Source organism: Triticum aestivum, chromosome 3A, assembly GCF_018294505.1.
Source record: "Triticum aestivum cultivar Chinese Spring chromosome 3A, IWGSC CS RefSeq v2.1, whole genome shotgun sequence".
NCBI lineage: Eukaryota > Viridiplantae > Streptophyta > Magnoliopsida > Poales > Poaceae > Triticum > Triticum aestivum.
In genome coordinates, this window is record NC_057800.1 from 524,877,076 (window position 1) to 524,949,164 (window position 72,089).

The window sequence follows — 72,089 nt, forward strand, 5'->3', positions numbered from 1 at the left end:
TGCTGCACAGAAGAATTATGTCCTTGATGCACCGCTAGGTGACAGACCTATTGCAGGAGCAGATGCAGACGTTATGAACGTTTGGCTAGCTCAATATGATGACTACTTGATAGTTTAGTGCACCATGCTTAATGGCTTAGAATCGGGACTTCAAAGACGTTTTGAACGTCATGGAGCATATGAGATGTTCCAGGAGTTGAAGTTAATATTTCAAGCAAATACCCGAGTTGAGAAATATGAAGTCTCCAGCAAGTTCTATAGCTAAAAGATGGAGGAGAATTGCTCAACTAGTGAGCATGTGCCCAGATTGTTTGAGTACTACAATCGCTTGAATCAAGTGGGAGTTAATCTTCCAGATAAGATAGTGATTGACAGAATTGTCTAGTCACCATCACCAAGTTAGTAGAACTTCGTGATGAACTATGATATGCAAGGGATAACGGAAATGATTCCCAAGCTCTTCGTAATGCGGAAATTGATGAAGGTAGAAATCGAGAAAAACATCAAGTGTTGATGGTAGACAAGACCACTAGTTTCAAGAAAAGGGCAGAGGGAAGAAGGGGAACTTCAAAAAGAATAGCAAGCAAGTTGCTGCTCAAGTAAAGAAGCCCAAGTCTGGTCCTAAGCCTGAGACTAAGTGTTTCTACTGCAAAGGGACTGGTCACTGGAAGCGGAACTACCCCAAGTGATTGGCAGATAAGAAGGATGGCAAAGTGAACATAAGTATATTTGATATACATGTTATTGATGTGTACTTTACTAGTGTTTATAGCAACCCCTCAGTATTTGATACTAGTTCAGTTGCTAAGATTAGTAACTCGAAACGGGAGTTGCAGAATAAACAGAGACTAGTTAAGGGTGAAGTGATGATGTGTGTTGGAAGTGGTTCCAAGATTGATATGATCATCATCGCACACTCCCTATACTTTCGGGATTAGTGTTGAACCTGAATAAGTGTTATTTGGTGTTTGCGTTGAGCATGAATATGATTTGATCATGTTTATTGTAATACGGTTATTCATTTAAGTAAGAGAATAAATTGTTGTTCTGTTTACATGAATAAAACCTTATATGGTTACACCCCCAATGAAAATAGTTCGTTGGATCTCGATCGTAGTGATACACATAATCATAATATTGAAACCAAAAGATGCAAAGTTAATAATGATAGTGCAACTTATTTGTAGCACTGCCGTTTAGGTCATATTGGTGTAAAGCGCATGAAGAAACTCCATGCTGATGGGCTTTTGGAATCACTTGATTATGAATCAGTTGATGCTTGCGAACCATGCCTCATGGGCAAGATGACTAAGAATCTGTTCTTCGGAACAATGGAGCGAGCAACAGATTTGTTGGAAATCATACATACTGATGTATGTGGTCCGATGAATATTGAGGCTCGCGATAGGTATCATTATTTTCTGATCTTCACAAATGATTTGAGCAGATATGAGTATATCTACTTGATGGAACAAAGGTCTGAAACATTTGAAAAGTTCAAAGAATTTCAGAGTGAAGTGGAGAATCATCGTAACAAAAATGAAAGTTTCTACGATATGATCGCAGAAATAAAATATTTGAGTTATGAGTTTGGTCTTCAATTAAAACAATGTGGAATAGTTTCACAAACTCATGCCACCTGGAACACCACAGCATAATGGTGTGTCCGAATGTCATAACCGTACTTTATTAGATATGGTGCGATCTATGATGTCTCTTACCGATCTACCACCATCGTTTTGGGGTTATGCATTAAAGACAGCTGCATTCACATTTAAAAGGGCACCATCTAAGTCCGTTGAGATGACACAATCTGAACTGTGGTTTGGCAACAAACCAAAGTTGTCGTTTCTTAAAGTTTGGGATTGTGATGCTTATATGAAAAAGTTTCATCCTGATAAGCTCAAACCCAAATCGGAGAAATATGTCTTCATAGGACACCCAAAGGAGACTGTTGGGTACACCTTCTATCACAAATCCGAAGGCAAGACTTTTGTTGCTAAATTCGTAGTTTTTTCTAGAGAAGGAGTTTCTCTCGAAAGAAGTGAGTGGGAGGAAAGTAGAACTTGATAAGGTAATTGTACCTTCTCCCTTATTAGAAAGTAGTTCATCACAGAAATCTGTTCCTGTGACTATTACACCAATTAGTGAGGAAGCTAATGATGATGATCATGTAACTTCAGATCAAGTTACTACCGAATCTCGTAGGTAAACCAGAGTGAGATCCGCACCAGAGTGGTACAGTAATCTTGTTCTGGAGGTCATGCTACTTGACCATGACGAACCTACGAACTATGAAGAAGCAATGGTGAGCCCAGATTCCGCAAAATGGCTTGAGGCCATGAAATCTGAGATGGGTTCCATGTATGGGAACAAAGTATGGACTTTGGTTGACTTGCCCGATGATCGGCAAGCCATTGATAATAAATGGATCTTCAAGAGGAAGACGGACACTGATAGTAGTGTTACTATCTACAAAACTAGAATTGTCACAAAAGGTTGTCGACAAGTTCAAGGTGTTGACTACGATGAGATTTTCTCACTCCTATATATGCTTAAGTCTGTCCGAATCATGTTAGCAATTGCCGCATTTTATGAAATCTGGCAAATGGATAAACAAAACTGCATTCCTTAATGGATTTCTTAAAGAAGAGTTGTATATGATGCAACCAGAAGGTTTTGTCAATCCTAAAGGTGTTAACAAAATATGTAAGCTCCAACGATCCATCTATGGACTGGTGCAAGCATCTCGGAGTTGGAATATACGCTTTGATAAGTTGATCAAAGCATATAGTTTTATACAGACTTACGGTGAAGCCTGTATTTACAAGAAAGTGAGTGGGAGCACTACAACATTTCTGATAAATATATGTGAACAACATATTGTTGATCGGAAATAATGTAGAATTATTCTGCAAAGCATAAAGGAGTGTTTGAAAGGAGTTTTTCAAAGAAAGACCTCAGTGAAGTTGCTTACATATTAAGCATCAAGATCTATAGAGATAGATCAAGACGCTTGATAAGTTTTTTCAATAAATACATACCTTGACAAGATTTTGAAGTAGTTCAAAATGGAACAGTCAAAGAAAGAGTTTCTTGCCTATGTTACAAGGTGTGAAATTGAGTAAGACTCAAAGCCCGACCACGGCAGAAGATAGAAAGAGAATGAATGTCATTCCCTATGCCTCAGCCATAGGTTCTATAAAGTATGCCATGCTGTGTACCGGATCTATTGTATACCCTACACTGTGTTAAGCAAGGGAGTACAATAGTGATCTAAGAGTAGATCACTGGACAGCGGTCAAAATTATCCTTAGTGGAATAAGGAAATATTTCTCAATTATGGAGGTGACAAAAAGGTTCGTCGTAAAAAGTTACGTCGATGCAAGTTTTGACACAGATCTGGATGACTCTAAGTCTCGATCTAGATACATATTGAAAGTGGGAGCAATAAGCTAGAGTAGCTCCGTGCAGAGCATTGTTGACATAGAAATTCGCAAAATACTTACGGATCTGAATGTGACAGACCCGTTGACTAAAATTATCTCACAAGCAAAACATGATCACACCTTAGTACTCTTTGGGTGTTAATCACATAGCGATGTGAACTAGATTACTGACTCTAGTAAACCCTTTGGGTGTTGATCACATATCGATGTGAACTATGGGTGTTAATCACATGGTGATGTGAACTATTGCTGTTAAATCACATGGCGATGTGAACTAGATTATTGACTCTAGTGCAAGTGGGAGACTGAAGAAATATGCCCTAGAGGCAATAATAAAGTTATTATTTATTTCCTTATATCATGATAAATGTTTATTATTCATGCTAGAATTGTATTAACCGGAAACATAATACTTGTGTGAATACATAGACAAACAAAGTGTCACTAGTATGCCTCTACTTGACTAGCTCGTTAATCGAAGATGGTTATGTTTCCTAACCATAAACAAAGAGTTGTTATTTGATTAACGGGATCACATCATTAGGAGAATGATGTGATTGACATGACCCATTCCATTAGCTTAGCACCCGATCGTTTAGTATGTTGCTATTTCTTTCTTCATGACTTATACATGTTCCTATGACTATGAGATTATGCAACTCCCGTTTGCCGGAGGAACACTTTGTGTGCTACCAAATGTCACAACGTAACTGGGTGATTATAAAGGAGCTCTACTGGTGTCTCCAAAGGTACATGTTGGGTTGGCGTATTTCGAGATTAGGATTTGTCACTCCGATTGTCGGAGAGGTATCTCTGGGCCCTCTCGGTAATGCACATCACTTAAGCCTTGCAAGCATTGCAACTAATGAGTTAGTTGCGGGATGATGTATTACGAAACGAGTAAAGAGACTTGCCGGTAACGAGATTGAACTAGGTATTGGATACCGACGATCGAACCTCGGGCAAGTAACATACCGATGACAAAGGGAACAACGTATGTTGTTATGCGGTCTGACCGATAAAGATCTTCGTAGAATATGTAGGAGCCAATATGGGCATCCAGGTCCCGCTATTGGTTATTAACCGGAGACGTGTCTCGGTCATGTCTACATTGTTCTCGAACCGTAGGGTCCGAACGCTTAAGGTTTCGATGACAGTTATATTATGAGTTTATGAGTTTTCATGTACGGAAGGAGTTCGGAGTCCCGGATGAGATCGGGGACATGACGAGGAGTCTCGAAATGGTCGAGACGTAAAGATCGATATATTGGACGACTATATTCGGACATCGGAAAGGTTCCGAATGATTCGGGTATTTTTCGGAGTACCGGGTAGTTACGGGAGAAGTAATGGGCCTTGATGGGCTTTAGTGGGAAGAGGAGAAAGGGCCAAGGGGCTGCTGCGCCCCCCCTCCCCTCTAGTCCGAATTGGACTAGGGAAAAGGGGGCCGTCCACCTTTCCTTCTCCTCCACTTCCTTCTCCCTTCCTCCCCTCTTGGTGGACTCCTACTAGGACTTGGAGTCCTAGTAGGACTCCACATCCTGGCCGCACCAAGCCTTGGCCGGCCTCCTCCTCCTCCATCCTTTATATACTGAGGCAAGGGGCACCCCATGGACACACAAGTTGATCTTCATGATCGTTCCTTAGCCGTGTGCGGTGCCCCCCTCCACCATATTCCACCTCGGTCATATTGTAGCGGTGCTTAGGCGAAGCCCTGCGACGATAGAACATCAAGATCGTCACCACGCCGTCGTGCTGACGGAACTCCTCCCCGACGCTTTGCTGGATCGGAGGCGGGGGATCGTCATCGAGCTGAATGTGTGCCAAGAACTCGGAGGTGCCGGAGTAACGGTGCTTGGATCGGTCGGATCGTGAAGACGTACGACTACATCAACCGCGTTGTCACAACGCTTCCGCTATCGGTCTACAAGGGTACGTAGATCACACTCTCCCCTCTCGTTGCTATGCATCACCATGATTTTGCGTGTGCGTAGGAATTTTTTTGAAATTACTATGTTCCCCAACATATTCTTCATGATGCTCTCTTTATGTTTCAATTCTTATCCTTTATGTGAGCATCATTGAAATTATCATGCCTAGCTAGGGGCGTTAAACGATAGCGCTTGTTGGGAGGCAACCCAATTTTATTTTTGTTCCTTTCTTTTTGTTCCTGTTTAGGAATAAATAATTTATCTATCCTCTGTTATGATTGAGTTTTTATGTTTTAATTAGTGTTTGTGCCAAGTAGAACCGTTGGGAAGACTTGGGGAAAGTCTTGTTGATCTTGCTGTAAAAAACAGAAACTTTAGTGCTCACGAGAATTGCTGCCATTTTTATTTGGAAAGTGATATTTAGTTAATTCTTTTTGAAGATGATTAATAGATAAATTCCTCACGTCCAGAAATTTATTTTAGAATTTTGGGGGTTCCAGAAGTTTGCATTAGTTACAGATTACTACAGACTGTTCTGTTTTTGACAGATTCTGTTTTTCATGTGTTGTTTGCTTATTTTAATGAATCTATGAGTAGTATCGGAGGGTATGAACCATAGATGAGTTGGAATACAGTAGATTTACACCAATAGAAATAAATAATGATTTAATTACAGTACCTTTAAATGGTGTTTTGTTTTCTTTCGCTAACGGAGCTCATGAGTTTTCTACTTTAAGTTTTGTGTTGTGAAGTTTTCAAGTTTTGGGTAAAGATTTGATGGATTATGGAACAAGGAGTGGCAAGAGGCTAAGATTGGGGATTCGCAAGGCACCCCAAGGCAATATTCAAGGACAACCAAGAGCTTAAGCTTGGGGATGCCCCGGAAGGCATCCCCTCTTCCGTCTTCGTTCATCGGTAACTTTACTTGAAGCTATATTTTTATTCACCACATGATATGTGTTTTGCTTGGAGCGTCATTTTATTTTCTTTTGTTTTGCTTGCTGTTTGAATAAAATACCAAGATCTGGAATTATTAAATGTTATAGAGTCTTCACATAGTTGCATAATTATTCGACTACTCATTGATCTTCACTTATATCTTTCGGAGTAGTTTGTTGTTGCTCTAGTGCTTCACTTATATCTTTTTAGAGCACGGCGGTGGTTTTATTTTTAAGAAATAGATTGACTCTCATGATTCACTTATATCATTTTGAGAGTCTTTAGAAAAGCATGGTAATTTGCTTTGGTTATGAAATTAGTCCTAATATGATTGGCATCCAAGAGGGATATAATAAAAACTTTCATATAGAGTGCATTGAATACTAAGAGAAGTTTGATATTTGATAATTGTTTTGAGATATGGAGTTAGTGATATCAAAGTTGTGCTAGTTGGGTAGTTGTGAATTTGAGGAATACTTGTGTTGAAGTTTGCAAGTCCCGTAGCATGCACGTATGGTAAACGTTGTGTAACAAATTTGAAACAAGAGGTGTTTTTTTATTGTCTTCCTTACGAGTGGCGGTCGGGGACGAGCGATGGTATTTTCCTACCAATCTATCCCCCTAGGAGCATGCACATAATACTTGGTTTTTGATGACTTGTAGATTTTTGCAATAAGTATGTGAGTTCTTTATGTCTAATGTTGAGTCCATGGATTATACGCACTCTTACCCTTCCATCATTTCTAGCATCTTCGGTACCGTGCATTGCCCTTTCTCACATTGAGAGTCGGTGCAAACTTCGCCGGTGCATCCAAAGCCCGTGATATGATACGCTCTGTCACACATAAACCTCCTTATATCTTCCTCAAAACAGCCACCATACCTACCTATTATGGCATTTTCATAGTCATTCCGAGATATATTGCCATACAACTTTCCACCATTCCATTTATCATGACGCATTCATCATTATCATATTGCTTAGCATGATCATGTAGTTGACATAGTATTTGTGGCAAAGCCATCGTTCATAATTATTTCATACATGTCACTCTTGGTTCATTGCATATCCCGGTACACCGCCGGAGGCATTCATATAGAGTCATCTTTTGTTCTACATTGAGTTGTAATCATTGAGTTGTAAATAAATAGAAGTGTGATGATCATCATTTTCTAGAGCATTGTCCCAAGTGAGGAATTAAAAAAAAGAGAAAGGCCATAAAAAAAGAGAAGGCCCAAAAAAAGAGAGAAAAAGAGAGAAGGGACAATGCTACTATCTTTTGACACACTTGTGCTTCAAAGTAGCACCATAATCCTCATGATAGAGAGTCTCTTGTTTTGTCACTTTCATATACTAGTGGGAATTTTTCATTATAGAACTTGGCTTGTATATTCCAACAATGGGCCTCCTCAAGTGCCCTATGTCTTCGTGAGCAAGCAAGTTGGATGCACACCCACTTAGTTTCTTTTGTTGAGCTTTCATACATTTATAGCTCTAGTGCATCCGTTGCATGGCAATCCCTACTCCTTGCATTAACATCAATCGATGGGCATCTCCATAGCCCATTGATTAGCCTCGTTGATGTGAGACTTTCTCCTTTTTTGTCTTCTCCACATAACCCCCATCATCATATTCTATTCCACCCATAGTGCTATGTCCATGGCTCGCACTCATATATTGCGTGGAAGTTTATAGGTTTGAGATTACTAAAGTATGAAACAATTGCTTCGCTTGTCATTGGGGTTGTGCATGATGAGAGCATTCTTGTGTGACAAAAATGGAGCATGACTAAACTATATGATTTTTTAGGGATGAACTTTCTTTGGCCATGTTATTTTGAGAAGACATGATTGCTTAGTTAGTATGCTTGAAGTATTATTATTTTTGTGTCAATATTAAACTTTTGTCTTGAATCTTATGGATCTGAACATTCATGCCAAAATGAAGAGAAATGCTTAGAGAAATATGTTAGGTAGCATTCCACATCAAAAATTCTGTTTTTATCATTTACCTACTCGAGGACGAGCAGGATTTAAGCTTGGGGATGCTGATACGTCTCCAACGTATCTATAATTTTTTATTATTCCATGCTATTATATTATCTATTTTGGATGTTTATGGGCTTTATTAAACACTTTTATATTATTTTGGGACTAACCTATTGACCCAGAGCCCAGTGCCAGTTCCTGTTATTCCCCTTGTTTTAGGGTTTCGAAGAAAAGAAATATCAAACGGAGTCCAAACAGAATGAAACCTTCGGAAAAGTTATTTTTGGAAAGAAAGCAATATATGAGACTTGAAGTGCACGTCAGGGGATCAACGAGGAAGCCACGAGGCAGGGGGCACGCCCACCCCCCTGGACGCGCCCTCCACCCTCGTGGGTCCCTCGTGGCTCCCCTGATGTATTTCTTCCGCCTATATATATCCGTATACCCTAAAACTATCAAGGAGCACAATAGATCGTGAGTTCCGCCGCCAGAAGCCTCCGTAGCCATCGAAAACCAATCTAGACCCGTTCCGGCACCCTGCCGGAGGGAGAATCCCTCTCCGGTGGCCATCTTCATCATCCCGGTGCTCTCCATGACGAGAAGGGAGTAGTTCTCCCTCGAGGCTGAGGGTATGTACCAGTAGCTATGTGTTTGATCTCTCTCTCTCTCTCTCTCTCTCTCTCTCTCGTGTTCTTGATTTGGCACGATCTTAATGTATCGCGAGCTTTGCTATTATAGTTGGATCTTATGTTTCTTCTCCCCCTCTACTCTCTTGTAATGGATTGAGTTTTCCCTTCGAAGTTATCTTATCGGATTGAGTCTTTAAAGATTTGAGAACACTTGATGTATGTCTTGTCGTGCGTATCTGTGGTGACAATGGGATACCACGTGATTCACTTGATGTATGTTTTGGTGATCAACTTGCGGGTTCCGCCCATGAACCTATGCATAGGGGTTGGCACACGTTTTTGTCATGATTCTCCGGTAGAAACTTTGGGGCACTCTTTGAGGTTCTATATGTTGGTTGAATAGATGAATCTGAGATTGTGTGATGCATATCGTATAATCATACCCACGAATACTTGAGGTGACATTGGAGTATCTAGGTGACATTAGGGTTTTGGTTGATTTGTGTCTTAAGGTGTTATTCTAGTACGAACTCTAGGGCTGTTTGTCACACTTATAGGAATAGCCCAACAGATTGATTGGAAAGAATAACTTTGAGGTGGTTTCATACCCTACCATAATCTCTTCGTTTGTTCTCCACTATTAGTGTCTTTGGAGTGACTCTTTGTTGCATGTTGAGGGATAGTTATATGATCCAATTATGTTATTATTGTTGAGAGGATTTGCACTAGTGAAAGTATGAACCCTAGGCCTTGTTTCAACGCATTGCAATACCGTTTACGCTCACTTTTATCATTAGTTACCTTGCTGTTTTTATATTTTCAGATTACAAAAATCTTTATCTACCATCCATATACCACTTGTATCACCATCTTTTCGCCGAACTAGCGCACCTATACAATTTATCATTGTATTGGGTGTGTTGGGGACACAAGAGGCTTTTTGTTATTTGGTTGCAGGGTTGCTTGAGAGAGACCATCTTCATCCTACGCCTCCTACGGATTGATAAACCTTAGGTCATCCACTTGAGGGAAATTTGCTACTGTCCTACAAACCTCTGCACTTGGAGGCCCAACAACGTCTATAAAAAGAAGGTTGTGTAGTAGACATTAGCAACAAATTCTTCAATTTATTCAACATCATAGTAATTATAAACACCCTTAGCATAAAAAGATAAGACTCCATTACCACTAAACTCACATTGGTAGGAAATGTGTTTCTTAGGGTCTTCATAACAATAAGTAAAATCATATAATTCACATAAATTCCAAGCATAACATTGCATAGTATTAATTTGATGCAGTAAAAGTTTCCCTTTTTGAGATAAGAGGTGTCGCACAAAATAAGCATGCTCATCTAATAATTTTCCCTCAACTAAGCTAGTTGGGTTTTCAGCATGAGCACAAAGAGATCGAAGATGATCCAAGTAGAAAGTTTCAGGAGTATGATAGATTTTGGGTGGTTCTTCAACCATTGGTTTAGTAGGTACAACTAATTTTTTTGGTATTTTACATTTCCTACCCATAGCTAAAGATAGGAAACAGGAGCACAAAATAAAAATTACTTAGTGATAAAACAAATAAGCACACACGAGAATATTCACCCCACGATATTGCTCCCTGACAACGGCGCCAGAAAAAGGTCTTGATAACCCACAAGTATAGGGGATCAGTTGTAGCCTTTCTCGATAAGTAAGAGTGTCGAACCCAACTAGGAGCTAAAGGTAGAAAACATATTTCCTCAAGTTCTATCGACCATCGATACAACTCTACGCACCTTAACGTTCGATTTACCTAGAACAAGTATGAAACTAGAAGTACTTTGTAGGTGTTGTAGGATAGGTTTCCAAGATAATAAAGAGCACATAAATAAAATCTATGGGCTGTTTAGATAAACAAATAACTAAGTTAGTTTTAGTAGATAGCTTTTTGTCATGCAAGAAAGTTATTTGTCCCTAGGCAATCGATAACTAGACCGATAATCATTATTGCAATTTTATATGAGGGGAAGGTATAAGCTAACATACTTTCTCTTCTTGGATCATATGCACTTATGATTGGAACTCTAACAAATATCCGTAACTACTAAAGATCATTAAGGTAAAACTCAACCATATCATTAAAGTATCAAGTCCCCTTTACTCCCATACGCAAACAACCTACTTACTCGGGTTTGTGCTTCTCTCACTCACGCCACCCATCATAAGCAAATCATGAATAGGTATCTTAGATTTGCTCCTTTTTGGTACAGAATTCCAGCTGTCGGCATTCTCCCTCTTAATGTAAATCTTGTAAAATAAGAGAGAAAAGGCATAAGTATTGTACCATAATGTGAAATAACAATCCATAATGCAACAAATATCAACATAAAAGCATGATGCAAAATAACGTATCATTTCTTTGTGTATGCATTGATGTTTGTTGCATGCATCATAATGGTGCAAAGATTAGATGACACTACAAGTGAATAAAATACACCCTTTCATAAAAAATAATGTACTATGACAGTTTGAGATTTTATTAATCTTATATAAAGCCCGCCTTGTCGAGCCTTCTTCCCTACTTCTCAAAAATAATACAATTTTTTATTAAATTTCAGAAATATTATGCCATAATTATATTTCTTTAAAATAATACCCAGTCGGCCAATTGCTGACCAATTGGATCCAATCGTCCTACTGGTGGTCGATTGGCCCCCGGCCGGCCCACTGCTGGTTGATTAGATCCAGTCGGCCCACTGTTGGCCAATTGACGCCCAATCTGCTTCCTCTAGGCCAACAGGTGTATGCACCAATTTATCTGTTGAATAGGTATTTAAAAATATTGAAGAAGTATTTGAAAAAATATTGATCATGCATATAAAAATGTTAATCAACCATTTGAAAAAATATTGAACAAGTATTTGAAAAATATTGAACAAATATTTGAAAACTGTTGAATAGGTATTTGAAAAATGTTGAAGAAGTATTTTAAAAAATGTTGATCATGTATATAAAAATTTCAATCAAACATTTGCAAAAAATGTTGAACAAGTATTTGAAAAAATGTGAAGCAGGTATTTAAAAAAAATATTGATCATGTATATAAAAATATAGAACAAGTATTTGTAAAAATGTTGATCATGTATATAAAAATGTTAAACTGGTATTTGAAAAAATGTTGAACAAGTATTAAAAAATTTAAACAAGTATTTGAAAAAATGTTTAACATGTGTATAAGAATGTAGAATAAAAAACAAATCGGAGAGGAAAAAAGAATTTTGAACAAGTATTTGAAAAAAGTTGATCATGTCTATAGGAATGTAGAATGAGAAACAAAAAAATATATATAGTAGGAAAATAAGAAAAATAATAATTAAATAATTCGGAGAAAAAAAGAATGAAAAAATCGGAGAAGAAAAAAATACAGAAAGAAAGAAAGAAATAATGGAGAAGAACGGCTCAATATTTTTACAAATACTTGTTCAACATTATTATATACATGATCAATATTTTTACAAATACTTGTTCAACATTTTTATATACATGATCAATACTTGTTCAATATTTTTGACTGGATCCAATCGGCCAGCAGTAGGCTGACTGGGTATTATTTAAATAAAAAATTATGGCGTAATATTTCTGAAATTTAATAAAAAATTGTATTATTTTTTAAAAATTAGCACCTTCTTCTGCCTAAAAATTCGACAATGGCGTGTGAGATAGGGCATAGGATTTTGTGGAACACTATCACGTATGACAATGTCTATCTTTCATGGTACCTATTGTGCCTGTTATGGCTTGAACTACACCGTGTAAGAGTCCGTGGCTATGATTTTGTCAAACTGCCTAGGACGTGTTTGATGAGCTGCATCCCCCTCATGGCGAGTCAGCCTGACTTCATGGATATAATTTTGATCGATTTGCTTTCTTGTGAGCACTATTAGGCGTGGACAACATGAATTCAAAGCAATGTTGGGCCTAGCGGAGGAGAACTCTTGAATCGACCATTTCTAGCGAGTGAGGCTTGAGCGAGCCAAAGCGGGTGCACCTTTTGTGACTATCACCATGCATGCTGGTGCAGAATGGAAAGTAGGTTTGCATGTATTGTGTTCTACTCACCTCCCTTAGTCCTTTTCACGTAACATCTTCTAATCTACGCAACGATGCTTTTATTCGAGATAAGCTTTAGACAAAAAGGATGCACATCGACACTGTGATTCCATTCAGGCGATTGGTTCTTAGTTACATTGACTGTAAATCTTTAATTTCGTGTTCAAGTTTAGAAATTTTTATAATATTTTGTCAAGTTCATCGCACACGATTGGTTGTTCGAAATTCACACAACTTTTGCGTTGTAAATTTTCTGTTTTGACACTCGTCATCGAATAGATCTATATCTCCCCATTGGAGTGTACTAACGTGCATGCATGTTGGTTTAGACGATTTCAGTAAATTCATCGCACATGATCGGTCGTTTGAAATTTTTGTTGACCATTAGCCTCATCCCTTTGTTCCACACAACTCTCATGTTGTAAGTTTTTTATTTCGACACTCATAAACAAAGTTCTTCAAGTGTGGTGATGTGAGGTAAGATCACCACATGGACAAGAGGTGAAATTAATCATCTGTGCGGACGTAACTACACTGCCGAATGTTATATCTAGAGAGCATAGACATGCAACCAAACAGTTCCGCGTCTGTTTCTAGTCAACCAGACCGAGAAAGATGCAGACAACCAAACTCAGTTTGAAACATAGCTGAGAGTCTCTATTTACTCAATGATCCTTCCTCTAGTCCTTTTTACTCTGCGTATAATATCTGTTTTTTGCTAGAAAAACTTCTGACCTTTTAATCAACTGTCAATGTAGTACAAAAAACACTAGAAGTAAAAAATGCATCTAGATCCGTAGATCACCTAGCGAAGACTATAAGCACTAGAGCGAGTTGAAGGCGCCGCCATCATCATCCCTCTCTCGTCGGAGTCGGGCAAACCCTGTCGTAGTAGACACTCGGGAAGTCAACGTGCTAGTGCCCTAAAGGGCCGGCACACCAGAACAACAACCACCACCGACCAATGAAGAGACGCATAGATCAAAAGAGAACAACTTGTAGGCGCACGAACAAAGGCGAACGAAGAACGGATCCACGTGGATCCACAGAAGACAAACGCCGACCGAATCCCGTGAGATCAGCCGGAGAAAAATCTCCACATGCCCTTTGATGACGCGAGATGTACCATCGAGACGGGGGCTAGGCGGGGAGAACCTTATTTCATTTTTAGAGACTCGTCGTCGCCTCGCCTCTCTAAGAAGGATACAAACCCTAACAAAACTCAAAAGAGCACCTAAAAACGAAGCCCTCCCACGGGCAAAGGGCCGAGATCCTCCATGGTCCTAAAACCATAGGAGACAAGGTAGATCGACGACGGCACCAGCAGGAGGCACAAGAAACTCTAAGCGGCTGGGTGCCCTTGGGTACGGACGTCTTGCACAAAATATCAACATCTATAATACAAGAGTTATATAATGTAAAAATTAAATTCATAATGCATCTAATAATATTGATTTCATATTTCAATTTTTTTATAGTTTTTCTATGAAGTTACTCAAACTTTATGAACTTTGATTTCACACAAATATTATATATGAAGTAAAAAAGGACTGGAGGGAGTACTACATACCACAAAAGCTATATCTCGCTTATAGCGGTGAGGCCTCCAAATTCAAATTTGAAATTTCATTAAAATTCATATTTTTACATTTCAAAAAAATCTGAAAAAAATTACATATACATATACATATATATATATATATATATATATATATATATATATATATATATATATATATATATATATATATATGAAGGCATAACACACATGTGTGTAAATTTTCAGTTCAAAATACATTGAAATGAGGGCTGTGCAAAAAAGATAAATTTCGGGCTGTTTAACACATGATACTATTCATCCTCCCTGGCCATGAATGTCTTTTTTATACAGGTCGCAACTCAAGGTATTTCATCGTGAATTTTTACACACATGTGAGTTACATCCTTACATACATGCATATTTGTTTTTAGAATTTTTTGAACCATAAAAGTTTGAATTCGAATTTTTCAAAAATAAAGGCCTCCATGGAGCTCGGCCTCCAAAACGCCTTTCTCTATACCTCCCACCTTGCTGAAGCTTTTCCTTTCCCCCATCTTAAATTGGGTCGGCACTTTTTTTCTTTGATCGTTGGCTAGGTTGCTCGCTGGTGAGATCGATCATCGAGGACCTGTATGTTTGTTCAGGTTTGCTCGTTTTTTTCAGTTTTTTTCGTTGATGCGTTCATTTCTTTCTCTTCTGTTTTTTCGTTTCTTCTCCGGGTTTCTTCGGTCTTTTTGTTTTTCCTCTGTTTTTCATGGTTTTCTTAGTTTTACTCATGGGTTTCTTTGGTTTTTCTGGATTTGTTTGCTTTTTCTTTGTTTTCCTCATTTAATTTATCGCTTTTCATCGGGTTTTTGTTTTTCCTTTGCTTTTCTTTCTTTCTCGGTTTTCATTGTTTTTTTTGCTTTTCTTTGTTTCTTTTTGTTTTTTTGTGGGTTTCATCGTTTTTCCTTTTTTCTTTATTGGTTTTCTCGGTTCCTTTCTCTTGCATTTCTTTTTCCTTTTTTACTTCCATTTGTACTTGCAAATAATCTAAATAAATATATTACGAAAAAACTTTACATAAAATATTTTTAGAAATTTTAACCAAGCATTTGAAAAATGTTAAATGTGTATAGAGAAAATGTTTCTCATGTATATAAAAAGTATACAAAAATTGTTCATGTATTTGAAAAATATTAATCAAGCATTTGAAAAATATTTAAAAAGTATTTGAAAAATGTTAATCAAGCATCAAAATGTTAAATGTGTATAGAAAAAATGTTGACCATGTATTCAAAAAATGTTAATCTTGTATTCCAAAAATGGTAATGAAGCATTTGAATAATGTTAAATGTGCATAGCAAAAATGTTGATCATGTATTAACAAAATGTAATCTTGTATTTGAAAAATTATAATAATGCATTTGCAAAAATGTTAAATGTTTATAGAATAAAAGTTAACCATGTATTCAAAAAATGTTAATCTTGTGTTTGAAAAATATTAATGAATCATTTTTAGAAAAAATGTTAAATGTGTATAGAAAAAATGTTGACCATGCATTCAAAAATTTGTAATCTGGTATCTTAAATTTTTTAATGAAGCATTTAAAAATATTAAATGTTTATAGAAAAATGTTTTGCAGGGGCGGAGCTTCGGCTGGGCACCCCCCCCCCCCCCCAGAGCCCAGCACAAAAACTGCAAATACCCTTTAGTATTTGGCCCAGTTTTAGTAGAAAGACCAGCCCATAGCCTATTATCCTGCCCCTCTATCCCATTGCCCCATCAAGAAATGGGCCCAAGCTCGGCCACTGTGACCATTTATTCTATGAATGCTAATCTTGTATTAAAAAATATTAAACTGTACCAGAAAATGTATTAGATATATAACAAAATGTGTATAGAAAAACAGTGAAACCATGAGAGAAAACAAAAGAAAACCGATGAAAAATGAGAAAAGAAACAAACAAAACCGAAGAAAAATGAAATAGAACAAAAAAGGCAATGAAAAAAAGCCAATGAAAACGAGAAAGGAACAAAGAAATCCCAAAAAAGAAAGAAAATGGAAATCTAAGAAAAAACCAGTAAAAACATAAAAAGAAACAAAGAAAAACAGGTGAAAAAAGAAGGAAAAAACCGAGTGAAAAACCGGCTCTTTCCCTTTAACTTGGTCACGCGCTACTTAACACGATTGTGCCAATGTCTCATGCCTAGTGAGCTACACTGCGTGCACGAGATCTTGGAATCGATCCCCGCTTGCTTTCTTTTTCTCTACTATTTTTTTTAAGTATGCGAAAATGGGCCGGCCGCAAATATAGACACTTCAGGACATGTCGTTGCCGGCCTTTGCGCCCATGTCGTTGCCGGCCTTTCTTGAGTGCAGGGGGTGGGGGAGGGATTGCATTCATCAAACATGGTTATGTCGTGCTTTCACTTTTCGTAAGATTTAACAATCCTATGTACCATGCTTGCTAGGGTGGGACTCAACTGCCGTTCTATGATGTGCATGCCATAGGCAACCCGCAACCCATTTTGTTTGTGTCCACTCCGTTGATGATGTAATTTGGCTAGTTAGTATGGGCCAAATTAATTTTATCATTAATCCAACTAATCAGTTGATGCATAGCTTTAATATTGTAGTTATCTACATAAGGCTGACCAGATTTCAGGGATGCATTGAACTAGCATACTGCTGCCATGGACATCTCTTAACCAACCTCGTATGCTAAGCTGAAGTATGGAGTTTGCATGGACTAGATGGAGAAGTGTGCTTAGTACATGATGGTTACTATTACATATGATTTGCAACGTTGTGGGAGTATATTTTTTTTTGAAGGCTCAAGGTATTTGTACGAGTATGCTTAGAACTTGCCTACTATATTATCTGATGATAGCGACGTGGCCGGAATATTTTACTATTTTCCTTGTAGGCCCAGGAGTATTTGTACGTAACATGTTAATTTGGGCCCCTAGTGCAAGTTGTAAACGATCGAAATAGAGCATGTCCTAGTCGGTTTTGGCTTCAGAGTTTTAGTCTTATACGCCAAGTCCAGCATGCCGTATATATGTAAGGCTATGGCCGATTGGAAAACAAAAGTAATCGATCTATCAATACAAACTATTTTTTCACGTACGTCTATTTTCTGTCGCTACTTCCTGCCGAGCCCTAGCAGCCCTAGGGTTTGGCGATTTTTGCCGTTTTGCGCTGGAAAGCGGCCGGTTCTCCTCCACGAAAGCGAGAAAATCTTTGTTGTTTTGCGCTGAAAAGTGGCCGGTTCTCCTCCACGAAAGCGAGAGAATCTTTGTTGTTTTGCTCGTAAAGCAATCGTTCATCGTCACGAAAGCACGCCAAATATCTTGGTGTTGCGCGGCGATTTCGCGTGCCAACACAATTGGCGACTCCGCTGGGGACGAGAAGAAGAAGAGATATACGATGAGTACCGAGTCCAAGAACGGGAGCGACATCGACCCGGAGAACGTCATCGCTGTCATACTCGACGATCTGTCGGAAGATGTTCGGCGCGAGCTTGAAGAGGAGGTTGAGAAAGAAAAGGTTGAGAGGTTGAAGCTGAAGTTGGCTGGATACGCGAAGACGAGGAACGACGTCGTCAAAAAAGGTAGTTCCGAGCCCTTCCGATGCTCAGGTAAAAAACACAACCGAAGAAATTGCTTATCTAATTGATGTGTCGGTAGCTAGTAAATATGGTTCTGATATGGAAAATACGACACGTACAATTACTCAAGCAGTAGCTAATAGACTTGAAGAATTTAAGGTACAGTTTAATACAGATCTTGAAAATTGTCTACCTGGTCATGTACGCTCATTAGTGCTGCAAGTTAATGATGAGTATGCTGGAAAAAGACCGATGCCACCAGATAGTTGCAGATTTAACAATTTGCCAAGTAATATACATACACCTAGTGCATTGGCTAATACTATGCAGCCTCACGTCCCTTTAAACAATAATCTGGATGGCCGGGACTATGTTGGTAGTTCGGCTAATAATTTTGTTGCTAGTACTACTGCTCCTATTGTTTTGACTTCGGTTCCAGAAAATCACAATAGCAATAACCGAAGTTTTGGGTTTAATTCTAATATGCAGCAGCCTAGTTATCGGACAGTGGCATATAGTACGCCACCACTGCCGCCTGTCGGTATCGGGGTTCTGTATGGGCCGGTTCATGATTCATATTTTAGTGGGTCTCCGTTGCAAACTTCGCATGCTCCAATTTCTTTGCCGGAATTTCCACCACGTGCTGGTGTTCCATCTGCTCCACAAGCCAGTTCTCTACAGCCCAATAATAATTTTAAGGATCAGCTTGCTAACATACTTAGAGAATTTGGTTTAGAACCTAAGGGTAGAGCACGTGCATATCAAAAACCATACCCTGATTATTTTGACTCGACACCATATCCTCATGGTTTTAGAATTCCAGATTTTGTTAAATTTACGGGGAAGATGGTAGATCTACTTTTGAGCACGTGGGACAATTTTTAGCACAATGCAGCGAGGTCGGCACATCAGGTATTTTTAGATTAAAATTGTTTCCATTATCTTTATCTGGTACTGCATTTACTTGGTTTACATCGCTTGCTCCTAATTCTATTTCAACATGGGCACAATTGGAGCAAAAATTTCATGAGTATTTTTATAGCGGTAAAATAGAAGTTCGACTTTCAGATTTAACTATGGTTAGGCAAAAATATAATGAGCATGTTCATGATTATATTAGAAGGTTTAGAGATGTCAAAAACCGATGTTTCAGCTTAGACCATGGCCGAAAAGGATTTAGCCGATCTTGCCTTTTCGGGTCTACTTGCTCATATTAAGGATAAACTAGAAGGGCAAGAATTTTTAGATGTTAATCAAGTTTTGCAGAAGGCTTTGGCGCAAGAAAACCGGACTAAGGAAATTAAATAATATAGTAGGTTTAAAGATAATAGAAATAAAGACCATGTAGTTAATGCCTTAGATTATGATAGTGATTCGGCTAGTGAGGATGATGTTAATATATGTGTAGCCGAATGGGTTCAAGCGCCAAAGTCAAAACCTTTTGCATGTTCTGCTTTAAAACCTGCACCTGCTAGAAGAGACGAAATTAAATATACTTTTGATGTAAGCAAGTGTGATAGAATTTTTGATATGTTACTGCAAAATAAATTAATTAAAGTGAGGGAGGGTCATGTAATTCCACCTCCAGAAGAATTGGGTAGAAGAGCTTATTGTAAGTGGCACAATTCTTTTTCTCATGCTACTAATGATTGTAACGTGTTTCGTCGATAGGTGCAATCGGCCATCAATGAAGGACGATTGACGTTTACTGAAGGTTCTAAGATGAAACTCGACAGCGACCCTTTTCCTATCAATGTGGTCGAGCTTGAGAATATAAAAAATGCTTATTCGGTCGGATCAGACCGAATCTGCAAGAGAGAAAAACGTTGTTGATAACAGTGCTCCTCCAATGATGATCAAACCAAAAAATCCAGAAATAGGAGTGTGGAAAGTCAACGGAGGGAGGAGACAAGCTCCAAGGCCAAAGCCGACAGTTAGCATGTTGTTGGAAAAATATACCTCACACAAGACCAACAATGTGTTTAACCGGCTCGGAGGTAATAAGCGTCGTAGATCTCCTTCTGGACATGGCGTTCATGAGCAATGGCAAGGAGATTGGTATGACCAGCAACCATATTTTGCAATGGAGCCGACATATTGGGGTTGTGCGCCTCCGATGTATCCACAGTTTCCTCCATGGGGATTTAATCCTTGGGTGCCATATCCTACAGGACCAGCAGGTTATTTTCAGCTGGGATGGATTCCGCCGAGGCCTATGTTTCGACCAAACATGCATGAGAAAAGGGCTCGGTTCAATGAGGAGGCTAGATCACATGGTGCTATTGAGATTCGAGGAGGTCGATCACCGGTACGCAGTGCAGAACGCAACAACTATAAGGGCGACCACAAGCGCGTATGGATGCCGGTGAAACATGTCGATCCTAAACCCGGAAAAAGTACAGATGATTTAGATGCTGCTCATGGTCTGAAAATAGTGGAACACCAGTCAGGTGAAGGTGTTGTTAATTGTACAGAAACAAGCGGCGTCTCAAAAGAAGCTCTCGGTATAGAGAAGAAAAGTGACGGCGTGAAGTTGCAGCAAGCTGGTCAATCTAATCAATTTGGAGAGAAAGCTAATTATGTGCATAACCTGCATGCACGTTCAGAAAAGGAATGTGTTGTATCCTCACGTACTAGTCAACAGACTAAATCGGCAAGTTCGTATGCTGATTTAGTTATGAGAAATTGTGGCCCAGGTACGTCCAAGAGTTTGCCTCCAACGAGTTTCAAGTATAACAGCAGCACACATATACGTTGGGATTCAAATAATGTACGCGGCCAGGATTTTAATGCTAGTAAAGTATACAATCAGCAAGGAGGTTTTTCAGCCAAAGATAAAGTATTTGTTCCAATAACAACAATATGTCAGTACAGGCCAAAGGATCCGGGGGGGGGAGGGCAGCAAAATTAAGTCAGTCGCGCCAGGGACTAAACAAGCACCTCAGTGCTGCCCGAATGGACTTACTCACACTCTGAAACGTCGTGTACAACGACTGCGAACATTGGAAATAAAGGAAGAGATAGCTGAAAAGAAGCGCGATAGATGGTTCAATCAAGATAAACCAATGGTGTCTACAAAGACTTGGAAGGAGAAGGGCATCGCGGCGGAGGTAAATAAAAATACAGATGACACAATGTTGGGGAACGAAGTAATTTCAAAAAAATTCCTACGCACACGCAAGATCATGGTGATGCATAGCAACGAGAGGGGAGAGTGTTGTCTATGTACCCTCGTAGACCGGAAGCGGAAGCCTTAGCACAATGCGGTTGATGTAGTCGTACGTCTTCACGACCCGACCGATCAAGCACCAAAACTACGGCACCTCCGAGTTTTAGCACACGTTTAGCTCGATGACGATCTCCGAACTCCGATCCAGCAAAGTGTCGGGGGTGAGTTCCGTCAGCACGACCGCGTGGTGACGATCTTGATGTTTTACCGTCGCAGGGCTTCGCCTAAGCACCGCTACAATATTATCGAGGACTATGATGGAGGGGGGCACCGCACACGGCTAAGAGATCAATGATCAATTGTTGTGTCTATGGGATGCCCCCTGCCCCTGTATATAAAGGAGTGGAGGAGGGGGCCGGCCAAGGAGGGTGGCGCGCCCTAAGGGGGAGTCCAACTCCCACAGGGAGTAGGACTCCCCTTTTTCCTATTAGGAGTAGGAGAGGGAAGGAAGAGGAAGGAGGGAGGAAGGAAAGGGGGGCCCGACCCCCTTCCCAATTTGGATTGGGCTTGGGGGGGCGGCGCGCCCCCTCCCTTGCTCCTTTCCCCTCCTTTCCACTAAGGCCCAATAAGGCCCATATACCTCCCGGGGGGTTCCGATAACCTCCCGGTGATCTGGTATTGTCCCAATCTCACCCGGAACCTTTCCGGTGTCCAAATATAGTCGTCCAATATATCGATCTTTATGTCTCGACCATTTCGAGACTCCTCGTCAAGTCCGTGATCACATCCAGGACTCCGAACAACCTTCGATACATCAAAATATATAAACTCATAATGAAACTGTCATCGTAACGTTAAGCGTGCGGACCCTACGGGTTCGAGAACAATGTAGACATGACCGAGACATGTCTGCGGTCAGTAACCAATAGCTGAACCTGGGTGCTCATATTGGCTCCAACATATTCTACGAAGATCTTTATCGGTCAGACCGCATACCAACATACGTTTGTTCCCTTTGTCATCGGTATGTTACTTGCCCGAGATTCGATCGTCGGTATCTCAATACCTAGTTCAATCTCGTTACTGGCAAGTCTCTTTACTCGTTCTGTAATACATCATCTTGCAACTAACTTATTAGTTGCATTGTTTGCAAGGCTTAAGTGATGTGCATTACCGAGAGGGCCCAGAGATACCTCTCTGACAATCGGAGTGACAAATCCTAATCTCGAAATACGCCAACCCAACATGTACCTTTTGAGACACCTGTAGAGCACCTTTATAATCACCCAGTTACGTTGTGATGTTTGGTAGCGCACAAAGTGTTCCTCAGGTAAACGGGAGTTGCATAATCTCATAGTCATAGGAACATATATAAGTCATGAAGAAAGCAATAGCAACATACTAAACGACCGGGTGCTAAGCTAATGGAATGGGTCACGTCAATCACATCATTCTCCTAATGATGTGATCCCGTTAATCAAATGACAACTCATGTCTATGGTTAGGAAACATAACCATCTTAGATTAACGAGCTAGTCAAGTAGAGGCATACTAGTGACACTCTGTTTGTCTATGTATTCACACATGTATTATGTTTCCGGTTAATACAATTCTAACATGAATAATAAACATTTATCATGATATAAGGAAATAAATAATAACTTTATTATTGTCTCTAGGGCATATTTCCTTCAGTCTCCCACTTGCACTAGAGTCAATAATCTAGATTACACAGGAATGATTCTAACACCCATGGAGTCTTGGTGCTGATCATGTTTTGCTCGTGGAAGAGGCTTAGTCAATGGGTCTGCTACATTTAGATCCGTATGTATCTTGCAAATCTCTATGTCTCCCACCTGGACTAGATCCCGGATGGAATTGAAGCGTCTCTTGATGTGCTTGGTTCTCTTGTGAAATCTGGATTCCTTTGCCAAGGCAATTGCACCAGTATTGTCACAAAAGATTTTCATTGGACCCGATGCACTAGGTATGACACCTAGATCGGATATAAAGTCCTTCATCCAGACTCCTTCATTTGCTGCTTCCGAAGCAGCTATGTACTCTGCTTCACATGTAGATCCCGCCACGACGCTTTATTTAGAACTGCACCAACTGACAGCTCCACCATTTAATATAAATACGTACATGTAGATCCCGCCACGACGCTTTGTTTAGAACTGCACCAACTGACAGCTCCACCATTTAATATAAATACGTATCTGGTTTGCGATTTAGAATCGTCCGGATCAGTGTCAAAGCTTGCATCAACGTAACCATTTATGATGAGCTCTTTGTCACCTCCATATACGTGAAACATATCCTTAGTCATTTTCAGGTATTTCAGGATGTTCTTGACCGCTTTCCAGTGATCCACTCCTGGATTACTTTGGTACCTCCCTGCTAAACTGATAGCAAGGCACACATCAGGTCTGGTACACAACATTGCATACATGATAGAGCCTATGGCTGAAGCATAGGGAACATCTTTCATTTTCTCTCTATCTTCTGCAGTGGTCGGGCATTGAGTCTTACTCAACTTCACACCTTGTAACACAGGCAAGAATCCTTTCTTTGCTTGATCCATTTTGAACTTCTTCAAAACTTTGTCAAGGTATGTGCTTTGTGAAAGTCCAATTAAGCGTCTTGATCTATCTCTATAGATCTTAATGCCCAATATGTAAGCAGCTTCACCGAGGTCTTTCATTGAAAAACTCTTATTCAAGTATCCCTTTATGCTATCCAGAAATTCTATATCATTTCCGATTAGCAATATGTCATCCACATATAATATCAGAAATGCTACAGAGCTCCCACTCACTTTCTTGTAAATACAGACTTCTCCAAAAGTATGTATAAAACCAAATGCTTTGGTCACACTATCAAAACGTTTATTCCAACTCCGAGATGCTTGCACCAGTACATAAATGGATGGCTGGAGTTTGCACACTTTGTTAGCTCCCTTTGGATCGACAAAACCTTCCGGTTGCATCATATATAACTCTTCTTCCAGAAATCCATTCAGGAGTGCAGTTTTGACATCCATCTGCCAAATTTCATAATCATAAAATGCGGCAATTGCTAACATGATTCGGACAGACTTAAGCATCGCTAAGGGTGAGAAGGTCTCATCGTAGTCAATCCCTTGAACTTGTCGAAAACCTTTTGCGACAAGTTGAGCTTTGTAGACAGTAACATTACCGTCAGCGTCAGTCTTCTTCTTGAAGATCCATTTATTCTCAATTGCTTGCCAATCATTGGGCAAGTCAACCAAAGTCCACACTTTGTTCTCATACATGGATCCCATCTCAGATTTCATGGCTTCAAGCCATTTTGCGGAATCTGGGCTCACCATCACTTCTTCATAGTTCGTAGGTTCACCATGATCTAGTAGCATGACTTCCAGAACAGGATTACCGTACCACTCTAGTGCGGATCTTACTCTGGTTGATCTACGAGGTTCAGTAGTAACTTGTTCTGAAGTTTCATGATCATCATCATTAGCTTCCTCACTAATTGGTGTAGGTGTCACAGAAACCGTTTTCTGTGATGTGCTACTGTCCAATAAGGGAGCAGGTACAGTTACCTCATCAAGTTCTACTTTCCTCCCACTCACTTCTTTCGAGAGAAACTTCTTCTCTAGAAACGATCCATTCTTAGCAACAAAAGTCTTGCCTTCGGATCTGTGATAGAAGGTGTACCCAACAGTCTCCTTCGGGTATCCTATGAAGACACATTTCTCCGATTTGGGTTCGAGCTTATCAGGTTGAAGCTTTTTCACATAAGCATCGCAGCCCCAAACTTTCAGAAACGACAACTTTGGTTTCTTGCCAAACCATAGTTCATAAGGCGTCGTCTCAACGTATTTTGATGGTGCCCTATTTAACGTGAATGCGGCCGTCTCTAAAGCATAACCCCAAAACGATAGCGGTAAATCTGTAAGAGACATCATAGATCGCACCATATCAAGTAAAGTACGATTACGACGTTCGGACACACCATTACGCTGTGGTGTTCCGGGTGGCGTGAATTGCGAAACTATTTCGCGTTTTTTCAAATATAAACCAAACTCGTAACTCAAATATTCTCCTCCACGATCAGATCGCAGAAGCTTTATTTTCTTGTTACGATGATTTTCAACTTCACTCTGAAATTCTTTGAACTTTTCAAATGTTTCAGACTTATGTTTCATTAAGTTGATATACCCATATCTGCTTAAATCATCTGTGAAGGTGAGAAAATAACGATATCCGCCACGAGCTTCAACATTCATTGGACCACATACATCTGTATGTATGATTTCTAACAAATCTGTTGCTCTCTCCATAGTACCGGAGAACGGCGTTTTAGTCATCTTGCCCATGAGGCACGGTTCACAAGTACCAAGTGATTCATAATCAAGTGGTTTCAAAAGTCCATCAGTATGGAGTTTCTTCATGCGCTTTACACCGATATGACCTAAACGGCAGTGCCACAAATAAGTTACACTATCATTATTAACTCTGCATCTTCTGGCTTCAACATTATGAATATGTGTATCACTACTATCGAGATTCATCAAGAATAGACCACTCTTCAAGGATGCATGACCATAAAAGATATTACTCATATAAATAGAACAACCATTATTCTCTGATTTAAATGAATAACCGTCTCGCATCAAACAAGATCCAGATATAATGCTCATGCTCAACGCTGGCACCAAATAACAATTATTTAGGTCTAATACTAATCCCGATGGTAGATGTAGAGGTAGCGTGCCGACCGCGATCACATCGACTTTGGAACCATTTCCCACGCGCATCGTCACCTCGTCCTTGGCCAGTGTTCGCTTAATCCGTAGTCCCTGTTTCGAGTTGCAAATATTAGCAACAGAACCAGTATCAAATACCCGGATGCTACTACAAGCTCTAGTAAGGTACACATCAATAACATGTATATCACATATACATTTGTTCACCTTGCCATCCTTCTTATCTGCCAAATACTTGGGGCAATTCCGCTTCTAGTGACCAGTCTGCTTGCAGTAGAAGCACTCAGTTTCAGGCTTAGGTCCAGACTTGGGTTTCTTCTCCTGAGCAGCAACTTGCTTGCTGTTCTTCTTCAAGTTCCCCTTCTTCTTCCCCTTTCCCTTTTTCTTGAAACTAGTGGTCTTGTTGACCATCAACACTTGATGCTCCTTATTGATTTCTACCTCCACAGGTTTTAGCATTGCGAAGAGCTCGGGAATTGTCTTATTCATCCCTTGCATATTATAGTTCATCACGAAGCTCTTGTAGCTAGGTGGAAGTGATTGGAGAATTCTGTCAATGACGCAATCATCCAGAAGATTAACTCCCAGTTGAATTAAGTGATTATTATACCCAGACATTTTGAGTATATGCTCACTGACAGAACTGTTCTCCTCCATCTTGCAGCTATAGAACTTATTGAAGACTTCATATCTCTCAATCCGGGCATTTGCTTGAAATATTAACTTCAACTCCTGGAACATCTCATATGCTCCATGACGTTCAAAACGTCGTTGAAGTCCCGATTCTAAGCCATAAAGCATGGCACACTGAACTATCGAGTAGTCATCAGCTTTGCTCTGCCAGATGTTCATAACATCTGGTGTTGCTCCAACAGCAGGCCTGGCGCCCAGCGGTGCTTCCAGGACGTAATTCTTCTGTGCAGCAATGAGGATAATCCTCAAGTTACGGACCCAGTCCGTATAATTGCTATCATCATCTTTCAACTTTGCTTTCTCAAGGAACGCATTAAAATTCAACGGAACAACAGCACGGGCCATCTATCTACAATCAAACATAAACAAGCAAGATACTATCAGGTACTAAGTTCATGATAAATTTAAGTTCAATTAATCATATTACTTAAGAACTCCCACTTAGAAAGACATCCCTCTAATCTTCTAAGTGATCACGTGATCCAAATCAACTAAACCATAACCGATCATCATGTGAAATGGAGTAGTTTTCAATGGTGAACATCACTATGTTGATCATATCTACTATATGATTCACGCTTGACCTTTCGGTCTCAGTGTTCTGAAGCCATATCTGCATATGCTAGGCTCGTCAAGTTTAACCTGAGTATTCTGTGTGTGCAAAAACTGGCTTGCACCCATTGTAGATGGATGTAGAGCTTATCACACCCGATCATCACGTGGTGTCTGGGCACGACGAACTTTGGCAACGGTGCATACTCAGGGAGAACACTTTTATCTTGAAATTTAGTGAGAGATCATCTTATAATGCTATCGTCAATCAAAGCAAGATAAGATGCATAAAAGATAAACATCACATGCAATCAATATAAGTGATATGATTTGGCCATCATCATCTTGTGCTTATGATCTCCATCTCCGAAGCATCGTCATGATCACCATCGTCACCGGCGCGACACCTTGATCTCCATGATAGCATCATTGTCGTCTCGCCAATCTTATGCTTCCACGATTATCGCTACCGCTTAGTGATAAAGTAAAGCATTACAGCGCGATTGCATTGCATACAATAAAGTGACAACCATATGGCTCCTGTCAGTTGCCGATAACTCGGTTACAAAACATGATCATCTCATACAATAAAATTTAGCATCATGTCTTGACCATATCACATCACAACATGCCCTGCAAAAACAAGTTATACGTCCTCTACTTTGTTGTTGCAAGTTTTACGTGGCTGCTACGGGCTTAGCAAGAACCGTTCTTACCTACGCATCAAAACCACAACGATAGTTTGTCAAGTTGGTGCTGTTTTAACCTTCGCAAGGACCGGGCGTAGCCACACTTGGTTCAAATAAAGTTGGAGAAACTGACACCCGCCAGCCACCTGTGTGCAAAGCACGTCGGTAGAACCAGTCTCGCGTAAGCGTACGCGTAATTCGGTCCGGGGCGCTTCATCCAACAATACCGCCGAACCAAAGTATGACATGCTGGTAAGCAGTATGACTTATATCGCCCACAACTCACTTGTGTTCTACTCATGCATAACATCAACGCATAAAACTTAGGCTCTAATGCCACTGTTGGGGAACGTAGTAATTTAAAAAAATTTCCTACGCACACGCAAGATCATGGTGATGCATAGCAACGAGAGGGGAGAGTGTTGTCTACGTACCCACATAGACCGGAAGCGGAAGCGTTAGCACAACGCGGTTGATGTAGTCGTACGTCTTAACGACCCGGCCGATCAAGCACCGAAACTACGGCACCTCCGAGTTTTAGCACACGTTCATCTCGATGACGATCCTCAGACTCCGATCCAGCAAAGTGTCGGGGATGAGTTTCGTCAGCACGACAGCGTGGTGACGATCTTGATGTTTTACCGTCGCAGGGCTTCGCCTAAGCACCGCTACAATATTATCGAGGACTATGGTGGAGGGGGGCACCGCACACGGCTAAGAGATCAATGATCAATTGTTGTGTCTATGGGGTGCCCCCCTGCCCCCGTATATAAAGGAGTGGAGGAGGGGGCCGGCCAAGGAGGGTGGCGCGCCCTAAGGGGGAGTCCAACTCCCACAGGGAGTAGGACTCCCCTTTTTCCTATTAGGAGTAGGAGAGGGAAGGAAGAGGGAGGGAGGAAGGAAAGGGGGGCCCAGCCCCCTTCCCAATTTGGATTGGGCTTGGGGGGGGGGGGGCAGCGCGCCCCCTCCCTTGCTCCTTTCCCCTCCTTTCCACTAAGGCCCAATATGGCCCATATACCTCCCGGGGGGTTCAGATAACCTCCCGGTGATCCGGTATTGTCCCAATCTCACCCGGAACCTTTCCGGTGTCCAAATATAGTCGTCCAATATATCGATCTTTATGTCTCGACCATTTTGAGACTCCTCGTCAAGTCCGTGATCACATCCGGACTCCGAACAACCTTTGGTACATCAAAATATATAAACTCATAATGAAACTGTCATCGTAACGTTAAGCGTGCGGACCCTACGGGTTCGAGAACAATGTAGACATGACTGAGACATGTCTCCAGTCAATAACCAATAGCGGAACCTGGATGCTCATATTGGCTCCTACATATTCTACGAAGATCTTTATCGGTCAGACCGCATAACAACATACGTTTGTTCCCTTTGTCATCGGTATGTTACTTGCCCGAGATTCGATCGTCGGTATCTCAATACCTAGTTCAATCTCGTTACCGGCAAGTCTCTTTACTCGTTCTGTAATACATCATCTTGCAACTTACTTATTAGCTGCATTGCTTGCAAGGCTTAAGTGATGTGTATTACCGAGAGGGCCCAGAGATACCTCTCCGACAATCGGAGTGACGAATCCTAATCTCGAAATACGCCAACCCAACATGTACCTTTGGAGGCACCTGTAGAGCACCTTTGTAATCACCCAGTTACCTTGTGATGTTTGGTAGCACACAAAGTGTTCCTCCGATAAACGGAAGTTGCATAATCTCATAGTCATAGGAACATGTATAAGTCATGAAGAAAGCAATAACAACATACTAAACGATCGGGTGCTAAACTAATGGAATGGGTCATGTCAATCACATCATTCTCCTAATGATGTGATCCCGTTGATCAAATGACAACTCATGTCTATGGTTAGGAAACATAACCATCTTCGATTAACGAGCTAGTCAAGTAGAGGCATACTAGTGACATTCTGTTTGTCTATGTATTCACACATGTATTATGTTTCCGGTTAATACAATTCTAGCATGAATAATAAACATTTATCATGATATAAGGAAATAAATAATAACTTTATTATTGCCTCTAGGGCATATTTATTTCACACAATTATTGCAGAAAATTCAGAGAATGATATAGATGTACCAAGTGATATGGATGTTAATATGGTGTTCGCGTTGCCTGCTGAGTTTCGCGCGCCCGAGGCTGAAATTGCTGAGCTTGTTCTTGATCCAAAGAATGCTACATTTCATAAACCGGAGAAGCATGGACAGCACCTGAAGCCATTATTTATCAGAGGTCATATTGATGGTAAGCCTATTGGCCGCATGCTTGTTGATGGCGGTGCAGGTGTTAATATTATGCCCTTTTCGGTATTTTCAAAACTGAACCGAAAAGAGAGCGAGTTAATGAAGACCAGTATGGGACTTAGTGCGTTCTCAGGGGAATTTTCCGAGGCTAAGAGTGTTATTTCTATGGAGCTCATAGTCGGAAGCAAAACATTGCCGACTGCGTTTTTTGTTGTCGATGTCAAAGGCCGGTATAATATGCTGTTAGGACGCGACTGGATTCATGCAAATTGTTGCATCCCTTCTACCTTACATCAGTGCTTAATTCAGTGGGTTAATGATGATGTGGAGGTGATTGAGGCCGATAATTCTTCATGCATTGCTTTGACGGACGCACCGGTTGATTAGCAACACGGTGAGATGCGATGTTTGACCGGTAGGGATTTATCGGACTATGGTAGAGATGGTTTTATACCTATACATGCACAGCCGGCTAACGTAGGTCGACTTAATGATTTAGCTATATAAATGATGAATAAAGACGATCGTATTAGGTGGCTGCAAAGACGCACGGAGGAGTATCGTTCCAGAAAGAACGATATGCATGAAACTATTGAAGATTTTGATAACATGGAAAAGCTTGGACAGGGATTCTCATCGGCTGACCCACTTGAAGAAATTGATATTGGTGATGGAAGTATTTCGAGACCTACATTTATCAGAGCTAGCTTGAAAGCCGATCAGAAAAGTAAGGTATGTTTATTACTTAAAGAATTCGTTGATTGCTTTGCTTGGAATTATACTGAGATGTCCGGTTTAAGTAGAGATTTAGTAGAGCATAGATTACCTATTAAATCTGGTTTTAGGCCGCATAAACAACCTCGTAGAAGTTTCAATCCTAATTTATATGACCGCATCAAAGAAGAAGTTGATCGGTTGTTAAAAGCTAAGTTTATTCGGCCGTGTAGATATGCAGATTGGGTTTCTAATATTGTGCCCGTGGAAAAGAAAAATACTGGTAATATTAGAATCTATGTTGATTTTAGAGATTTGAATAAGGCTACTCCGAAAGATGAATATCCTATGCCTATAGCCGACATGCTTATTAATGATGCATCAGGACATAAGGTGATTAGCTTTTTAGATGGTAATGCGTGTTATAATCAAATATTTATGGCCAAACAATATATGTCTAAGACTGCTTTTCATTGCCCAGCTTTTGTTGGTTTATTTGAGTGGGTCGTTATGACATTTGGGTTGAAAAATGCCGACGCTACATACCAACGAGCTATGAATTTAATTTTTCATGATCTTCTAGGTATTGTACTAGAAATATATTGATGGCATAGTTGTTAAATCGGATGAGTTTGATCATCATTTAGCCGATTTAAGATTAGCTTTTGAAAGGATGCGCCGGTATGGATTAAAAATGAACCCACTCAAATGTGCTTTTGGCGTGTCGGCTGGCAAGTTTTTAGGCTTTATAATTCATGAAAATGGCATAGAGATTGACCCTAAGAAAGTGGAGGCAATTAGAAATTTGAAGGAACCCACATGTAAAAGGTATGTGCAAAAGTTGTTAGGAAAAATTAATTACTTGATACGATTCATATCTAACCTTGCAGGTAAAATTGAATCGTTTGTTCCTCTACTCCGGATAAAGAATGAAGCCGAATTTACTTGGGGGGCAGAGCAACAAGATGCTTTTAATTATATAAAGTGATGCTTGTCTAATCCTCCAATATTGCGGGCGCCCAAGTCCGGTGCGCCGTTCAGGTTGTATATTGCTGCAGAAGATAGGGTGATCGGTGCGGTGTTGGCGCAAGAGGTCAGCGGGAAAAAATACATCATTGCATACTTAAGTCGTCGTTTGCTCGACGCCGAAAGTAGGTACATGTTTATTAAAAAGTTATGCTTATCTTTATACTATGCATGTACCAAGTTTCGGCCTTATCTTCTTTCTAGTACGTGTGTAGTAGCTTGCCAGGCTGACGTCATTAAGTATATGTTGCAACGACCGATTCTTAGTGATAGGATTGGAAAGTGGGCTTACGCGCTAATAGAATATGATTTAACATATGAATCGTTGCATGCTATGAAGGGTTAGGTTATCGCCGATTTCATTGTTGATCATAGGATTAAAGATGATGAAAATATTAACTATGTTAGTGTGTGTCCATGGAAGCTTTATTTTGATGAATCGGTTTGTAGGAACGAGCAAGGCATCGGTAATGTTTTAGTTTCACCTAATAGTGTTGTTTATGATACATCGGTCCGTCTGGAATATCCTTGCACTAATAACCAAGCTGAGTATGAAACTTTACTGTTTGGATTACAAACTTTAGTTGATATGGGTGTAAAGGATGTATATGCTTTTGGGGATTCGCTTCTGATAGTACAACAAATTAAAGGCAAATTTCAATATTTTGATGGGTTATTAAATAGTTATTTGGACCGATGTTTAGACATAATTAAGTCTCTAGATACATTCACCATCCATCATATACCTAGAGAAGATAATTCTAGAGCTAATTGTTTAGCACAGTAAGCATCCGGTTATCATATTAGTAAAGGAATGTTTTTTATATTAAACAAGCCGATGCATGCTGAGTCTATAATGATGGATACTTTTCCACATGGTGCACTTGGGCCTAGGACAGTTGAACAACTAGCTGTACAATGTACTGCAGATTCGGTGCATGGGTCACAAACGACCGAATTAGCAAATAATTTAGAACTAAGTGATTGGAGAGTTCCTCTAGTTAATCATTTAAAGCATCCAAGTCAAACAAGAGATAGAAAAATTCGGCGACAAGCTTTAAAGTATACTTTGTTTAACGACGAGTTATATCGCCGAACAATAGATGAGTTATTTTTAAAATGCTTGGATTCTGATCAGTCTAGAATAGCTATGTGTGAAGTGTACGAAGGAATATGTGGAACACATCAATCGGCTCACAAAATGCGATGATTATTAAAAAGAGCAGGTTTTTATTGGCCGACTTTGTTAGAGGATTGTTTTCGGTACTATAAAGGTTGTGAGGCATGTCAAAAATTTGGGAATATACAGTTAGCGCCCGCAGCTATGTTAAATCCTATAATTAGGCCGTGGCCATTTAGAGGATGGGGCTTAGATTTTATTGGTGAAATACATCCTTCGTCTTCTAAAAGACATCACTTCGTCCTAGTAGCCACAGATTATTTTACTAAATGGACAAAAGCAGTTCCTTTAAAAAACATGACCCATAAACAGGTTATCAGTTTTGTTTTAGAGCATATTGTTCATAGATTCGGTATTCCTCAAACTTTAACTACCGATCAAGGTGCTTCTTTTATGTCTCATCAATTTCGCGAATTTGCTGAATCTATAGGAATTAAATTGTTAAATCCATCGCCTTATTATGCTCAAGCTAATGAACAGGCTGAATCTAGCAATAAAACTTTAATTAAGCTTATAAAGAAGAAAATTGAGGAGCATCCCAAAAGATGGCATGAGGTACTTTCGGAAGCTTTATGGGCTCATCGGATATCTAAACATGGAGCAACTCAAGTGGCACCGTACAACTTGGTATATGGTCAGGAGGCGATGTTACTTGTAGAGGTTAATTTACAAGCTCTTAGAGTGGCCAGACAAAATGATTTGTCGGCTGTAAATTATAATGAATTGATGATGGATAGGATAGATGAAATTTCAGAAAAGAGATTAAGAGCCTTGCGAGAAATTGAGAAGGAGAAATTAAGAGTAGCCAAGGCTTATAATAAAAGGGTGAGAGAGAAATCGTTTCAAATAGGAGATTTAGTGTGGAAAACGATTTTACCTATTGGAACTAAAGATAGGAAATTCGGCAAATGGTCGCTGAGTTGGGAAGGCCCGTACAAAATCATAGAAATTGTTCCTGGAAATTCATATTTTGTACAATCTTTGCAGGGAAAGAAGTTGTCCAAAGCTCTTAACGGGAAATATTTGAAAAAGTACTATCCTAGCGTGTGGCAGGAGGCTTGAGCATATTTGGCCGATATATCGTTCAAGATATCGCCCTAAGGAAAATTGGCCGATGTATCTTTGGACATCGCCCAGAGCAGTAACATGGTCGGTGAAGTGATCAATTTCATCCTACGGTAATTGCTATTGTATTTTTGGTCAATACAATTATACCAAAAACAGGAGGGCATATATTGACGATGTAATTTGGCTAGTTAGTATGGGCCTAATTAATTTTATCATTAATCCAACTAATCATTTGATGCATAGCTTTAATATTGCAGTTATCTACATAAGGCTGACCAGATTTCAGGGATGCGCTGAACTAGTATAGTGCTGCCATGGACATCTCTTAACCAACCTCGTATGCTAAGTTGAAGTATGAAGTTTGCATGGACTAGATGGAGAAGTGTGCTTAGTACATGATGGTTACTATTGCATATGATTTACGACGTTGCTGGAGTATTTTATTATTTTCTTTGAAGGCTCAAGGTATTTGTACGAGTATGCTTAGAACTTGGCTACTATATTATCTGGTGATAGCGACGTGGCCGAAATATTTTACTATTTTCCTTGTAGGCCCAAGAGTATTTATACGTAACATATTAATTTGAGCCCGCTAGTGCAAGTTGTAAACGATATGTCCTCGTCGGTTTTGGCTTCAGAGTTTGTCTTATACGCCAAATCCAATGTGCCGTATATATGTAAGGCTATGGCCAATTGAAAAACAAAAACAATCGATCTATCAATACAAACTATTTTTTCACGTACGTCTATTTTCTGTCGCTACTTCCTGCCGAGCCCTAGCGTTTGGAGATCTTTGCCGTTTTGCGCTGGAAAGCGGCTGGTTCTCCTTCACGAAAGCGAGGAAATCTTTGTTGCTTTGCTCGTAAAGCAATCGTTCGTCGTCACGAAAGCACGACAAATATCTTGGTATTGCGCGGCGATTTCGCGTGCCAACTCTTTGTGCAACCCATTTTGCTTTCTCTTTTCTCTACTGAATTTCTTCTAAGTATGCGTGAATGGGCTGGCCCGCAACTGTAGATACTTCAGGAGAGACCGAAGGACGACTCACTCTATAGCCTTTGCGTCCATGTCGTTGCCGGCCTTTCTTGAGTGCAGGGGATGGGGGAGGGATTGCATTCATCAAGCAACCAAGTAGAATTAAAAGGGACTGCAACAACCAAAGGCCAGCATTAGCCGAAGACTCGGATTGATTGCCTATACAAGTATACCTCAAACCAATGATGTACAAAACCCTTGGGCCACCCCAACATCTCAAATACCTTCACCATTTATGCTACGTTTGCTATGACGCTAACCTGTAATCCTACGCTAACTCTTGATACAGCTAACACTACCACCCTACTAGTTCCCAACTCTGGGGTACCCTATTCCCACCTCTGCCTTGAAGGGATAAAATAGCAAGACATGCACATTCCCCTGATAACAAGTCACTGAAGTCGGTCCATTTCTACTCGAAACCAGGCAGCACACTCGCCCTTCCGTACAGGGTCAGTCCATTTCTAAGACCTTAATGTTCCCACTGGAGTTAGCAGAAAGAAGTGTCGAAGACTGCCCCCTCCAACACACGCACGAAATGAACTGTGATTGATCGTCGATCTCCTGGCCTGATATTGGGTCTGTGACATTGAACTTATACGCCAAGACTGGCATTGGAAATGCTTTGTGGTAGACAAAAACCTGATGTAAAGTGTCAAGGATGGAAAGTTAGTCATTTTAATTGCTACACATCCAAGAGAAAGAAAAACTACAGACATGCATGAGATTATCAAAAATCAAAATAATTAATATTGTGCGCACATAAGCATTGGCATGTTAATCTCCTCTGTGTTAGCGTAGGGAGTGTTCCTTCTGCCACCAATTTGGCAATATTTGATTTTTATATTTTAGATTGCTAAATCTTGCCGCATAATGGCAAACATGCTTGTCCTGCGCACAATATGCAGCTCAGAAATATGCAACCATCTTATCTCCCTTCAGCCAAATGGTGGAACTTGTTTGCATTAGCGTTTCACTTACTACGTATTATTTTTGTCTGTCTCCACATGAAGTCATTACTCACTCCAGTGAATGCATAAAGGCTGGTAGAGATGTACTCCCTCCGTTCGGAATTACTTGTCGCGGAAATGGATGTATCTAGACGTATTTTAGTTCTAGATACATTCATTTCCGAGACAACTAATTCCGAACGGAGGGAGTAGATGAAAAAGGACAGGTCCAGGAGGAGAGAGGACCCCAGGTTGGAGTGCACATTACACGCCCTATCCTTGATCTAAAGTTGGTGCTCTCTATAGACAGGGTTGATCCAGGCCAGGTTGAAGACATGCTCTCTATAGAACTGTATCTTCAGAATTCAGCAAAAAAAAGTTGGTGCAGACATAGAATGCATACCTCATTTGTTTCTGACCCAGTAGCAATGTATCCATCAGAAATGGAAAGGCCAACAAAATTCTGCTCAACAGGAATATGTAAAATTAGTCATCGAGCAAAAGACTGTTTCCTTTAAGCCAGAAGCAATTCAAAAGTATACGAAAACAAAAATGAGGTGCATTTAATCTCAAATGTCAAAAATATATTTGCATAAGAAAAATAATGTTTGAAGCAAAGACCTAATTGTGGCATGCTGAAACTTATAATACTACTCCCTCCGATCCAAATTAATTCACGCTGTTTTAGTACAACTTTAGTACAAAGTTGTACTAAAGCAGCGTCAATAATTTAAAGAAGACTTATCTGATGACAGAGCTATACTGATGAAATACGGCTGTAACTGAATATGACGGGAAAAAAAGGTAACCATGCCATGATTAAAGGCCACAAAAATCAAATTAAGAGTTGATAATGGCTGTGATTGATTATAATCATTTCCAGAATAATACACTGAGAAGAGAACAAGTATGTGCAAGTACAGCTAGAACAAAAGTCGATGCAGGATATCTAACCTTTGTATTTGTATGCCCTGTAAAAGTTTGAACTGGATTGTCAATTACTCTTGCTTGATTCGTAGACAAGTCCCAAAGCTTCAATGAGTTGTCAGTGGAACCAGATACTATGGTTGATGCATCTACATACTTGACATAGCTTACAGTCTTTGTGTGGCCAACTAGTGTACAATAAGGAGCCCGTATGTTGCGAAGATCATAGCAGTAAATTTTGTGATCTGCAGAGCCGATTGCAATGGAGCGAGCTGAATCAGGTTGAAATTGCACTGAGCAGACATTTGCCCTTGTTCTGATAGTGCCAACACTCCCAGCCTGCAGAGTTCATAGAAAAATGTTACTGTAATGTAGGAAAAAAGTTATTGCCATCGCATACAAGCTCGATAACCACATTATCATAATTCAAAAGCTGACATACAGCAGGTGCAAGAATAGAATTGCCTGATTCATGCTCCACAGCTTCACAGTACCATCATCGCTCCCACTAACCAATTTGGTTGGGTCTGCAAGTGAGAAGTCTACTGACCACACACGTCTCTCATGCTCCCTCATTTCAACGAAAACTTGCCTCCTAGTAACGTCCCAAACCTGAAAAAGAATGAGATATTCCTCATAATGTGGTTGCTATAATGATCCTTTTCAACTGGAAAGTGAAAATTAATAATTCCTCAAAGGAGCTTACCTGTACGAGACCATCAAAGTCACTAGATGCTATATGGCTCTTCATGTAACTGTTCCAGCTAATACAACTTAATTTTGATTTATTAGACATCTCAACCACAGGATAGTGAATGTCACGGTGTTCATTTACGATCATATTATATTCAAAGACTTTTATCTTCTTATTTACACCAGCAGTTGCGAAAAACTCATTATCCCGGTCAAAGCCTACAGAGCATACTAAATTTGATGAGTTCAGCAGATCGCATTGCTTCAGTTCCGCCCGAACTTTCAACTGGCTGAATGACAAGTACCTGCACAATCCTTCAAGAAAAGAGTTCATCCAACCTCCTTGTCTTCTACCAGAATGCCCTTCTAAAGCAAAATCATCTATTGAACTCCCTTCAGTTCCAACAGCTGAACCAGTAGTTCTCTTGACAACCTGATCACAACTTCTCAGTGGATTGCCAACTTGCCTTGCCAACTTGGATCTTGCTAGAAAATATGCTGTTTCTAGTTTTTTGAAGTTCTTCATTAACCTTGAGCTTTTTGACAACACACTTTCCTGAATTACCACAGATGATGGCACTGTTCTAGAACATTCTTCCAGACTACGACTATGTTCCTCCATATCAACAGCGTGCAGTTCAGGTCTGAAACGCTTTCTGGATCCAAAGTCACTCTGATCTTCAACAGTTCCAGAGGACACCTCTTTATCCAACTCAATTGAGAAATTTCCACACTGACCGAGGGCTGACTGCCGGTGGAGTACCTCATTGATGTCAGAAGAGAGAAAGGCGACGGTGTCCTGCAAATTGTCTGCTATATCCTGCTTTCTTTTCTGCAACTGGAGAAGAAAATCCAGCAGCAGTTCTTGTTCTTCTATCTCTTCACGTAACCGAAGAGCTGCCTCGCGCTCTTCCAAACTATTCCTTGATTGATTAAGGAACTCACTTTGTAGCACCTCACTGTTGAACAAAAAGAAGAAATAAAATCAGGTCATCAACACAGTCAAACAAATGGAGGTACTAACTCATAGAAGGAAAGAAATGAGGATAATATCCTTTTTTTTAAGTTGACTTATTGGTATAGAAAACATTACTAACCATACTTTCTTAAACAATGTCATCGTAACTTCAAAGCAAGATCAGCGAGGACCTGACTCGGCTTGGCTCTTGGCTCTAGCTACAGATGTGGCTCCAAGTTTACTTTCTTCACTTTCCCCGTTAGGCTTTTTTCTTTCTTTCTTTCTTCATGTTCTTTTGGTTTTTGCCGTGGCCACTATGTGCATTCTAGACTAAAGTACATAAATTAAAATAAGGGCCAGGAAAAACAAATATACCGTGGCAAAATTTTGTGCCAAAGCACTCACATTTGTATTCTATACAAGACAAGAGATGAATAACTAATATAGTACTGTAACTGTGTTTGCATAAATTTGAATATTTTGTTGTAGTACACGTAACTTTGCGCAATGCACATGCACAAATATTTTCACAAATTTCAAAAATGTGCAAGTGCCTTTGTCATAAGTAAGCATGTATGTATGAACCATTTACATACTTTCCAAAGTACTATATGTCCAGAAAATAAATGGTGGTACATGGTGTGTGTCAAAAACGTAAAAGGAGATGCTAAGTATTGCAATAGCGTGCAAGCAATGATAATTTTTTTAATGCTAATCCACTCACTTCAGCAATAGTGCATTGAAATTTTTTTAGACAAAAACCTCCATAGCACAGCTATTCATCAAGACCTTCATAAGAGGCACTGTTGATTGTGTTCAATTTCATGGACAAATGTTATAGATAGCACATATTCAATAAACACTGTACATGTACCGATATTAATTAGAGTGATATCCAGCATATAGATCTCTAAAAAATGTTTGGTTTGGGTGGCGAGTAGGGGGTTCGATCTATTCCGGCACATAGGTTAGGTCACCTGCCAGACTAGTGTTTTTAAACTGCAAACATAAGTATAGCCATGAAGGAACTGAATTTCAAAAGAACGTCATAAAAGGCATGTCCATGCAAGTGCACTGATTCTAAAGATGGAACTTCAATAAGGTTTGTTCTACTGAGACTAACTCCAGCGTTAGTGGATCATGAATCTTACTGTGTTCTGCTTGAGTGGGACAACTATATGACAGGTGTTTTTATGCTTTAGTCATTAGCATCAACCCCCGGTAGTTCACGTATGAATAAACCCATCTATTTTATCATGTAGGAAAAAAAAGTGATGTCTCAACATGTAGGACAACGAGTAACTACTAGTAGTAAACTACTTCGTGCTGCCCAATGTGAAACAATCAACCCTGTTTTCGGCGGTACTTTACACACAATATATATATGTAAATGACAGACACGAACCTCATCTTGGGTCGGGTGTCCGGTACAGGGTGCATCATCAACTGGCAGAAGGATGCTTCCTTGGGCCACTTGAGCAGCAACTGTGGCGGCAACACGCGATACCTCAGATTGGCCATTGCCCGCATCTTTTCCTCCAACGTTTCGAAGCTGCAAAACAACTGCGACCACAGCCGAAAAGCATTGGCACGGAAATCACACCGAAAAGTAGTAAGAGAATATTCATGTCAAGCACCGCACCTCGAACAGGAGCACCCCTAATCTATACACGTCGGAAGCGAAGGTAGCGCCGCCGCCGCTGTCGTCAGCCTCCTCGGGGCTAGTGTACCAATTGAGCTCCATCGCCAGCACGCTCTTGAGCGGGAACCCCTTCTCGCCGCGCTCCTCGCCGTGACCCCGGCGCGGAGGCTCGGCGTCGTGGTCGGCGTCCTCGGAGGCGTCGGAGCCGGAGGCGTCCGAGCCCGAGGCCGACTCTATGAAGGCGACGCGGGAGAAGGGCGGGGACACGACGAAGCAGGAAGGGCGGCCGCTGCCGACGGCCACGCCCTGCGCGTGCGCGTCGGCCACCGCCTCGGCCACCTGGCGGAAGACGTGCAGGCACTCGGGCGCCTCCACGGCCCGGCCCGGCCGGTCCAGCCACTCCCGCAGGCTCACCTCTCCTCCCTCCTCCTCCCCCCTCCGCGCCCCTCCGCCGCCGGCGGCGACAGCACCGCCACGGGACACCTCCATGCCCGACCGCCCGCCCGCAGCGCTCTACCCCATGGCCCGGATCACGTCCGGTTCGCTGCCGCCTCCGACTGCACCCGCTGCACCCCGGACCCCATCCGCGCAACAAATGGCCCCAGAGCGGCGAGGAGATAAGGATCTGAGGCAAGCCGCGGCAGCGAGCCGACGAGAGACGAGCGTGTGACTGTGCTTGCGGGCGCGGGCGAGAGGCGAGCAGCGAGCCACACAAACACGCTTTAAATGGAGCGAGCGAGGGTCCTCCTCTCCTCTCCTCTCCTCTCCTCTCCTCCTTTGCTGCTTTATTTCGCCCTCGCTCCGGTAGCCGACTCCCAGCCGCACAAAACCCATTTTGCCCCTCGAACTGCACACCCGCCCGCTGCTGCTAGTTCATCTTCGAGGCAGCCAAGCGACCAGCGGCTCTCCACCTCGAAATGCCACCACAGTAGTAGAGCACAGTGCCCCTGCGCTAGACACCAAACCTAACCAAAAAGAGACAGACGGAGCGGAGGCCGCCTCACGCCACCAGAAAGATAGGGATATACATGCCCCCCTCCCGTTCCATGGGCGTGGTACCCTTTCCTTCCTTCCGCTCAACTGATTCGGTTCCCAGAATGATCTGATCTGCATCCATCCATCCACCACGGCGTAGCGGCCACAACCGAAACGGTAGTGGTGGTAGTAGAGAACTGCGGCCACCGCTGGCCCACGTCGTCCGCCGCCGATGACATCCGGGCCCCGCGCGAGATTAGCACGAAAGTAGTAGGAGCGTGAACCTTGCGCCGGCAGTTAAAGTAGTGGCGGTGCTGGATAGACAATTCCACGGTACGTGGCGCGGGATCGTCGCATGGGCAGATTATTAGCCGGCTGGCGACTAATCAATGAACGCAGCTAACTACTAGTACTCCATTGGGTGACCGGTCGCTGTCGGTGGGCCCACGTCATACATTCCGCCAGTCAGGCGACCGCCTGCGCTTTACGGGGCCTACGTGGCGCGACGGCGGCCGCGCGTCCAGCGGGGGACTCGAGGCGGCTCATGCAGGGGCCACGCATCCTTTCGCAGGCTCGTCGGGCTCGTGCCGCGTCGCTGCCTCGCTCGCTCGCCTTGCCATGCCGGGTACGGGCCGCACTGACTCTGGGATTTCATTTGCTTTGTATACGTAGTACGTAGTTTAATCGCGATCTGGCGCAGAGGACCAGCCGTAAGTGGTAACCATGCAGTTGCAGGGTTGGATTAGCGTAACCAGGTTCCCATTTTTATCATATCCACTTGCTTGAGTAGACGAGTGGACGGCACAATTATTGGACTGTATGTAGTATTGTACTCCCTCTGTTTCTAAATATTTGTCTTTCTAGACATTTTAAATAACTACTACATACGGATGTATGTAGACATATTTTAGAGTGTAGATTCACTCATTTTGCTCCGTATGTAGTCACTTGTTGAAATGCCTAGAAAGACATGTATTTAGGAACAGAGGGAGTATTATCCGAGGCAGGTGGGGGCCGTGTCCATGGCCGGCTGGTCTCGCAAGTCAAACCAACTCAAGGACCAGCCGCTCGCGCATACGTGGAGGCCACCGCCAGCCACACCCAAGCTTACGGCTGCTCCTCTCCGTGTTCGTTTCTCCTTCGACCGAGTCAGTTGAAGGTTCGACCTCACTGGGTTTGGTCATTTGGCGGTTGGTTCTACTCTTTTCGTTTCAAAATAGATGACTCAATTTTACATTAATTTTATACTAAGTTAATATAAAATTAGATTATTTATTTTGAAACGGAGAGAGTACTTTACATCATTTCTAGCAAATCACACAAACCGGTCCGTCCGCAATAATAACAGTCGGTTTGCGAGATTCATTCCATATCCCGGTCCGAACACACCCATGAAATCCGGCGTCCTGGAATATATTACTTTAGATCCCGCATCCATGAGCCCAATTTCTCTGTATGTGCGGGATTTCGCCCTCTTTTTATAGTAGTATCATTTATCCTTGGCGGGAGGAAAATTTCAGCCCCAACCGTTTTCTTCACAGCCGACGCTATGGCCTCCCGAACTTGATTCCGGCCAAATCTCGTTGTGGCCGCCGCAGACGAGCTTGCCACTGGCCACCGGCGCCGCAGCAACGCGTCGCTAGCTAGCTAGCTAGCGCGAGCGAGGCGCGAGTAGAAGCTCGGCCGTGTCTGACGTGGTGCGTGACAACAGCAGTGGCGGGAGGAGTCTCCGGCGATAGCACCACGGCAAGAGCTCGACCGACACGAGCACGTCGTGTGAACTGAAAGACCCAATTGTGATTTAGATTTCATTTTTAGGGAGGGTATGTAATTTTGCCCGGAACATAACTTTTTTTACATGATATGTCACAGGAGCGAGTCGTACTGTAAATACGTCAAAAAACATTTTGAAGTATCTTGTAAATCAAATCTTGCGAGACGAGGTATACGGAATCTGCTAGAGATGCACTTAGGCCAACTCGAACCGATCCTCCATCTGATGTTAGGGCATCTCCAGTGCCGACTCTTAAACCTCCCGCATTTGTTCAGACCATAGAAGACATCCAATGTGGTCTTGTATCGGTCCACGACGCGGTCCGCACGTACTTTCTTCCGCGAACTGGAGACAAATGTGGGAGCTTTGCGGTAGTCCGGACCACTCTCACACGTTTCTGATCACCCTGGCCCACCAAAAACCCCTCCTTTCTCCCGCACACTTCTCCCGCGAAATGATCAGCACCACTCCAAAGCGTCAGTGCCCGTATTCATGCCCAGCCAGAGTAGACATGAGCGCTCACTGGCACCAGCTACCGCTCGTCCGGGTGCACACAACTATTGCGCATTCAAACGACACGACTGCCGCTCGTCCGTCCGTCTGTCGCCCACAATGATGGCACACGGTTGTTGAGCCGTCTCCTTCGACGCCACCCATCCGTCCCTCTGTCATCGCCATTACTATATAAACTGCTGCCCCGGCCATAACCACAGTCATCCGCCTCTGATCCCTCTCTGCACCACACCTACCATGGATTCATTCCTGCCAAACCTCTATGGGATGGGCTGATGCCGGACAAGAAGAAGGAGATGGCCGCCATTGCTGCCGGCTGGCCGGCAGGCAGCCGGAGGATGACAACATCCCAATGGAGGACGTGGCCGACGACGAGCCGACACCACCCTTCTCCTCCTGCGCGCAACCCTCGCCGGTGCACTACACCATGACCATATGCGAGGCCCGTGCCCATTATATGGAGATGGCGTGGGAGGAGCAGTTTTTGGAGGCCCAAGCCGACGCCGCCTACAACTACCACCTCCTCCAGGAGAACCTGCAGACAAAGAAGCAACTCGTCGCTTGTAGGATTGAAAGTATGTCTAGAGGGGGTGATTAGACTACTTGACCAAATAAAAATCTAACATTTTCCCAATTTTAGTTGTGGGCAGATTTTAGCAACTATCACAAGTCAAGCAACCAACCTACACAAGCAATTCTAAGAGTGTAGCAGTGGAAAGTAAAACATTGCATATGAAGGTGAAGGGAAGGGTTTGGAGAAGGCAAACGCAATGGATAAACGATGATTTTTGGCATGGTTCCGATAGGTGGTGCTATCGTACATCCACGTTGATGGAGACTTCAACCCACAAAGGATAACGGCTGCGCGAGTCCATGGAGGGCTCCACCAACGAAGGGTCCATGAAGAAGCAACCTTGTCTATCCCACCATGGCCATCGCCCATGAAGGACTTGCCTCACTAGGATAGATCTTCATGAAGTAGACGATCTCCTTGCCCTTACGAACTTCTTGGTTCAACTCCACAACTTGACGGAGGCTCCCAAGCGACACCTAACCATTCTAGGAGACACCACTCTCCAAAAGGTAATAGATGGTGTGTTGATGATGAACTCCTTGCTCTTTGTGCTTCAAATGATAGTCTCCCCAACACTCAACTCTCTCTCACAGATTTGGATATGGTGGAAAGATGATTTGAGTGGAAAGCAACTTCGGGAAGGCTGGAAATCAAGATTCTTGTGGTAGGATTGGAATATCTTGATCTCAACACATGAGTAGGTGGTTCTCTCTCAAAAAATGTATGGTGGAAGTAGGCACGTTCTGATGGCTCTCTCACATATGGAGAAGTGGGTGGAGGGGTATATATAACCTCCACACAAAATCCAACAGTTACACACATTTGACCCATCTCGATGAGACCGAATAGTTAAACTCGATGGGACCGATTAGTTCAAAAATATGAACGTTAGGAATCTCGGTGGGATTGACTAGAACAACTCAGTGGGACCGATGTGCTAGGGCTTAGGGCAAACCTCATCTCGGTGGCACCGATTGCATCAACTCGGTGAGATCGAAGTGAAGCAATAGGGCAATAGAGAATTGGTCAAGCCATCTCGGTGAGACCGATTGCAATTTCGGTAAATCGGAAATAAATGCAATTGATAACAGGGAGTTGGCAAGGCCATCTCGGTGAGACCGAGATCCGTATCTGTGTGATCGAACTGTTAGGCTTTCTGGCTGTGGCTATGTCATATGAACTCGGTGGTGTCGGATAGAATGAATCGGTGGGGCCAAGTTGGAGTTTAGGGTTTTGACATATTTGGATGGAGAAAGTGGTTGAGGGCTTTGGAACAATACCACTAAGCATTTGAGCAAGAAAGCCATTAAGCAACACCTCATCCCCTTTTAATAGTATTGGCTTTCCTATGGACTCAATGTGATCTTGGATCACTAAAAAAACAAAGATGAAGAGTCTTGGGTTTTTGCCAATATGTGTCCTTAGCATTTTGAGGGGTCCACATTACTAGTCCATGCCATGCCATTCATTGAACTTCCTGAAATATTCATCTTGAGTGGATATTAGTCCAGTGAGCTATATGTTGTTGTGAATTACCAAAACCACCCAGGGATTAGTTGCACTTTCAATATCCCCATTTTTGGTAATTGATGATAACATATAGATCAAAAGCTTCCAAAAATGATAAAATGAATGAAATACATCGTAGCTTTGAGAAGTATGTGATAAGCAAGAGCTCCTCCTAAATTTGTGCATTATTTAAAATTTGCGTTTGAATGCAAATGCACAATCGATTAGGATCATGGGCCACTCTTCCATGCCACATACATCTTGGTGGAGCGCACAAAATGATAAGAGTAAAATAACATGCATGCATCACCAAAGATACAAGTGATTGATCATACACAAACAATCATAGAGATAAGCATGTAAGCACACATTAAGCATAGTATGATCAAACACATGATCACACGAGGTATCTCACGAGCATAACACAAATGTAGCATCAAGTAGCATCAACCAAACGAAGTAGCAAGGCAAATGAGAAGCAACAACGAAGCAAAAGACTCTCTCTCTCTCTCTCTCTCTCTCTCTCTCTCTCTCTCTTTCTTTCTCTCGAAGCTTATGATTTATACACTTTCTCCCTTTGGCAACAAGTTACTAAAAAGTTTGAAAATGTATAGTGCTATGCGACACTCTAGGCACGATCTTCGGGAGCTCTTGAAGGGGTCTTCTGGCTAGTTGCTCCGGTGTGTGTAGATGGCATTGAGAGAACTGCGTCTGCAAATGCTTCAACTGAAATCTGTTGAGCAGGAGGGGTTGACACTGGTGGTGACACTGTGGCAGTGGCGGCAGGAGCAGAGTGAGCAGGCCTCATGTCTGCAACTGGCTCAACAGCAGACCTTTGTGCCCTTGGCACTGTCTGGATCTATCAATGGTAGGTCTATCATCTCTGTCCTCAGCATCATCTCGCAACTTCTCAACAATGGTTTGAATCTCAGTGACCTACACATCAAGATTATACATCTTGTCTTCAACAATCCGCTCTAGGATTTCCTGATTCTTGGTCAAGTTGGCCAGACTCTTCTCAATCATCAGAGTTGCTTCTAGCAGATATGTGAGTTGATCTTGCTTGGTCTTGAGATTTACTATGGATGCATCTGGAGCACTTGTTGCCTTTGCTGCTTTGGCAGCCTTTGCCTTCTCAGCCTTCTCATGGGCCTCAACTGATGTTGGATGTGAAGCATCCATCACCACTTCATTGTCCTCAAATTCTGTCCTAAGAGGTAGATGCTCACTATCAAGAAGATATGTGCCAGTTCCAACCTTGGAATTGATCAACATTTGAATATGTGGTACATATCCGCATGACCTCTTTTGGTCTATAGATGTCCTCTTGACTGTCTCAACTATCAGACTCATAACCTTGAACTTCTGTGGTATGTAAAATAGATGCAGCAGGTTGATGGAATGGCCACGGATCATTCTCTCATCTCCGGACTTGGCCAACAAGGTATGCCTCAAGATGTAGTTGGTGGTGGCCAAACCGGCAAGCAAGTAATCTATAAAACCAAACTTGTGAGTCTCAAGTGCTTTGTTAGGAATGGGCTTGTACATGTGAGCCATAATGTTATGATCCATCCTGGGTTTGTCATAGACATCTATGTCATTCTCTCCTTCTTGTGGGGCATTGATAAGAGCGGTCCACTTTGAGATCGATGACTGGTATCTGGTGAAGGAAATATGCCCTAGAGGCAATAATAAAGTTATCATTTTATATTTCCTTATATCATGATAAATGTTTATTATTCATGCTAGAATTGTATTAACCGGAAACTTGATACATGTGTGGATACATAGACAAAACACAGTGTCCCTAGTAAGCCTCTACTAGACTAGCTTGCTAATCAAAGATGGTTAAGTTTCCTAACCATAGACATGTGTTGTCATTTGATGAACGGGATCACATCATTAGGAGAATGATGTGATGGACAAGACCCATCCGCTAGCTTAGCATAATGATCGTTAAGTTTTATTGCCATTGCTTTCTTCATGTCATATACATATTCTTGACTATGATTATGCAACTCCCGGATACCAGAGGAATACCTTGTGTGCTATCAAACGTCACAATGTAACTGGGTGATTATAAAGATGCTCTACAAGTATCTCCGAAGGTGTTTGTTGGGTTGGCATAGATCGAGATTAGGATTTGTCACTCCGAGTATCGGAGAGGTATCTCTGGGCCCTCTTGGTAATGCACATCATAATAAGCCTTGCAAGCAATGTGACTAATGAGTTAGTTACGGGATGATGTATTACAGAACGAGTAAAGAGACTTGCCGGTAACGAGATTGAACTAGGTATGAAGATACCGACGATCGAATCTCGGACAAGTAACATACCGATGACAAAGAGAATAACGTATTTTGTCATTACAGTACCACCGATAAAGATCTTCGTGGAATATGTGGGAACCAATATGAGCATCCTCTTATAGTGATGTGCATTACCGAGAGGGCCCATAGATACCTCTCCGATACACGGAGTGACAAATCCTAATCTCGATCTATGCCAACTCAACAAACACCATCGGAGACACCTATAGAGCATCTTTATAATCATCCAGTTATGTTGTGACGTTTGATAGCACACAAGGTGTTCCTCGGGTATTCGGGAGTTGCATAATCTCATAGTCTGAGGAACATGTATAAGTCATGAAGAAAGCAGTAGCAATGAAACTGTAACGATCATAATGCTAAGCTAATGAATGGGTCTTGTCCATCACATCATTCTCCTAATGATGTGATCCCGTTCATCAAATGACAACACATGTCTATGGTTAGGAAACATAACCATCTTTGATAAACGAACTAGTCAAGTAGAGGCATACTAGGACACTTTGTTTTGTCTGTGTATTCACACATGTACTAAGTTTCTGGTTAATACAATTCTAGCATGAATAATAAACATTTATCATGAAATAAGGAAATAAATAATAACTTTATTATTACCTCTAGGTCATATTTCCTTCAGTCTCCCACTTGCACTAGAGTCAATAATCTAGTTCACATTACCATGTGATTTAACACCAATAGTTCACATCACCATGTGATTAACACCCATCACTACTGGAAACAGGGAATTTTCCATCAGCCAGCTCTTTGCCATCTGCCAGCTGATGGCAAAGAACGTCTTTGCCATCTACTTATAAAAACAGATGGCAAAGAACTGACAGACGGCAAAGAACATGATTGCCATCAGCCAATTCTTTGCCATCTACTAGTGGATGGCAAATAATCTTTGCCATCTGCCAGCAGATGGCAAAGAGGTTGGCAAATCCTATGGCCGTCAAAAGTGTAACGGCGTCCCAGCCCCACCTCTTTGCCATCTGCTGGCAGATGGCAAAGAGATGGGGTTATTTTTTTCCAGGTAAAAAAAACTATGGGGTTATCCCCTCCCTCTCTCCCCACCCATCCAGGTAAAAAAAAACTTCGCATCTCATCCACACTGTCCCCGTCGATGGCGCTCTAGGCTCGCCCGCCGCCACCCTATCGCCGGCCCCGTCGCTCCCCCGCCCTGTCGCCGGCCGCGTCACTCCCCCGCCCCGTCGCCGTCGCTCCCCTGCCCCGTCGCCGGCCCTCCCCTGCCCCGTCGCCAGCCCTCCCCCGCCACCCTGTCGCCGGCCCCGTCGCTCCCTGCTGCAGGCGACGCCGCCGCCGCAAGTCGGGAGCCCTGTATCTCGTGTCGGGCCTTGGCGGGAAGATCGACAAGGAACAAGTCAAATTGGCGGGAAGCTCGGGATGTTTTCCGCAAACGCCGGCAACACGCGCAGTAACTGCAGTGCGCGGGGCGGTTACGGGGCTATCTCCTACCTCCCGTTTGTGGATCCTCCAGTGTTGAGCTCAACCAAGCGGCGGCCATACATCCGGCGACCGGCCATAGGCGCGACTTGGAGCTCGGGCGACATGGAGTCTTTTGACGCAGCTGATTAATAGGTACGGATCTGCTCTGTCCTTGATGCCCATTAGTGGCCATTTAGTGTTAGGGTTTGTACAAAGATCTGATTTTTTTTCCTGCTGGCTAATTGTGCAAGAAGTAGAACTCTGCTAGAGGACGTTCGCCGGGATGGAGCCTCTTCATTAACCGGTGACGACGCCGCCGGTGTGCGAGTTGCCGACCAGGACAGCATCAAGTGCAGACGGGCAGGTCTGCACAGAGGGCGTTGGTCGAGAAGCAGGAAGTGCAGACAAGGGCCAAGCTTCAGAGCAGTCGATTGAGCAGGTGGATCCGAAAACACCTGGGTGGACGCAAAGGTATGCTCTTAGTCAGTGGCTCAGTGCCTTGCCTATATGATTAAATCTAGAATATAGACATACATTCAGGAAAAAATAATACTAGAATCAGATTTGACTGTATGGTGATAGTTCACTGTATGTACATAGCCCCTGTCAGTAAATGATTTTTTCTACAAACTACTTAGAACCTGAATATGCTCTTCGTCAGTGCGTTGCAATTATGATTAAATCTAGATTGTAGAGATACATTCAGTGGAAAAAAAGATTAGACTCAGATTTGACTGTATGGCCATAGTTGACTGCATGTACATATCCTTGTCGCGCTAGGCAGAGACCCATGGAAAAAAAGATGCATTCAGTTAATGATTTTGTCCATAAACTACTTAGAACCTGCCTACATATGCAATGACAAATCCATAGTCTTGAACTCGTTGTGATCTGCAGCGACACATACACCCATTTTATCAAACTATAAAAAGGGGATTTGATTCTGTGGATATGTTTTCATGGCATTGCAGAGTGCGTGTTGGGGCTGCCGCACTAGGCAGAGCCCCAGGCCCTGATAGGATTTCACCACTAGAGAGAGCAATTCGGTGTTTTGCAGAGGAGCCTGGCGAGATTGTCATTGTACCGAAGATAGGCACGAGTTTTGACACTCTTGGTGAGGCATATGATTTCTACAATCTGTACTATTGGGAAAAAGGTTTTGGCATCAGATATGGAAAGAGCAGACTAAATGTGAACCGAACAAAATGCATGTGAGAGATCGTGTGCAGCTGCGCGGTACTGTTAATTTGAAGCTCTTCCTGTAGTTAGTTACTTGCCTGTCTGAAATTGGTGTTAGAAAAATCTGAATTTTATTGATTGAAATTTTTACAAGGAAAACCAATAGTTGAGAACACTCGATCGTGTCGCTGCCATGGTCACTGGCCTCTGCGTTCTATCGCGCCTGCAACGTTGATGAAAGGTGAAGGAGATGGAAATTTCAGAGAGGAAAACGTAAAAAATATTTAGGCATGACTTTACCACTACAAAAATGTTCAGTCACTGCCCTCGTGCCAATTCTTGTGTGCTTTATCCATGAAACAGTCCATGCTTCCCCAAAATTCATGCATTTGAAGCTTCGAACCGAGGCTTGGTTCATTTAGGGAAATGAATTGTAGACGTATTTTTAAATTTATGTTTAGTACTAGAATTCTATGAGTGTGAAGTGGCTGAACTGATGTTTCAAATTCATAATCTTCATTGCAAGTACATGAACTAATGTTTTTTCCCGCATATTGCTCAATTTATACTATGTCTTTAATTTACTAGATGAACTGCACACCTCAACGCAGCACTAATGCAAAGATTCTACATCTTGGTCGGCTGCTCGCGGCGGGGCTTGTGTCTGGTGCTTGCGACAGTGGCAGAGCAGTGCCCGCGAGCGCGGCGCAAGCAGTGGCCCCTGCTATGTGGGCTGATGCAAGCGCGGCGCAAGCACTTCAAGTCTGACAATGTCCACTCTACAAGGTACATAGGCACTCGTGCAAAGATCTAACATCTTCATCGACTAGTACTAAGGTATGTGTTTTCTTCTGCCCGTGTGATGTGGTGATTATTTGTTCTGCATATGTTTGTATATGTTAGTCAGTATTTGGGAGATATGAGATGGTTTGCCGGATAAGAAATAGAACAAGAACAAGCAGGAGCTTTAGTTGGGCCATGTCATTGTGAACTTGGAGCACAAAAATGTATAGGAAGTGGTCGTCGTAAAACTGGGTGCTTAAGATCTACTGAACTATAACATTTTTTAGTCTTAAGTAAAGCAATTACTTTCTGGGTCATATTTAATTTGTCTATGTTAATAATTTCTTGCGTGAATAGATGGGCCAAGCCGAGCAGGCCATCAACCAACTACTCGTGCTTTGCTTTATTTTATTTTATTTTATTATTTGTGTTCTTAATCTTGGTTTTCACTGGTGTGTGCTCCGTCCTCTCAGGTTAGATTTGAATTTGTTGTCATAGAAAAAATATTTCTATCGCCTTTAATAATATAGGTAATCCAGTTATGTATGCAAAATCCTCAGTGAGGATTATTTTTTTCTGAATCACTTATCTCTGAGCAGCATCTGCATCCTTCTGCCTTAGCCTGATCAATTTTTCCCACTATACAACTTTGTTTTTTGTTTGCCAACATATTCGAACGAAGGTGTCTCCATGTCAAGCATGCATCCATTGAAATTTGGTGTTAACCAATTTTTGGAGGATTGCATCAATGTTGCTCCATAGGATGTTTATCTTTTCGGTCTTTTTGCTAATGACAATGTTTGGTGTGCCAGTGCCCAGTTGTGTATATTCTTGGACCTTTTACATTTGATATCAACAATTCAAAAGTTAACATGGATCTAGCCATCTAGGTGAACTTCCATTTAATGTTATCAATTTTCTTGCAGCGAACTTGAATGTTTTTGTTACTTTTGCTTGTACTTGATATCTTCCAGAGGCTAATGTGTTGTGGAGTTTAGCTCTCAATATGGTGCCCATATTTTTACGGTTAAGGCAAGAGCTCTGCCAATTCATTGAAGTTGAGGGAAACTGTATCATTGTTGTCAGTGCACATTCAGAGACGTATGAGTGGTTCCCAGCTTTGTTGATGTCTTCCTTCAAGCTTAATAAAATTGTGTTGCGCACTTTTGGTTTGTGAGTTTTTTTGGCATTATGGTGTTGCTGAGTTTAATTGGGTGGCTATTTTTAGTAGCTTCTAATTTCAAAATCCATGTAGCCCAACCGTGCAGGAGCCACACAAAGCTGCATGGTGCTTTTGCTTTCTGAGTTAGTCGAACTAGTAAATGCAGTACTGGTGAAGATTGGTAGGTCCAACCGGTAGCTAACACTTATTGGCTCATAAGCTCCGTTAGCTCAGAATCTAACCGAAGACGGCTCATTCCATCCATGGGCTTCTGATCCATTTAAACGGTAACTGGCGGAGTTACCTGGATGCTATGTGATGTGTGGGCCACAATCTATTAAAAAATACTGTAATAGCACAGTACGACTTTACCAGGACCTACATGTTGCACGGATCACGATATAACCTAGTGGTGCAGATTCCGGGCTCACTGCAGCTCGAGCTCACATAAGCACTTTCGTGTAGATACTTCCAATTTTGAATCTCTGACTTACTAAAGAAATATAATTTATTACCAACATAATACTCCCTCTGTTTTTATATACTCCGCATATTAGCTTTGGTCAAAGTCAAACTATGTAAACTATGATAAAGTTTCTAGACAAATATGTTAACATATACAATAAAAAAATCAATACAATTAGATTCATTATTGAATATACTTTCACATCATATAGATTTGTTATTGTAAATGTTTATATTTTTTTCTATAAACTTGGTCAAACTCTAAAATGACATAATATGCTTAAGAAATGACATATTTTTGCTCCTAAATGACTTCACATGCTTAGCTAGCTCCAAAATGACATAATAACCTTACTTAGCTCTAGAATGACCTTAGCATGTTTTACACCAAAATGACTTAGTATGCTTAGCTAGCTCAAAAATGACATAATAACCATACTTAGCTCCAAAATGACCTATTTTACAGATATAAGTTGCATCATAATAATTTTCACATTTTAGTTGCATCATAATAATCTTCTTCTTCTAGACTTCTTCTTCTAACTTTCTTCTTTCCCATTTTACAGATTTGCTTAAGATCACATAAGCTTGGGTTGATGGAGTGCTTGTATTTAGTTTTTGTTTTGACCTTGTGAAACTTGCTACCTATGGATGAAACTGTGTAATATTGATGAAACTACGTATATGTACGGATGAAACTTGCTACTATTGGTAACATGTGTTGGATATATATATGTGTTCATGACTATTGGTAATATGTGTTGAATATGCTATATTGGTCATATAAATATATTTGTGTTTGATTTTCTGTGAAAATGAATTGATATAAGAAAAAACAAAATTAAATAGGGAAATATAGTCACTTTGCCATCTACTGGCACTTTGCCATCAGCTGGCAGATGGCAAAGAGGCCACATGTCATCTACATGTAAAATTTGGGCTGGCCTATTTGGGCTCTTTGCCATCTGCCAGCAGATGGCATGGCAAAGTATGCCGTTAGCCATCTAACGGGGCTAACCCCGTTAAGAGGCTTTGCCATCTGCCAGCTGATGGCAAAGGCACATGCTCTTTGCCATCAGCCAGCAGACGACAAAGAAGCCTTTACCGGAGGGTTTCAAACAAACTGTTTGCCATCTGCTGGCAGATGGCAAAGCCTTTGCCATCCGCCGACCATGCCTTTGCCATCTGCCATGGCAGATGGCAAAGTGCCAGATTCTAGTAGTGCATAGTTCACATCGTCATGTGACCAACACCCAAAGGGTTTACTAGAGTCAATAATCTAGTTCACATCGCTATGTGATTAACACCCAAAGAGTACTAAGGTGTGATCATGTTTTGCTTGTGAGAGAAGTTTAGTCAATGGGTCTGCCACATTCAGAGCCGCATGTATTTTGCAAATATTCTATTTCTACAATACTCTTCACAGAGCTACTCTAGCTAATGGCTCACACTTCCAATATGTATCCGGATTGAGACTCAGAGTGATCCAGATCGGTGTCAAAGCTTGCATCGACGTAACTCTTTACAACGAACTCTTTATCACCTCCATAACCGAGAAATATTTCCTTAGTCCTCTAAGGATAATTTTGATCGTTGTCCAATGATCTACTCCTAGAAAAAAATTGTACTCCCTTGCCAAACTCAGGGCAGGGTATACAATAGGTCTGGTACACAGCATGTCATACTTTATAGAACCTATGGCTGAGGCATAGGGAATGACTTTATACAATATAGTTTTGAGTCTTACTCAACTTCACACCTGGCAACACAGGCAAGAACTCTTTCTTTGACTGTTCCATTTTGAACTACTTCAAAAACTTGTCAAGGTATGTACTCATTGAAAAAACTTATCAAGCGTCTTGATCTATCTCTATAGATCTTGATGCTCAATATGTAAGCAGCCTCACCGAGATCTTTCTTAAAAACCCTTTCAAACACTCCTTTATGCTTTCCAGAAAATTCTACATCATTTCCGATCGACAATATGTCATTCACATATACTTATCAGAAAGGCTGTAGTGCTCCCACTCACTTTTTTTGTAAATACAAGCTTCACTGCAAGTCTGTATAAAACTATATGCTTTGATCACACTATCAAAGCATACATTCCAACTCCGAGGTGCTTGTACCAGCCCATAAATGGATCACTGGTGCTCACACACTTTGTTAGCATCTTTTGGATTGATAAAACCTTCTAGTTGCATCATATACAACTCTTCTTTAAGAAATCCATTAAGGAATGCAGGTTTGACATCCATTTGCCAAATTTCATAAAATGCGGCAATTTCTAACATGATTCGGACAGACTTTTAAGCATCGATACAAGTGAGAAAATCTTATTGTAGTCAACACCTTGAACTTGTCGAAAACATTTTTGTGACAATTCGAGCTTTGTAGATAGTAACACTACTATCAGTGTCCGTCTTCCTCTTGAAGATCTATTTATTCTCTATGGCTTGCCGATCATCGGGCAAGTCAACCAAAGTCCAAACTTTGTTCTCATACATGGATCCTATCTCAGATTTCATGGCATCAAGCCATTTCGTGGAATCTGGGCTCATCATCACTTCCTCATAGTTCATAGTTTTGTCATGGTCTAGTAACATGATTTCCGAAACAGGATTACCGTACCACTTTGGTGCGGAACGTATTCTGGTTGACCTACGAGGTTCGGTAGTGACTTGATCTGAAGTTTCATGATCATTATCATTAACTTCCTCACTAATCGGTGTAGGCATCACTGGAACTGATTTATGTGATGAAATACTTTCCAATTTGGGAGAAGGTACAATTACCTTATCAAGTTATACTTTCCTCCTACTCACTTCTTTCGAGAGAAACTCCTTCTCTAGAAAGGATCCATTCTTAGCAACGAATATCTTGCCTTTGGATCTGTGATAGAAGGTGTACCCAACAGTTACTTTTGGGTATCCTATGAAGACGCACTTCTCCAATTTGGGTTTGAGCTTATCAGGAAGAAACTTTTTCACATAAGCATCGCAATCCCAAACTTTAAGAAATGACAGCTTAGGTTTCTTGCTAAACCACAGTTCATATGGTGTCATCTCAACGAATTTAGATGGTGCCCTTTTTAACGTGAATATAGCTGTCTCTAATGCATAACCCCCAAAAACTATAGTGGTAAATCGGTAAGAGACATCATAGATTGCACTATATCCAATAAAGTACGGTTATTATGTCCGGACACACCATTATGCTGTGGTGTTTCAGGTGGCACGAATTTGTGAAACTATTCCATATTGTTTTAGTTGAAGACCAAACTCGTAACTCAAATATTCGTCTCCGCGATCAGATCGTAGAAACTTTATTTTCTTGTCACGATGATTTTCCACTTCACTCTGAAATTCTTTGAACTTTTCAAATGTTTCGGACTTATGTTTCATCAAGTAGATATACCCATATCTGCTCAAATCATCTGTGAAGGTTAGAAAATAACGATACCCGCCGCGAGCCTCAACACTCATCGGACCGCATACATCAGTATGTATTATTTCCAATAAGTCAGTTGCTCGCTCCATTGTTCCAGAGAACGGAGTCTTAGTCATCTTTCCCATGAGGCATGGTTCGCAAGTATCAAGTGATTCCAAAAGCCCATCAGCATGGAGTTTCTTCATGCGCTTTACACCAATATGACATGAACGGCAGTGCCATAAATAAGTTGCACTATCATTATTAACTTTGTAATTTTTGGCTTCAATATTATGAATATGTGTATCACTACGATCGAGATCCAATAAACCATTTATATTGTGTGTAGGACCATAGAAGTTTTTATTCATGTAAATAGAACAACAATTATTCTTTGACATAAATGAATAACCGTGTTGCAATAAACACGATCCAATCATATTCATGCTCAACGCAAACACCAAATAACATTTATTTTGGGTTCAACACTAATCCCGAAGGTAAATGGAGTGTGCGATGGTGATCTTATCAACCTTGGAATCACTTCCAACACACATCATCACCTCGCCCTTAACTAGTCTCTGTTTATTTTGCAACTCCCATTTCGAGTTACTACTCTTAGCAACTAAACCAGTATCAAATACCGAGGGGTTGCTATAAACACTAGTAAAGTACACATCAATAACATGTATATCCAATATACCTTTGTTCACTATGCCATCCTTCTTATCCGCCAAATATGTAGGGCAGTTCCACTTCCAGTGACCATTTTCTTTGCAGTAGAAGCACTCAGTTTCAGGTTTGGGTCTAGCTTTGGGCTTCTTCACGGGAGTGACAACTTGTTTGTCATTCTTCTTGAAGTTCCCTTTCTATCTCTTTGCCCTTTTCTTGAAACTAGTGGTCTTGTTAACCATCAACACTTGATGCTTTTCTTGATTTCTACCTTCGCCGATTTTAGCATCGCGAAGAGCTTGGGAATTGTTCATCACGAAGTTCTAGTAACTTGGTGATAGTGACTAGAGAACTTTGTCAATTACTATCTCATCTAGAAGATTAACTCCCACTTGATTCAAGCAATTGTAGTACCCAGACAATCTGAGCACATGCTCACTGGTTGAGCTATTCTCCTCCATCTTGTAGGTAAAGTACTGTCAGAGGTCTCATACCTCTGGACACGGGCATGAGTATGAAATGCCAATTTCAACTCATGGAACATATTATATGCTCCATGGCATTCAAAACATTTTTGAAGTCCTGGTTCTAAGCCGTAAAGCATGGTGCACTAAACTATCAAGTAGTCATCATACCGAGCTTGTCAAACGTTCATAACATGTGCATTTGCTCCTGCAATAGGTCTGTCACCTAGCGGTGCATCAAGGACATAATTCTTCTGTGCAGCAATGAGGATAATCCTCAGATCATGGACCTAGTCCGCATCATTGCTACTATCATCTTTCAACATAGTTTTTCTCTAGGAACATATCAAAAATAGACGGGGAGCTACATCGCGAGCTATTGATCTACAACATAGTTATGCAAATACTATCAGGACTAAGTTCATGATACATTAAAGTTCAATTAATCATATTACTTAAGAACTACCACTTATATAGATATCCCTCTAGTCATCTAAATGATCACGTGATCCATATCAACTAAACCATGTCCGATCATCACGTGAGATGGAGTAGTTTTCAATGGTGAACATCACTATGTTGATCATATCTACTATATGATTCACGTTCGACCTTTCGGTCTCCAGTGTTCCGAGGCCATATCTGCATATGCTAGGCTCGTCAAGTTTAACCCGAGTATTCCACATGTGCAAAACTGACTTGCACTCGTTGTATGTGAACGTAGAGCTTATCACACCCGATCATCATGTGGTGTCTCAGCACGAAGAACTATCGCAACGGTGCATACTCAGGGAGAACAATTATACCTTGAAATTTAGTGAGAGATCATCTTATAATGCTACCGACGAACTAAGCAAAATAAGATGCATAAAGGATAAACATCACATCCAATCAAAATATGTGACATGATATGGCCATGATCATCTTGCGCCTTTGATCTCCATCTCCAAAGTACCGTCATGATCTCTATCGTCACCGGCATGACACCATGATCTCCATCATCTTGATATATATCAACGTGTCGTCACATGGTCGTCTTGCCAACTATTGCTCTTGCAACTATTGCAATCGCATAGTGATAAAGTAAAGCAATTATTTGGCGCTTGCATCTTATCCAATAAAGAGACAACCATAAGGCTTCTGCCAGTTGCTGATAACTTCAACAAAACATGATGATCTCATACAACAATTTATATCTCATCACGTCTTGACCATATCACATCACAACATGCTGTCGGTGGGAAACGACACCTATGGGGTCACTCAGATCCCTTCTACGATTGGCGGGCGCGGGGTTGTGCAAAGAGCGGGTCTGGCGGTCAGCACACAAATCGTTTACCCAGGTTCGGAGCGCGGAGACACGTAAAACCCTAGTCCTGCTTTGATGTGTATTTAGGTGTTCTTGTGTTCTTGAACTAGCTGCAGTGGCTCTCTAGTCCAAAAGATCTGAATCCCCCTCCAGTACGCCTTGGGCCTCCTTTTATAGACAAAAAGGGGTCGCCACAGCGGCACACAGAAGGTGGAAAGGTGTACAGGGGCTGAGTCTATCCCCTGACATCATTGTAAAAACGCATTTAATGCGTTGCCACCATGCCCCTCTTGCTTTATTGGGGGCAGCAAAGAAGCTCGTCCTAGCTGTCGTCGCCTCGCCTGGCTCCGACGCGTGTCCAAGCTGATGAGGCGTCGTAGCGCCATGTTGGCTAGCTGCTGGGCTGGCGCGGTGGTGGAGCCTTCACGAAGATCTACATGCCATCAGGAAGGTGCTTGCTGAGTTCGTGTAGAGGCCTCGCGCTGCCACGCAGATGCCTGCCCAGCTGGTCGAGCTGGCAGCTGTATGGGAGCGGCGGTGGATGCTTTGGCATATGCGGGCCTGGCTGCGGCCCCGCATGCATCCTCGGCAAGGGTCATGCCGAGGGCCCGACAAGGGTCTCGCTGTGGCACCGCAGTCGTCCCCGGCAAGGATCTTGCCGGGGGTCTCGTGGATTTCCTTGGAAAGGATCTCGGCAAGGATTTTTGTCTTCTGGTTCTCATCTGATCTTGTGTATTTATGATCTCTACAAAGATCTGCATGCCACCACGAAGGTGCCTCTCGAGCCTTGGTTCCAATATGGTTGATGGTGTTGGAACCCTTTGGCCTCAAGGGTGGCGCGCTCTGCTGGCGTTAGGAAAGTTGCCCCGGCAAGGATCTTGCCGAGGTTGCGGAAGCCACCCTGGCAAGGGTCTTGTCGGGGGAGTCCACCTCGCCCTCTTGCTCTCTTTGCACCTCTGGTCTTGGCGTTGCTTTGGTCGTCTTGCGCTCCGACATCCCTCCTCTGCCCTGCTTAGTGTGGCCATGGGCGCGGCTCTGACTGCCCGTGCACAAGTAAAGGGGTGCAAAAGGAGAGCCCCTACTTTTGTACACCGACAGGAGCCCCCGGGCCTGGGCCACACATAAGTGCGACGCGTTGTTGGGCTAGGCCCGGAACGGTGTGCGGTCAGGTGGGGCGGATTTTTACCGCAGTAACTCTCCATCCGCTGCGCTTCCCCACGACCCGCATTGAATGCATGACGTGGGGGGTCGTGCGTGACGTGGGGGTGATGCGTGGGGCGGTTTCCACATGCATGCGTCACATCATGGTAAAGAGGCGGCCCGCGCCTTCCCTGTAAAAAGGATCGACCATGTGCGCGCTGCTCATTTACCCTCTGTGTCTTCTCCAATCTCGGAACCGCCGTCCCTTCCTTCTTCCCCCTCAAGCCCTTGCTCTCGCTCGCCGCCGTCGCATTTTCGCTGCCCTTTCTCCTCCACCTCTCGCGTCCGCCATGGCACCCAAAACCAGTAAAGGCAAAGGAGTGGCCAAGGATGCCAGGGGGACGGAGCCGTCGGAGAGCGAGTCGGCGGCGCGGCGGACGCAGCTCGCCTACTTTCCCTCAACGGTCAATGCGGTCCACCTCCGGGACAACTTCAGACCCGTTTGGGGGTGCAATACGGGGGGAGAGTCGACGTGGCATCCGGCCACGCGCGTCATCCCCGCCGATTGCGCCAAGGCTGCCCCGAATGGGTACCCATTCTTTGTCGACTACTTTTCCTGCGGCCTCTGCCCCCCTTTCTCTGATTTCTTCAACATCATCATGCACACCTATGGCTTCCATCTTCTGGATTTCACTCCAAATGCTATGGTGTGCATGGCTCTTTTTGCCCACCTCTGCGAGGGCTTCGTTGGAGTGCTTCCCAGCACGACGCTCTTCTGCCACTACTTTTATCCTCGAATCCATAAGGGAGGCGCCATCTCCGGTTGTGTCACTTGGATCCCAAGGCCCCTTGAGAAGGGGACATATCCGGAGGGTGCTCATAAGGAGAGGTGGGAGGAGTCGTAGGGCCGGTGGTGCTGGATTGAGGAGAAGGACCCACAAGAATTTTGCCAAGTTCGCCAGACGCCACCGGTTCACAGAGATGAGTGGGGCGACATCGACGCCCAGGACGGGAGGCTCACGGTCGCCACCACCAGGATCCACCGCCTCGCTGCTGCCGGGCTCACCCTGGAGATGATTGGGGCGGATTTCATCCGCCGCCGAATCGCTCCACTGCACAACAAGGGGAGGCTGGCCTGGCTTTTTAGCAATGCGGCTGATATCATGAGACTTCGCCCCGGCCTGAACCACAACTTCACGGTGATGGGGGATGCCCATTTCTGCCAGCGGCTGTTTCAGCTCGATGTGAGTCGCAACGGCAGGGCCGAGAGGGTCGGCAAGGCCGCGAAGGCCGGCAAGGTCGCCAAGGGGCCCTTGTTCGGGTTGCAGGCGGGGGTGGTCCCGCTGAGCAACAACTCTCACCAAACTGACATCATCGCCATGATGCCGGACTTCAATGCGCATGGCCTTGACCCGAGTTGGGCCGAGCCGGAGGAGGATCAGGTGCAGGAGTTCTTTGACACCTTGGTGGAGAAGTACGTCCGCGAGGAGCAGCAGCTCATCTAGGACACCACCCAGGCGGGGCTGGACTACATCGTCGCCAGGGCGGCGGAGGCGAAGCTCGCCAAGGAGGTCGGCAACGCTGGCGGCGTGGAGGACGAGGCCGCGACGGCCTCGGAGGAGAAGGAGCTCGCCCAGTGGGCGGAATCCGCTGGGGAGGCCGCAGCGCCGGCACCGGGGCCCCTCTCATCGAAGATGACATTGATGAGTCGTCCGAGAAGGAGGCCGAGGTTGTCGTCCCCCCGGCTACGGGGAAGAGGCGTGTCCTGCGGCAGGCCAGCTCGGGTGAGCCGGTCCGGCCCGGCAGGGCCGGACCACCGCAACAACCTCCGGAGGCGTCCATGCGTCAGACGAGGGCCGCGACGGTGGTGAAGGTTGCGATGGTGAAGAAGAAAGCGGCTGCCCCTTCTCCGTCCAAGCATCCCCGAACTCCACCTACTTCCCCTCCTCCCACAGGTGATGACACGGAGGTCTTCTTCGACCTCGGGTCTCTCAGCCCGAGGAGGAAGAGGAAGGCCGCGAAAGAAGAGGCGGAGGATGAGTAAGTGTCTCGTCTTTTGTCATCTCCATCCCCTCGGACCGTGCCACTTTTCTTGACTTGTCGTCATCTTTGTAGGGATAGGGAGACGCTGGCCCAGAGGGTGGCGAAGAGGGCCAAGGCCTCGACGGGCGGTCAGCCCCCGACGGGCACCTCGAGTACGCCGCTGGTGGTGGAGGAGAGCAACCCGGAGATCAGCCCCCGGCACAGCCCCCAGCGTGCGTTCATCACTTGCTCCACATTGACGTGTGCTGAGGCATGATTTCTTGGTGTTGACCTTGCCGTGGTTGCAGGAAGAGAACAGCAGCAGGACGAGCCACTGAGGGCCACTCTCGACACGCCGTCCCCATCAAGCACGCCACCCCGAGGGGCATCCCCAGCAAGGGCGCCAAGCACTGAGCCCATGCGCACGGAGGAGGAGGAGGCCCGGGGCGCCGACGGCTCCGTCCCGGCACCGAATGTCGGTGGGGAGGGGACCACTTCGTCCCAGCTTGGCACAGGTGAGTTGTTTGCCTCCCGTTCCCACTCGTTTTTTATTCTTTCAAATTTTGATCTTGACTTTGCCTCATTCTCCTTCTCGGCACCCAGATCCTTCCTCGGCAGACCGAGAGGACGTGGACACCGTCATCGGAGAGGTCGCCAGAGAGGCCGTGGCCGAGGCCGACGAGATCGTTGCTGAGGAGGCCGCCAAGGATGTTGCTGAGGACGCCGCCGAGGGGCCTGCCGAGGCCGCTGCCAAGGAGGCCGGCAAGGGGCCTGCCAGGGAGGCCAGCAAGGCCGCTGCCGAGGAGGAGGTGGTCGACGACCAGCCTTCCTCTTTCGCCGCTTCTGGCTTGGGAAAATATATGAAGGTGGGCGACAACTTGTTCGTCCACCTCCCATGGACGGCGAGCACCAGGGCGCCCGCTGAGGGGGAGGTGTTCAACGACGAGGTGCTTGCCGCCGCCAGGCTCGAGGTTGTTGATGGGCCGAGCATTGGTGGCGGCGGTTCCCAGGAAGAGCAGCTCCTCTAGAGCATGAGTGCCAGCTTCCACAAGCTTCAGGCGCTTCATCATGCCCGCCTGGACAAGGCCAAGTCCAGGATGGCAGCGGTGGACAAGGCGGAGGCGGACCTCGAAGGGCGCGTCGCCGAGACGCATGCTTGGTTCCACCAGGCCTGTGAGGAGCTGAAGACTGCCCAGGATCAGCTGGCCGAGCACAAGCTGGAGCTTGTCATGAAGCAGGCTGATGTCGAGAAGGCCCAAGAGGTGGCGAGTCAGCAGACCACCAAGGAGGAGGCCGCTTGGCGCCAGCACCAGGCCGAGCTAAACTCCTAGGAGGAGGACATTGCCGCTCGTGAGGAGAAGCTCGCCGCGACACTCCACGGCAAGGACAAGGAGGTCCAGGAGCTTGTCTTGCATCTGTCGGCATTCTGGGAACGGGGGTCCCCAGACTTGCCTGCCTGCGGCCCACAGTGTGGCTTTGACAGCGGGCCCGTACGACCCACTTTCACCAACAAGCATTCAAGACCCTCGCGAGGGGCCAAGCCTCGCAAGGCGGACGACACAAGACCTCCTCAGGAGCGGCCTCACCAGGCTGGCTCGCGAGGGGTGGAGAGATCAAGGCCAGGCAAACCTCACGAGGTTCCAATGACGCGAGCCATGAGGATCGAGACCAGGCGGGTGCCAGGTGGGCGCCAGCGCTCACAGTGTCCTTGTTTCCTCTTTGGTGCTAAGGAGGCAAGCACAAACGAAGAGTACCAAGGTGTCAAGCAAAGGTTTCCATATCGGTGCAACGAGACCAAGACGAGCAGGACGGCAGGACGGAGGTCACCATGAAGCCCAAGACGGCGTCACCACCAGAGCCTTTGGCATGTGAAGACTGCTTTTGTCAGGATAGCTTGTACTAGCTGTCCCCTTTCAAATTGGCCGTTGTTGGATCCCTTCCCGCTCAATATTTGGGGAGAGGACCAGGACCTCTATAAATAGGATTAGCCACCATAGTAGAGGGGGGATCGACCTCACCTTAGATCTGGGCCATTCCATCCTTAGCCACACACCGACCAAGCATAAGAACACCTCACCTCAGGAGGCTGTTCTTCCCCTTGTATTGTTCATCATCAGCCCAAGAGGCAATCCACCACACCACACTGGAGTAGGGTATTACACCGCAACGGTGGCCTGAACTAGTATAAATCTTGTGTCTCTTGTGTTGTGAGTTCGTCGAGCTAGCCTTTTAGATCGCAAAGTGCTTGAGGGCGTGATCGGTGAGGGAGAGATCTTCGCGCGCACCCCAGTGTTCGAACCTTAAGGGTTTTGCCGGAACCCTAAATCCGACAACAGCGGACCCGAGAACTGGAGCAGAGGCACGAGGAGGCCCTCAATGCTCATTCCCGGGTCCATGCCGGCAAGGTGAACGAGCTGGAGGTGGAGCGTGACGGGCTGAAGAAGCAGATCCAGGAGCTGACAAGGGAGAGGGACGTAGCCAAGGGCGCTTTGGCTAACGCGCAGGCCGCAGTCCTTGAGAAGGCCGAGCTACTCTCCACGGCCAACGAGTCCATCAAGGACTAGAAGCTGAAGCTGGAGGGTCTTGAGGGGATGCTCTCGGAGGTCAGGGCCTGGGAGGAGACCCTGACCAAGGATCTAGAGAAGGAGAGGCAGCTGCGGAAGAACGACGCCACCAACCACGCGGAATTTGTGGTGGGCGAGAAGCTCTGGGTCAGCCGCCTCGCGGAGGTCGCCGGCGGGCTCACCATGCAGCTGGCTACCATGGGGATGTCCAACGTGAGGTACGTCCCAGAGCCGAACGTGAGTCCTAATTCCAGTCTGACTCTGTTCTTCGAGGGTGTTCTCGGGGCCCTGGAGCGGCTTCGCTCCAACAGGGCGGCCGCTCTGGCCGAAGAGGCCCGGAGGCTTTGCCGGGGTGCCATGACCAAGGTCCTCACCAAGATGGCATACTGGAACCCTGACCTCGACTTTGAAGCTTCGTTGGATAGCTTGCCGGACGACGTGGACCCCGCGCCGCTCGAGGAGCGCATCGAGCCTGTCATCAGCCGCATCGAGGGAGTTCGGAGGGTACAAGGCCAGCGCCGGGACTAGGCACCCCGTTTCTTATCGCCGCTGCAGGTTCATGACCAAAACAATTTTTATCTTTAGTTAGAACCGCAACAACAAATGATGTAATATAACCCTGCAGTACTTTCGGAATGATGCATGTATTTCCCCGTTCGATCTCCCTTTGTATGTCCACCCTATGTTAATCGGGTAGGTTTGCCGGTGTGGAAACCCAGGCGGTGCCTTGAGGACGGATCCTCAATGGCCTGCCGGGTATGCTTGCTGCCGGACAAACCACCTCATTGCTCTTGACGCGACCACTCGAGCTGTCGAGCGGACTCGAGACAGAACGAGAGCGTTGCCAATCGCGGAAGGTCACCCTGCCGTTCTCGACGCAGCCGCTCGAACTATTGAGCGGACTCGAAACAGAACGAGGGCGTTGCCAATAGTGGTAGGGCCCCATTGCGTGCAGGTTTTCCATACACAGGGCAAGATCATCGAGTACAATAACCTTATATATAAAAAGGAATTACTCAAAGTTTTGCATGACTTAGCTTTTCTGTCGCTGCGCGAGCGTTCGCCGCGTCCACAGAGGACGCCATTCGTTTGGTCGTCTTCTTGCTTGAAGTGACGACCACGATGAAGCCATTGCTTCAACCAGACCGGATTCTCACAACTGCGCACCCCCTACCCGGCGCGCCAGAGATGTCGGTGGGAAACGACACCTATGGGGTCACTGGGATCCCTTCTACGGTTGGCGGGTGCGGGGTTGTGCAAAGAGCGGGTCTGGCAGTTAGCACACAAATCGTTTACCCAGGTTCGGTCCGTGGAGACGCGTAAAACCCTAGTCCTTCTTTGATGTGTATTTAGGTGTTCTTGTGTTCTTGAACTAGCTGCGGTGGCTCTCTAGTCCAAAAGATCTGAATCCCCCTCCAGTACGCGTCGGGCCTCCTTTTATAGACAAAAAGGGGTCGCCACAACGGCACACAGGAGGTGGAAAGGTGTACATGGGCTGAGTCTATCCCCTGGCATCGTCGGACAAACGCATTTAATGCGCTGCTGACGTGCCCCTCTTGCTTTATTGGGGGCAGCAAAGAAGCTTGTCCCAGCTGTCGTTGCCTCGCCTGGCTCCGACGCGCGTCCAAGATGATGAGGTGTCGTAGCGCCACGTTGGCTGGCTGCTGGGCTGGCGCGGTGGTGGAGCCTTCACGAAGATCTGCATGCCACCATGCAGGTGCTTGCTGAGTTGGTGTAAAGGCCGCGCGCTGCCACGCAGATGCCTGCCCAGCTGGTCGAGCTGGCAGCTGTATGGGAGCGGCGGTGGAGGCTTTGGCAGACGCTGGCCTGGCTGCGGCCCCATAGGCGCCCTCAGCAAGGGTCTTGCCGAGGGCCCGGCAAGGGTCTTGCTGCGGCATCGTGGTCGTCCCCGGCAAGGATCTTGCCTGGCAAGGATCTCGCCAAGGATCATTGTCTTCTGGTTCTCATCTGATCTTGTGTATTTATGATCTCTACAAAGATCTGCATGCCACCACGGAGGTGCCTCCCGAGCCTTGGTTCCAATATGGTTGATGGTGTTGAAACCCCTTGGGCTCAAGGGTGGCGCGCTCTGCTGGCGTCAGGCAAGTTGCCCCGGCAAGGATCTTGCCAAGGCTGCGGAAGCCACCCTGGCAAGGGTCTTGCTGGGGGAGTCCACCTTGCCCTCTTGCTTTCTTTGCGCCTCTGGTCTTGGCGTTGCTTTGCTCGTCTTGCGCTCCGGCATCCCTCCTTTGCCCTGCTTAGTGTGGCCGTGGGCGCAGCTCTGACTGCCCGTGCACAAGTAAAGGGGTGCAAAAGGAGAGCCCCTACTTTTGTACACCGACACATGCCCTACAAAAACAAGTTAGACGTCCTCTACTTTGTTGTTGCAAGTGTTACGTGGCTGCTACGGGCTGAGCAAGAACCGTTCTTACCTACGCATCAAAACCAAAACGATTTTTCGTCAAGTATGTGATGTTTTAACCTTCAACAAGGATCAGACGTAGGCACACTCGATTCAACTAAAGTTGGAGAAACTGACACCCGCCAGCCACCTGTGTGCGAAGCACGTCGGTAGAACCAGTCTCGTGTAAGCGTATGCGTAATGTTGGTCCGGGCCGCTTCATCCAACAATATCGCCGAATCAAAGTATGACATGCTGGTAAGCAGTATGACTATTATCGCCCACAACTCACTTGTGTTCTACTCGTGCATATAACATCTACGCATAGACCTGGCTTGGATGCCACTATTGGAGAACACAATAATTCAAAAAAATTCCTATGCACATGCAAGATCATGGTGATGCATAGCAACGAGAGGGGAGAGTGTAGTCCACGTACCCTCGTAGACCATAAGCGGAGGCATTATGACAACGCGGTTGATGTATTCGTACGTCTTCACGATCGACCGATCCTAGCACCAAAAGTTCGACACCTCCGTGATCTGCACATGTTCGGCTCGGTGACGTCCCACGAACTCACGATCCAGCAGAGTGTCGAGGGAGAGCTTCATCAGCACGACGGCGTGATGACGGTGATGATGAAGCTACCGATGCAGGGATTCGCCTAAGCACTGCAACTATATGACCGAGGTGGATTATGGTGGAAGGGGGCACCGCACAGGGCTAAGAGATCAATGATCAACTTGTGTGTCTATGGGGTGCTCCCTGGCCACGTATATATGAAGGAAATATGCCCTAGAGGCAATAATAAAGTTATTATTTATTTCCTTTTTTTTCATGATAAATGTTTATTATTCATGCTAGAATTGCATTAACCAGAAACATAATATATACATGTGTGAATACATAGACAAACATAGTGCCACTAGTATGCCTCTACTTGACTAGCTCATTGATCAAAGATGGTTAAGTTTCCTAACCATAGACATGAGTTGTTATTTCATCAATGGGATCACATCATTAGGAGAATGATGTGATTGACTTGACCCATTCCGTTAGCTTAGCACTTGATCGTTTGTTTACTGCTATTGCTTTCTTCATGACTTATACATGTTCTTATGACTATGAGATTATGCAACTCCCGAATACCGGAGGAACACTTTGTGTGCTACCAAACGTCACAACATAACTGGGTGATTATAAAGGTGCTCTACAGGTGTCTCCGATGGTACTTGTTGAGTTGGCATAGATCAAGATTAGTATTTGTCACTCCGATTGTCGGAGAGGTATCTCTGGGCCCTCTCGGTAATACACATCACTATAAGCCTTGCAAGCATGATAACTAATGAGTTAGTTACGGGATGATGTATTATGGAACGAGTAAATAGACTTGTCGGTAACGAGATTGAACTAGGTATTGGATACCGACGATCGAATCTCGGGCAAGTAACATACCGATGACAAAGAGAACAACGTATAGTGTTGTGCAGTTTGACAGATAAAGATCTTCGTAGAATATGTAGGAACCAATATGAGCATCTAGGTTCCGCTATTGGTTATTGACCGGAGACGTGTCTCGGTCATGTCTACATAGTTCTCGAACCCGTAGGGTCCGCACGCTTAAAGTTCTGTGACGATCGGTTTTATGAGTTTATATGTTTTGATGTACCGAAGGTAGTTCGGAGTCCCGGATGTGATCACGGACATGACGAGGAGTCTCTAAATGGTCGAGACATAAAGATTGATATATTGCAAGCCTACATTTGGACATCGGAATAGTTCCGGGTGAAATCGGGATTTTACCGGAGTACCGAAGGGGTTACCGGAACCCCCCGGGGACTAATGGGCCTTGTTGGGCCATAAGGGAAAGAGAGAGGGGCCGGCCTAGGGCAGGCAGCGCGCCCCTTCCCCCTGTCCGAATTGGACTAGGAGAAGGGGGGCGCCCCCCCCTTTCCTTCTCTTTCTCTCCCTGCCTTTCCCCCTCCTAGTAGGAGTATGAAAGGGAGGAATCCTACTCCTACTAGGAGGAGGATTCCTCCTCCTAGGCGCGCCAACAAGGGTCGGCCGGCCTCCCCCTTGCTCCTTTATATACAGGGGCAGGGTGGCACCTCTAGACACACAAGCTGATCACAAAGATCTCTCCCAGGCATGTGCGGTGCCCCCCTCCACCATAATCCACCTCGGTCATACTGTAGCGGTGTTTAGGCGAAGCCCTACTACAGAACTTCATCAACATCGTCACCACGCCATCGTGCTGACGAAACTCTTCCCCGAGCTCTACTGGATTGTGAGTTCGTGGGACGTCACCGAGCTGAATGTGTGCTGAACACGGAGGTGCCGTACGTTCGGTACTGAGGATCGGTCGATCGTGAAGACGTACGACTACATCAACCGCGTTGTCATAACGCTTCCGCTTAAGGTCTACGAGGGTACGTGGACAATACTCTCCCCTCTCGTTGCTATGCATCACCATGATCCTGTGTGTGCGTAGGATTTTTTTTGAAATTACTACGTTTCCTAACAGTGGCATCCGAGCCTGGTTTTATGTGTAGATGTTATATGCACGAGTAGAACACAAGTGAGTTGTGGGCGATACAAGTCATACTGCTTACCAACATGTCATACTTTGGTTCGGCGGTATTGTTGGATGAAGCGGCCCGAACTGACATTACGCGTACGCTTACGCTTACGCGAGACTGGTTCTACCGACGTGATTTGCACACAGGTGGCTGGCGGGTGTCAGTTTCTCCAACTTTAGTTGAACCGAGTGTGGTTACGCCCGGTCCTTGAGAAGGTTAAAACAACACCAACTTGACGAACTATCGTTGTGGTTTTGATGCGTAGGTAAGAACGGTTCTTGCTCAGCCCGTAGTAGCCACGTAAAACTTGCAACAACAAAGTAGAGGATGCATAACTTGTTTTTGCAGGGCATGTTGTGATGTGATATGGTCAAGACATGATGCTATATTTATTGTATGAGATGATCATGTTTTGTAACGGATTTATCGGCAACTAGCAGGAGCCATATGGTTGTTGCTTTATTGTATGCAATGCAATCGCCCTGTAATTGCTTTACTTTATCACTAAGCGGTAGCGATAGTCGTAGAAGCAATAGTTGGCGAGACGACAATGATGCTACGATGGAGATCAAGGTGTCGCGCCGGTGACGATGGTGATCATGACGGTGCTTCAGAGATGGAGATCACAAGCACAAGATGATGATGGCCATATCATATCACTTATATTGATTGCATGTGATGTTTATCCTTTATGCATCTTATTCTGCTTTGTTTGACGGTAGCATTATAAGATGATCTCTCACTAAATTTCAAGATAAAAGTGTTCTCCCTGAGTATGCACCGTTGCCAAAGTTCGTCGTGCCGAGACACCACGTGATGATCGGGTGTGATAAGCTCTACGTCCATCTACAACGGGTGCAAGCCAGTTTTGCACACGCAGAATACTCGGGTTAAACTTGACGAGCCTAGCATATGCAGATATGGCCTCGGAACACTGAGACCGAAAGGTCGAGCGTGAATCACATAGTAGATATGATCAACATAGTGATGTTCACCATTGAAGACTACTCCATTTCACGTGATGATCGGTTATGGTTTAGTTGATATGGATCACGTGATCACTTAGATGATTAGAGGGATGTCTATCTAAGTGGGAGTTCTTAAGTAATATGATTAATTGAACTTAAATTTATCATGAACTTAGTACCTGATAGTATTTTGCTTATCTATGTTGTTGTAGATAGATGGCCCGTGTTGTTGTTCCGTTGAATTTTAATGCGTTCCTTGAGAAAGCAAAGTTGAAAGATGATGGTAGCAATTACACGGACTGGGTCCGTAACTTGAGGATTATCCTCATTGCTGCACAGAAGAATTACGTCCTGGAAGCACCGCTGGGTGCCAGGCCTGCTGCAGATGCTGCTGACAACGTTAAGAACGTTTGGCAGAGTAAAGCTGATGACTACTCGATAGTTCAGTGTGCCATGCTTTACGGCTTAGAACAGGGACTTCAACGACGTTTTGAACGTCATGGAGCATATGAGATGTTCCAGGAGTTGAAGTTAATATTTCAAGCAAATGCCCGGATTGAGAGATATGAAGTCTCCAATAAGTTCTATAGCTGCAAGATGGAGGAGAATAGTTCTGTCAGTGAGCATATACTCAAAATGTCTGGGTATCATAATCACTTGACTCAACTGGGAGTTAATCTTCCTGTTGATAGTGTCATTGACAGAGTTCTTCAATCACTGCCACCAAGCTACAAAAGCTTCGTGATGAACTATAATATGCAAGGGATGAATAAGACTATTCCCGAGCTCTTCGCGATGCTAAAGGCCACGGAGGTAGAAATCAAGAAGGAGCATCCAGGGTTGATGGTCAATAAGACCACCAGTTTCAAGAAAAAGGGCAAATGGAAGAAGAAGGGGAACTGCAAGAAGAACGGCAAACAAGTTGCTGCTCAGGAGAAGAAACCCAAGTCTGGACCTAAGCCTGAGACTGAGTGCTTCTACTGCAAACAGACTGGTCACTGGAAGCGGAACTGCCCCAAGTATTTGGCGGATAAGAAGGATGGCAAAGTGAACAAAGGTATATGTGATATACATGTTATTGATGTGTACCTTACCAGAGCTCGCAGTAGCACCTGGGTATTTGATACTGGTTCTGTTGCTAATATTTGCAACTCGAAACAGGGACTACGGATTAAGCGAAGACTGGCTAAGGACGAGGTGACGATGCGCGTGGGAAATGGTTCCAAAGTCGATGTGATCGCCGTCGGCACGCTACCTCTACATCTACCTTCGGGATTAGTTTTAGACCTAAATAATTGTTATTTGGTGCCAGCGTTAAGCATGAACATTATATCTGGATCTTGTTTGATG

At 43.8% G+C, this 72,089-nt stretch overlaps 1 protein-coding gene and 1 long non-coding RNA gene across 5 annotated transcripts; one reads left to right on the forward strand and one right to left on the reverse strand.

The window, feature by feature from the left end:
* Positions 1-35,445: 35,445 nt before the first annotated feature.
* On the reverse strand, positions 35,446-41,254 carry LOC123062017 (protein SPA1-RELATED 4). Its single transcript, XM_044485319.1, has 7 exons — positions 40,482-41,254; positions 40,245-40,402; positions 37,895-38,840; positions 37,654-37,800; positions 37,216-37,527; positions 36,665-36,724; positions 35,446-35,953 (listed from the first exon to the last, which is right to left on the reverse strand). The coding sequence occupies exons 1-7, from the start codon at positions 40,968-40,970 to the stop codon at positions 35,765-35,767; spliced, it is 2,301 nt and encodes a 766-aa protein (XP_044341254.1). The 5' UTR covers positions 40,971-41,254; the 3' UTR covers positions 35,446-35,764.
* Positions 41,255-49,223: 7,969 nt separating this feature from the next.
* LOC123062018 (uncharacterized) lies at positions 49,224-53,833 on the forward strand. 4 transcript variants are annotated; one of them, XR_006429470.1, is made up of 4 exons: positions 49,224-49,755; positions 49,857-50,073; positions 51,370-51,618; positions 53,758-53,833. It is a non-coding gene; the product is annotated as an uncharacterized lncRNA (long non-coding RNA). The 4 variants fall into 4 exon arrangements; XR_006429468.1 differs by lacking the exon at positions 53,758-53,833 and having other exon boundaries at positions 49,854-50,073; positions 51,370-53,472; XR_006429467.1 differs by lacking the exon at positions 53,758-53,833 and having other exon boundaries at positions 49,225-49,755; positions 51,370-53,472.
* Positions 53,834-72,089: the final 18,256 nt, after the last annotated feature.

Excerpts from the sequence above, each read along its gene's own strand:
- LOC123062017 (XM_044485319.1), bottom strand. The coding sequence starts at position 40,970 with ATGGAGGTGTCCCGTGGCGGTGCTGTCGCCGCCGGCGGCGGAGGGGCG. Across the intron at positions 40,403-40,481 it reads TAGGGGTGCTCCTGTTCGAG|TTGTTTTGCAGCTTCGAAAC; the intron begins GTGCGGTGCTTG and ends CTGTGGTCGCAG. Across the intron at positions 36,725-37,215 it reads CAGGGCATACAAATACAAAG|AATTTTGTTGGCCTTTCCAT; the intron begins GTTAGATATCCT and ends CCTGTTGAGCAG.